The 72,089-nt window shown below is 44.1% G+C and overlaps 6 protein-coding genes across 6 annotated transcripts in view; 4 read left to right on the top strand and 2 right to left on the bottom strand.

Moving 5' to 3' along the window:
- T265_00417 (hypothetical protein) overlaps positions 1 to 20,556 on the top strand; it is a gene marked incomplete at both ends in the record, with an annotated part of 35,987 nt that extends 15,431 nt beyond the window's left edge. The window contains one exon of the mRNA XM_009164190.1: positions 17,417 to 20,556. Within this exon, the coding sequence (XP_009162454.1) occupies positions 17,417 to 18,918 (1,502 nt within the window). The remainder of the gene's footprint in view (positions 1 to 17,416) is intronic.
- Positions 20,557 to 23,016: 2,460 nt separating this feature from the next.
- Positions 23,017 to 25,629, top strand: T265_00416 (hypothetical protein; the record flags this gene model as incomplete). Its single annotated transcript, XM_009164189.1, has 3 exons — positions 23,017 to 23,039; positions 23,563 to 23,658; positions 25,464 to 25,629. The coding sequence occupies 3 exons, from the start codon at positions 23,017 to 23,019 to the stop codon at positions 25,627 to 25,629; spliced, it is 285 nt and encodes a 94-aa protein (XP_009162453.1).
- A 7,099-nt stretch (positions 25,630 to 32,728) lies between these two features.
- T265_00415 (hypothetical protein) lies at positions 32,729 to 37,691 on the bottom strand (the record flags this gene model as incomplete). The annotated part of the gene is made up of 4 exons (XM_009164188.1): positions 32,729 to 32,872; positions 33,241 to 33,353; positions 33,399 to 33,560; positions 37,664 to 37,691. The coding sequence occupies 4 exons, from the start codon at positions 37,689 to 37,691 to the stop codon at positions 32,729 to 32,731; spliced, it is 447 nt and encodes a 148-aa protein (XP_009162452.1).
- Positions 37,692 to 41,577: 3,886 nt separating this feature from the next.
- Positions 41,578 to 55,463, bottom strand: T265_00414 (hypothetical protein; the record flags this gene model as incomplete). The annotated part of the gene is made up of 2 exons (XM_009164187.1): positions 41,578 to 41,757; positions 55,374 to 55,463. The coding sequence occupies 2 exons, from the start codon at positions 55,461 to 55,463 to the stop codon at positions 41,578 to 41,580; spliced, it is 270 nt and encodes an 89-aa protein (XP_009162451.1).
- Positions 55,464 to 58,241: 2,778 nt separating this feature from the next.
- Positions 58,242 to 59,276, top strand: T265_00413 (hypothetical protein; the record flags this gene model as incomplete). Its single annotated transcript, XM_009164186.1, has 1 exon — positions 58,242 to 59,276. One exon carries the CDS (start codon positions 58,305 to 58,307, stop codon positions 59,274 to 59,276), a length of 972 nt encoding a protein of 323 aa, XP_009162450.1.
- A 1,648-nt stretch (positions 59,277 to 60,924) lies between these two features.
- Positions 60,925 to 70,977, top strand: T265_00412 (hypothetical protein; the record flags this gene model as incomplete). Its single annotated transcript, XM_009164185.1, has 3 exons — positions 60,925 to 61,043; positions 69,459 to 69,542; positions 70,827 to 70,977. The coding sequence occupies 3 exons, from the start codon at positions 60,925 to 60,927 to the stop codon at positions 70,975 to 70,977; spliced, it is 354 nt and encodes a 117-aa protein (XP_009162449.1).
- Between the last annotated feature and the right edge of the window lie 1,112 nt (positions 70,978 to 72,089).

Here is a 72,089-nt window from a genome sequence, read left to right as displayed (position 1 = left end):
TTGATGGGGGAATTCGTCGCATCTTTGGGAAGGTTGCGCAACATGAAAAGCATCAAAGTATGCGGTTTGTACACAAAGTTAGGTAAAAACTCTCCCGGGTCTTATTCCCCTGATCATCCAGGCATTCAGGTTGGGCGTGGTGCAATTGGACTACGTCGTAAAGGCTGTGAATAATTTGTTCATATTTCATTTATTCACATGCTCATGTTTCACTTGGAAACAGTTTTTAACTGGCTCAGGCTGGGTAGACACTGGAGCAGACACCTGTGTGAACTTAGACTTAGATACCAGGGCATCGTCAGAAGGTTCATAGCAAGTAAGCAGTGAAATCCCATGCCGAGACTGAGGGTGTGTCCAGGATTTCTCCGTAGACTTGTAGTCTGAATGCTGACCTCGGAGTGACCCACTGAATTTCGGATCGAAGTATCTTGAGATCGGCGGACCATTCATTCGTTGTGTGTTCGTTGTAATTGTTGATGAACCTCGTTGGTGGCTATTTGAGATGGACCGAAGCATCAGCAACACCAGGTTGCCCGAAGCCCGGTGCCTAGCACTAGAATGACGATAAGGTCGGAAGTCACTGGAAGAGCATTTTTGGGAACCAAATTTCATCAGCTTGGTTCCAGGTGAGTTTCTCGCAAAATCAGATTTATTTGTAAATGAGTGAATCTCGTCCAGTTTTGGGCATCGCCATCTTTTCAACACAATGTTTTCAATCTTAAAGCAATAAATGATCCAAACCAGCCCGAAACGACTGCCTGGTCAATTTTGACCACGCGCTCGTGGCCGCGTCACAGCCACTCATGAGTTAGATTGCACATTCCGTGAATAACGGGCGATGAGCCATACAGCATTCATGTCCTATGTGCCTAAATGGACATGTAGCGCTGGCATGGCAGACTCCACTGACTTCAAATACTACAAGTCTAATGGAACCGCGAGAGCGATTCGCGTATGCTACAGGTTTCTTATCTCTGTTAGTCAGTGCACCTCAAGAGGTGTGAAACCTGGTAAACCATGCATTTCGGCAGCAGTGATCTACAGAGTACGGATCTGGTGTCGCGTTTTCGTGGGATGGATGCATTGCATGGATGCAACTGTGCAATGACCCCAAGCGTTTAACGGCGAGTGATAACAGGTCAACATTTTACTGACGAGTTGATCGTGTTTCCGTAGGTGCGTGGCCATTGAGGAAAATAACTGGCATCCAGGAAAAGAATAGTATGCAATATGTTTTCTGTAATACCAACAGATAAAAACCGACATAGAAGATCAGTGCATCAAACTTCGGGTACCTATTCCTGGGTGGAACAACCTCAGCGTCCACTGAACGCCATGCGACCAAAAGATAAAAAACCATCATGTTGGGGGAGTTTTAGTGCATACCGTGGAGAGGTGCGCAAACATTTGCGATTCGTGAGAGGTTAATTCACTCGCACAGGAGTGCAAGTGCATATATTGAACAGACGCAGCATACACGGATTTGATTTTAGATGTTGATGGATACGACAACGAAGTATGTATAGGATTTTCCCTCTGCCTAGCTTCCTTTGGAAAACATGCTTATGCATCAGGAGAACACTGGCCAAAGATGTGACTTGTCGATTGATGGAGAGGTAGCTTGATTAAGGTATGACATCGTTTCGGATAAATTTACCGCAAATCTTCGTCTTGCTGACTTACTACGAAAGCGAAACATGACTGGCAGGAACCCTCTGTCTGTGTTGTACGGTCCACCGACGGGTTGCTTGCAGGGTTTTTTGTTGGAGTTGATGCACCGAACAGCGTTTGGTCCAATATCAGCTCAGGAAGCTCCTAACGATGCATCCCAGTTTCCAGGTTCATTTATCTGGAACCGTATTGTTATTGGACAATGACAAATGTGACCTTGTAGACAAAATGCTCAAGATGTACAATTCACGTGGATCCTCTAGACTTCCCTAAGTAGCTATTTTGGAAGGCGTCTTGAACATCTTGTGTCTGGATTTGTTAGCACGATTTGAGAAAGGTTCGAATCGGGAGAACCTACTCTTCAATGCATTTAGTCGAAGAACTGTGTACCAAGAGACCATCCAATGCACAAAGCATTCTGCTGCATACCCCAAAACATCTGAACACAAAGCGACGAATGTTGTGGAAGGCCAAATTGCAGGAACGAGACAGCTGCCATTCCCCGCTTGTGTGAAAAGCTTGTGTGGATCTTGTTCTGCAAAAATTTCAAGCATTGCCACATTCTCGTCTGTCAAAACTGTGAGTTTGTAACGTGAACTTTGTGTGGAACGTCTGATAAAGGAATGTTTTTAGTTAGATTTTGTGCCGTCATATTTCACGGTTACTTACTAATCGACTTTGTGGCATAGCGTCACTGACTCACAGGAAAAGTTAAGGTCAGCCTTAATACGGCACTGCAAGATCAAACAAATCTGACGGTATTTGTATATTTTTAGGACTGTGGGCATGTACGTTCATTCTTCTGGCCGGGTACTGCAAAATATCAAGGTCCGTCTTCATGTCAACCTGACTTGTATACTTTTGCAACCCAAATCCTCCTGCATAAGGGTTTTATCGCACTGCATCATTTTTATGGTTTTGGGACATAACGCTAAATTTGATGGAGAATGATATATAATATATGGGGGACCCTTCTTGTTTGCGTCTTGGGCAGCAACCTGGGATCGTTACGACAGCGTTGCAGTGCATTGAAGTTCACCGTGGTAGGCATATTTGCTAGCTGAAGCGTTTGTTGACTCTGTGGTATGCTACACCTCAGAAGCGTTATATTTCTGGCAAAACATGCGATAAACTCCACGTACGCGTATCACGTATGTGTATCTGAAGACTGTGTAGCCCCACCTCGTTTTTCGGATATAGGGATTGGGCTCTGGTGAATTGCCGACACTTTGTGGCCTATGATGAATGACCGAAACCGTTGACTTCAAACGATACCATTTCATTATTACGATATGGTTCTGATTCATTTAGAGATAAATTAGGCGCGAAGCTCAACCTTTGCCGTAGTTTACAACACAAGCCGGATGCCCATGGAAAGGAGGTTTCAAGGGGTCCACTTGACCATGGTTCTACGAAGCATGGCAACTGTAAACTGTTCCTAGGTTCATGTACTGACTACCGTCTGTTTTACACATCCCGGTTTCCGACACGTCACTTGTGGACCCTGATCGGTCATACTGCGATTGGTCGTTGACGAAATGGCTTAACATATCATTGCCCGTCTTATTCGGGCACTTGTTTGAATCCACTTTACAATGCGATTTGTGGTGAGTTTGATACGTGTGTGATTGCGCACGCCGAACTGACCTAACCAAACTAATGCAGTCTGTCAAGTCGATGTCTTTGATCGACTGATTGAACCGGGCAAGCATCGACGACTGACCTGCTCATTGGACACACCATCTTGGAGATGTACTCTTAGAATATTTCTCAAACATCAGTGTTTGGAAATCCCCATTTCGGCAGGCTTCTGTCAAGTTTCAGGAGCATAAAATAAAACAAACCGGATGGTAGACTGGTAGATCCGAAGCTCAGTCTTGGGATTAGTTCCTTTTCTGTGCCATACTAAACGTTTCCGTTCTATGTGGATCGTCCAAGCAGGTCGTGACTTCATCCTTAATCTGGCCTAACTATCTGAACTCTCAAACATTTGCTAACGCTACTGCATTTGTCGTAACTGGACCGTCGGAATCGAGTGTGATGGAGAAAGACCTTTGTTTCTAGGGCATTGATCTCAATGTCGACGGAAGAAACGCATTGGCAGATCCTGTGGAGGACCTGCTGGGGACTGGGGACTTGCAGTGTAGACATCTTCGTTGTCCGCGAGTTCAACGTCTGTGGTCGATTTATCTTTCCAACCCGCACCTCATGGTGTCCGTTGACAGCTTGGTACATTATCCAAGCAGACACAAAGCTGAACAGTGTAGGGACAGCCCCATCGAATCCCAGGTGACAAGTTATCGTCATACATACGGAAAAGTGTTGTGGCCGCGTAGTAAGATCTTAACCATATCCAATAAGCTTATGCCACAATGGCTGTCACAAACAGACTTCATATCTCTTTCCTGAATAGAAGCGATCAATCGTATTGAAACACTTCGCTGTCCCAGAATGAACAGAAGAGCTCATGGAGTGACAAGAGAACGGCGGTAGCACATGCCTTGCCATACCGGACAGACAGAACCATCTGATCTTAATAAATTGGCTGGGCCATAGCCTCTAACACAATCATTTCATTATTCTCCCTATCCTCGGTGAACGCAGCTGTAGCAGCTGGAAGCGCTGTACTTCGATTCACGGTTTTTAACGGAAAGGCTGACTAACTCACTGGGTGATATTGATTGGTGAGATTTTGAACCTTGTGAATGAACGTTCCCGAATCGGGCCTTTGGAGTGACAATGGCGCATTTCGAGCTCGACCGTGAAGTGCAAAGGCTATATCGTATTGTTTCAAGCTGTCTTGTGGACCGCTGTAACAGTGCCAAGAGGGACTGTCTGTGACAGGAACTTGAACTCGACATTAACCGTGTTCATGTATCCGGATTTTGGGAAAACATGTTACATCAGCAGCATAATCGTGAAGCGCATGGGCAGTGACGTCTTGGCTTCCATCATCCAGGAGGGTCCTCGTATTCCATCATCAGAGGTAACCGAGTTTTCTAAGATTGAGTTTCCCAGTTTGCTTTCTGGTCAACACAACCACTGGGAAGGTCGGAAGTTCATCGTTTACAGGGGATGCTATAACATCAGAAGAATAGTTGATGAGGCGCATATCGTAAAACTAGTTGGGGGTTGGTTACAGGTTCTCTCCCAAGGACCACCCCGCCGTTGTTCGAGAATGCCCTTCTGATCAAGTGCAAACTTTAGGGTAACAATGTAAGGAGAGTTGCTGCGCAGGGCCGTTGAAGCAGAGTCGATTAAATCCGTCGACAGTGTCAGTCCGAAACCAGGGTTGAGCTGACTTTCCTAGACGGCTAACCACTGACCGTCAGCGTCGTAGTGGTGGGAACCCTTGCCACGAGGCGGTGGACGGAATGGTAATAGGTCATTTGGGGGCACTTCAGTGGGGTACAAAGGACCACTTCATGCGTATCCCAAGACCCACCCCTAACCGTACTGACCCTTTAGAAGGCAACCGACCATTGTTGTATCCATGCTTTCCACACTGTCTTCACATGATCTAACGGTATTTTTCGGGTGTTCGTGAAAACATTGTATATTTCTAAAGCTCGAAACCATTCGGAGCGTTGCGCAGCCAAATCCTCATTGTGTAGGGGTTTATAAAGAACGATCTTCAGGTATCCCAATGCCAACTGTGTCACGCATCTTCCTCCATTTTTCTATTCACCTTTGTGATCGGCAACCACCTTCAAGCTACTTTCACTAAAATCGAGCTACTTTGTGGAAACCGGGTTAATGATCTGGTCCGTGCAAGTAGTGCGTGGGAATGACCAGCACACAACCTGAAGTAGCTAGGTTCACGGTAGGGGTCCATCGCTACTCAGTTTGTTTTCTTTGCCAAGATTGGAAAGTACTGCTACCAGACTGGTGAGCTGCTCCACACCCATCATGAACTTATAAGATGACCTTGGTTTCGTCGATTCTAAAGTGGTAGTTTGGACTGTAAAAGCTAGAATGGAGACTATTCGTTAGAACCATGTGTGGAAGAGACGCGACGTTCTTCCATTCCGAGAAATGCTCCGTATATATCCATTGATGAAGATTGCCTCGAGCCGAAAATTAATGGCGTTCGACCATTACTCAATCCCTGATGCCGCTCCACTTACGTAGTGTACGCATCGTAAAATATCACTGACGGTTGGCAGTGTTAACCTGAACATATCGGAATAATCAACTCTTTAGTTGTGTTTTGTTTGTTTTGATCACATATGGTTGGATGAGACGACGCAAAAAAAAACAAACGAATGACTTGCAAACGGAAGGTGAATGAACGTGCTGATGCACTGTAGACGGTCCCAATTACGATGTTTGTGGTTAGAGGTTTTGTCAGACGTGGCTTAAAATCGCACTCATTGGCGATTTTCTCACACAGCAATGTAAACTTGACCCGTATGGTTTTATTTCCGTTTTTGGTATGCTGCACACTCATGTGCCGTTATTGTGTTCGACACAATGGCTCATCAAAGTCAGGTGTTCAATACGCTGTTGAGGGAGAGCACGTGTTGTTTTCTTTGCCGAGTCTACGCCACGCTTGTGTACTATAAGCATTGTGTTTGCTGTTTGTTTACCGCGTCACGTCTGGTCGTGTTTACTTTTTATGGCAAATTCATACCGTCAGGTCCTTCACCACAGATGACACCAACACTTATCACTAGGTAACTAGCAAACAGTCGTTTGTTTGTGTAGTGTGCACTTCGGTCACCTAAAGCACCTACAGCATCACGAACTGCAGTGGCCTCGTCATTTGCCACGCATGCCGAATAATTTTCTACCGAGACTCGTGTTCTCTTCTTGGTGAACGGTTGTGCCCCAATTCCATTCGCTGTCCACCCGTTTTCTCTTTTTTTCGCCTGACGGCTCCTTTACAGGAAAGCCGAACCAAACTACAGCAGTTGGGCATCAGTGTCCATATTAATCCTGTCGCGTGCGCTGTTGAATTCTGAACACGTAAACGTTGAAAAAATGTCTCATAGATGAATTAATCACTTTTTGCTTGAATGTGACGTAGCTTTGAATGTAACGCATCTGTCACGATTTTCGGTTACTGTTTCACCTGAAAAGCTGAATTTTCGCGTTTATATTGAATGGAACTTCAGTACAGTCGGTCATTGAAATCCAAAAGAACTAAAATTTAGAAGAGATTCAAACAGCCCAAAGGTCTAAGGGCGAGATGGACCAAGTGGTTAGAGCACTAATTTACTGACCAGAAGGTCCGTGGTTCGAACCCGACTTCCGCCTCTCAACTTCCCCTGTCTAGGCTTGGGCGACCTGGCAATATCGCAGCTCTCGTGCCTCCTTCGTGTGGCATGGCAGCTAGGCACCGAAAGGGTGCTACTGCTGAGCGATTTTTCTAAGATACCAACTTGATTCATTCTGAGTTTTCCATAATTTTTCTTACCGATTGGTCATATCTTTTGTACGCAATTCCCGTGAGAGCTTTCAGTTTTTTATGTTGCTCCCTGGCTCTTTCGTAGATTGCTGTTTTTGTCCATACAAGAATCGTCCGTTCATGGCGATATTCTGTCTTCAGATTGCAGCTAGGGTTCCCCATAATGTTAAAGTTGGTAATGTTTATCGCTTACATCAAAACTGACTTTCAGTAATGTCGCGCTTGAGTAATAATCGCGCAGCTGGTCAAAGCAAACTAGAAAATGACCGTTGAATGTTCTAATATAAGGCTTTCTCGCTCCGACGGGTAGTGACAGGTAAGCGGGTGTCCTCCATGAGGAAGATCGCGGTATGACCCCTCTCTTCATTTGTCATCTTATCTGGGGGTAACAGAAGGCAACATTGAAGGTGATTCGAAAAAGACTGTCTTGTTTTTCTGTTTTTCCTAAGCATGTGAAGCTTATAATGCAGACCCGAAGCAAAATATTCACATTATGAAATCCCCATAGCCTACTTAGTTTTCATTTTCGTCTGATCTTGACCCTGGAAGTTTCGTTACCGTAAAAATTCCCCTGATTTTCACGTTTTTCCGCACCTGTGTCCTGCTTGTCCGTCTGAAGTTCAGTCAGCTCAGGCGTTTTATCTGGTCAAGGGGTTTGGATGCAATCCCTTCTCTACTGGGGATGATTCCACAATACACACTGCGATTCACTAATCCACGGAATCTTTCTTTTCCTCTCCAGCTGATCACTTAAGGAAAACCATCGTTATACACCTTGCCACCTGCCTGTAGGCCTATACATGCTGCACGCTAAGACCGTCCACTGACCACCAGCCCTATCCACAAAGTTGCTGCACTCGTCACGCTTTCTTAGACAATGGATTCGGTTGAGTCTATCACACCAGAATAGTTTGTGGCTCAACATGTAAACCTATTCTAACTGAAAATATTTCCGGAACCCTCGTTGCTGCCCAATTAAGCTTAGTCATTTGGAATACAGTCGGTGATATTCATCGCACACGTTTTGCGGAGTGCATCTTCTACATCTCTACACAACGTATGATGTGGGAATTCTGAACTCACTCTACAGATATCATTTCACCATTCTCCTAGCCAACACATAGAGATGGGGCCACAAACACAGATGATACCAGCTTTAGTGTTCATTCAAGATACTAATAGTCACTTTTATCTCCTACTGCTAAGTGGTGCCATGGTGATTTCCAACGAATAACGCGTTGTCTTCAACAACATGTAACAAGAGTCGATAAGTCGTGAAAAATGTACCGCTTTCCCCAAGTTCGGAAGGTTCGGATGGAGCCAGATCCGCTTACTTTGAAGTTACAGGAAAAAACTGGTTCTGTCTAGGAGAGGGGTTGAGGAAAACTGGATGGGTTGTTCAGCTCACATTGTTTATTGCACTGCAGAACTTGTAGGAGGGGGGGAACCTTCCGCGAAAATTGGCAAATAAGTCCGGATTCTGAAACCATTTCACGGCGTGATACACCTTACCGATTCTGTTGCGACAGGCGCTAACACATGTGCACAGTAACCCTGTGGATAGATTCGGTGGTCAGCGGACGTTCTTACGCTGTTGCATGTATTCGTCCACGGACAGGTCGCAAGGTATACGAGAATGATCTTCACATAATCGGCTGGACGGGACAAACATTGATTATCCGGATTACCGAGTGGCAATGTATGACATACTGAGCGTAAATCCGCACCCACGGAATCAAGAACAAATCAGAGCGTTGGTATTCCTTCATCCATAACATAACGTTCGACACGTGAAATGACGAATAAATGAATGCAAGTAAAAAGTGCCCAGGTCTTTCACAGACTGTATCGAAAGAAATCGTTCAGCTGTAGCACCCTTTCGGTGCCTAGCTGCCATGCCACACGAAGGAGGCACGAGGGCTGCTATACTGCCAGGTCGCCCAAGCCTAGACAGGGGAAGTCGAGAGGCAGAGGTCGGGTTCGAACCACGGACCTTCTGGTCAGTAAATTAGCGCTCTAACCACTTGGTCCATCTCGCCCGCAGACTGTATACGGTGTTACGACAATATACGTGTGGCACAGCGCATCACTTCAAACTTAGTTCGAGCGAATCCTGTGCATGTGTGTAGATTGAGGCTGTCCTGAGTGATTATACTCTTTGCGTCGTCGAACCATGAACACCTGTGTCTCATTCCAACAGGCTGCAATAACTCAGTGGACAACTTTCCCGTCTACCTTCTTCATATTCTGCTATTTAACGGCACGGTGACACGTAGCATGTAAACAACACATGTCACCAAATGCGCCTCGATTTCGTCAGAAAACCTACCTCATCTCTTGGTAAAGAGTGAGTTTGTCTCACGGGCCTAACTTTCTGCCATGTAATTGCACTGGGAAGTGTTCCTTCCGACCAATTATGTCCCAATTCCTCACTATACGAACATGAAATTTCGCGACGGGATGGACTCCAATATCAAGAGACCCTTATTAGAGATCCAACCAGAGAGTATACATCACTTATTCGGAATGTGGATTGTCTCGGGTGATATGGACGATGTCCGATCTTAAGTTCACTAAGCATTCTTGTAGAGTTCGGTAGTGGAAAACAGGGGATGGGAATGGAGAACCGCGTTAGGTTCTTATATATTGGGCAATGGTACCTACCTATGTGGCTGTATAAGCTGTACTAGATCTATATTCGTCCGGGGATCATATTCTGCATGCCTTTCGTTATCGCAAGTGAAGTTGTTGGGGCTGTGCGTACTCTAACCGAGGGACACTGGGTCGTTGTGAATCCACATTACATTGGTTATTCACACAAGGCGTGTCAATAGTAGCACCTTCCAGCCTTTGAGCTAAGTTTAACTTTTGTTGTCGGAACTGACGAAAAGGCTGCAATGTTTTATCCAGACGCGGTATAGTCTATCTACAATGTTTTCTGGACAACTTTTGTTATCACAGCTTGGGGTCTCCCACTTTCCAAAACTAAGGAATCAAGTGTTTCACGCATTCAGAGGCTGTCGCTCAGAAGTTATTTGTTCGATGCATAATGCTGCGGTCCTCGCTTCTCTCTTTGCAAATTCTCCTTCCATAAAGTCAGGTCCACCCAAAGTAGACCTAAGCTTCTGGTCAGTTTTCGAAGAGTGGTCAGTGCTTCCAATATCGTTTCTGCTATTCAGTCCCACAATGCAGCCCAGATAGTCCGTTTTCACGCAACCTCATGGAATCCGATATTGTTGCGACCTTTGGTGCCGGTCCCCGTTTCAACTAGCCTAATCGATTAATCAATCCACATTACTTCCTAACGATTGAGATCGATCAACTGGGTGGTAGCCACAAGCACAGCGTTACTCATGAGAGAAGACCGTCGATTAATGCGACCAGTGAATATGGAAAACACATATGGATCCCTTTTTTCCTCATTGATTCCAAAAACCCCGAATTGGTCGCACTACTGATCAGCTGCATGTGGCGTAACAGTTAACTCCTGGAGAGGTACGACTTCCAATCTCCTTGCAGATTCGTGAATTATGAACTGCTGATGATTCCCATTAGGGATGAAACGCCTGCGCAGTTCTTGGTTTTTCGGCATAGATTCGTTTCGATTATGTGGAAAATGGAACTAGACATTCCACTTTGATATGAAGTTCTTGAAAACCAGGATGTTTCTTACTACGCCGAGTCTTTCTGGGAATTGAATTAGACCCTCCTGTGGGAATTACCCTCAAAGAATGAACAACCTTTCGGAGTGAACTCCTGGGATAAGGTTGATAGGTTACGAAAACCCTACAGAAGCCGATTTCAGGGATGTCATTGTAAAGTGGCAGCTAGCTCTTAGCAGTGGGTAAGTGTAAGTGAACTGTGAGCCGCAAGCCAACAGCTGTGGAAACATTGTGTATCGTTGGTAGGGACGTCGCTAATACAGACCTCCTGTTTAAACGGACTCATTGTGGTGTGCCTTCACAAGCGGAATTAACGGTCAGCTATGAAGTCCCTCTATCTAACTGCTGATGCCAATACATGTGCTAGGTCAGGAGGTCAAACTAAATGATCAGGGCACGATTGCTAAGTCAGAGTAAACGGACTATCATAAGGTCACGCCAAATTTGTTGCTAGTTCATGGGGGTGGTCACTAGAGCTGAGGTAACCGACCCTTCCAGGTCACCGGAACCGCTGGCCGACGGATCTTCAGCATAAGCGACCTCAGAATTAGGTAGGCTAATGTGCAACCCAGTTGCTTAGTGGCAGATGCGTTTAATCCATCAGTGCGAGCAAAGATCAAACGTGGGTCAAGTTTGTCCTAATCATTTTTAGCGGATTGTCGTCTACTGTGAGGCAGTTGGATCGGGATGCTGTGAACCCGTTTCAGTATAAGAGCTTCACAATTGGACGAGACAAGACGGCCCTGATGTAGGTTTTGTGTTGAGTTCATTCAGATTAGATTGTGGGCTTTCAAGAAGTTTATTATGCTGAAGGTATTCTTCAATACAGGTCAATGGACTGCTGGTTTTATAGTCGACAGCCGGAAGCTGTTTACCGAAATGTCACATCGTCGGTTTCCTCTACTTCTACCTGATGATTCCCGGTTAAGACGAAAAACTTTTGGATCCGAACGCACCATCCTTATTCACTGAATTGCTTCCACCGATGAGTCAATTTCCCTCGTAGTGAACGGTCATCGGGTTCCAAACGCATCTGTCCCCCATTGGGATCGTTTTACTACCTAATACGATGTAGGGTACTTCAAAAAAATTGTGGTTTCCTTGATTCCAGCAAATCCATCCGGTAAAGCACTTAACAGAGTCTCACCTAACGCTGTTCTGAACCCTGCTATGACTGTTCGAATTCACCTGATTGCGAATGGTTCGGTCTGAGTGGTTCTTTAGTAGATAATGTTATATGTTCGTTATTTATTGAAAGTTTACCGACAGTTTATCCCCATCGCTGACCGAAAAAGACGAACTTTGCTGACTGGATTACCTTGGCTTGCATTGATCTCCAGCTATTCACTATCAGCGGGCTTTGAACAGAATTCGGACAGTCATTGGCTGACCGTCACGCCTCCTATCTCCACAAATTTTTTACATGGATCATCATGAGTGATAGTCCTTCTGAGTGTTAGACACATTGTTGCGAGCTTTCTACGTCAACAGATTGCGTTATTCTTTCAGACTCGGTGGACAATACTGTTCCACGACACTTTCTTTGAGTTCCTTGCGCCCCAACAAATCCTCTGTTATGTTCACACAATGACAACTTTGGCAGCTTTGAAATCATCAACAATACCGTCGATATTTATCGGTGCTAACATCCGATCATTTGGTAAGGGCAGAAAGGGGCAAAACCTCATCAAGACATGAGAAGTGACCTTGATAAATGAGTTGCACAACTAACCGAAAATGACTCGATGGTCGCTTTATCTTTGCAACACACATGCCTCTGGCCGAAGAACTTAGGACGTCTATGATGCCTGGAGGGCATGCTCAAAGTACCTTCTGGATCATTCTGTTGGATGACGCATCGACCAGTCATTCCAACTGGCGAAGACGTGTTTGTGTTTGATTGTCGTCACAACATCACTCGACCGATTTAATAGTGGTCCGTGATTCATTGTGTATTCTTGAGCCTGTGCTTTCACGCTCCCGATGAATGGTTATGTAGTTTTCTCATAATGCACGTTTGAGTGCAGTCCAGTGTTTATATCCTGTCGTTAAATCACGGCGTTATCATCACCAAAACGTCCATATTTTATTGACGGAACACTACTCATAAGGCTGTTGAAAATTCTTCGATTTGGTTGAGTGTGCTGTTAAAGCCAAATTGGTGTGCAACTGGTTGTATTTCGTGTAAAGCACGTATAATTTACTTATACGAGATTTCGGGATCTAAAGTAGAGGCTGCGTGCCGCGTTCGACGTGATGTTATCCGACAGGCTACCGATAGAAAAGCATACAGTTGATAGCGGTGTTATCTCCGTCGTCCTCAAATAGTGGCCATACAGATCATCATGTGATCTGAAGGTTGGGGTTCTTAATGTTTGCTGTCTATGTTGGTTAAGTCAGTGAAATGAGTACATTTTCACAACAGTGCAAGACAACAGCATCATGCCGTTTTAGGAATGTGCCTATTCTTGTGTGATTTGTGGTTACCCGTACCCAAATCCACTCCTTTTTCATAAAGGACGGAAAATGTAATGTGGTTACCTAAATGCGAGTGACTAATAGACCAAGCAGTACGTCTTCATCAGATATTCAACTAAAAGTAGATGTAGGAGCAATACAGATATGTGGAAGGAGTAAACTTCGCAGAATGTACAACTCAATCCTACAAATTGATCGAGCGCAACCGGTATCTCACCTAGCCATATATACATACGAGCTTTACGACCACCTGTTTGACTGTTCCAGCTAAATTCAGTGAACTAAATGATACTCAGTCTTGTGCATCCAGTGATGCACTTTCCCTGACGTAAACAATGTTGAAGTTCTTCCTCCTCATTGAAGCGTTCCGATCGAACACACACCAAAGACACGTTCGTAGCTTAGTGGAGTATGAGTGCATAGCAAGAGTCGTTGCAAGATATGACGACAGACTGTTATCATTGGTTCTCCAGCCGTTAGTTTCTAAGTAGATTTTCTTACAACTCATTGGAATTGTGCGTTAGTACAAGTCCCTCTTTTTCTGCCCAATTGTTTTCGTTTCACGATCACATTGTGTCCGATGGTGAAGTACACAATCAGTGGTGCAAATAATGCTGGTTATATTGTTGCTAATGTAACTGGGGTTAATGATACCGATTAACGGTAGGAAAGGCATCGATCTCAAGGTTCTTCACTACATCGCTCTTATCACTAAATTCACGCCAGCGGCTGACGAGCCTGTTTGTCCGTTCGGGGAAAGGTGCTGGCAATTGACGCTTGGCTTAAAAGACTTGGCTGTGAATTCGTGCATCATTAATCCCTTCCCTCTCCCTACTCCCAGTTATCCACTGATAGCGTACAACATTATGGTGGCAGAATGCTGCCAACAGGTGGTATTCACTTCAGTGTGTCAGCTATGAAGCATGTACCACCGAGCACGAGAAAACTCAGTAGTTAAAGCGCGAACTTACCGGAAACTTTGCATTTCGAATTCAACCTAGATATCTCGACTGTTGCTGTCTAGGCTGGATCATCAAATCATCAAAGACAGCAACATCAGTGTTGGCACTGATGCTTCACTGCCGTACATCTAGGCTGGAGCAGCCTGAGGGTGTCTCAGCCTTCGTGCATAGCAGCCAGGTAATGGGAGGATGTCACCGCTGAAAGAATGGTTGGAAATTGGTTCCAGCTGCTACCGTTTAGGTCATCAGGAGACGGAACAACGTGTGAGATATGGTCAAGCATTGAGGTCAGTGACATGACCGACCGTATTGAGACGGTCTAGTTACTTGAGGGAACGGGAAAATGAACAGCTGCGCAGCGAACGCGATCATGTGGTTGCAAGGAATCCACTGACTTAGTGATTGAGCCAGGTCTGTCAGTGTCACGAACAATTGATGCGTTGAGTCCCAAGGTCCAGCTAGGGGGATGGCATTTGTCAACCCGACTGAGTTTACCGATTATTGCCTTTCTCCATATAGTTGAGGTTTTCCTGTTTGAACAAAATGTTTGTCATCCCAACCAGGGACCGGAAGTGGCGAACTTTATTAGGTTCTTCTCGATCGACTGTGCGATTAGCATTTTTGCACATTCTCGCTTTGTTTTTAGGGCACTGTCGTTTTCCTGACACGCAGGGCCATAAATTGGGTGAAAATATGGGCTGTTTAATGCAACTTAGTTGTGCATGCTTCCACCGTTCTGTTCGGTAACCCCATCTGCCATGGCAGTCATAAGTGAAATGACTTTCTGAACATGGTATTGTGACATTAGGCCGTTTCTTCCCAGAGGGGTTTTTGAGATTATAAGGAGTCGAATAATCTTCGGCCTCCGTCCTTTTTCCTCTGCGGTCTTGCGCGTTTTCACAAGGGTTCAGAACTGGAGCAGGTCGACCAAGGAAAGGTTATTCTGTGGTTTGCTTTATTCCATTGACCGCCATACATATTGAACGGTTAGGTCTGTGAACGTCTTCCGTTTTTCAGTGTGCGTGTATGTAAGATCAAACGTTCCACAAGATCACTGGCGTTCGTACAATAGTTCAAAATTGTTAGCCCAACTGCGATGCACTTAAGGGACTAAATCATACACATGCCTTGACCACACAAAGGGGGGTTGACCTTATGTACATTTACTTTGTTGGTGATAACTTCTGAGAGGTGATAAATCTGAACTCTCTAAATGTCTCGAATCTCCACTGTTAGTGTTCGATAATCGGCAGAGCCATTGGCACAGATGACAACCAAAGTTTCAGAGGGCTACGTTACTCTTGACCCCTCCATCACAATGTGTGTATGCTATTATGTCCACAGGACAGTACCCGGGGGTCACCCACAACACACTTGGTGGTGCCAACGACTGGTCATACGCGTTACGCCGGCTGCATTTGGCTGAAATTCGTGAATGCTGATTTTCCTTCAGCATTGCTCAACCGATTATGCATACGTGCGAATCCCGGACCACCAATTTGTTAAATATTTTTCAACTTCTTTCTGTTTCTTCTATCATCAAACTTGATTTTTGCCTGGTGTAGTGCGCGAAAACCACATCCTAAACTTTGTTATCTTTCTTGCTATGAACAAAGCGGGAGGTCGCTGAGTTATGAGAAGCTCCAGGTAGATCGTGGAGACTTTCGGGAATCATCCCTTTTTCGCTGAACGTATCACAGATTTTTTGGGTCCCTTTGTTGGTGGTTAATAACTGGAAATGACCTCTGTCATGGTGTGAGCTTGACATTTGTGTGCCTGGAATGTGTGTTCTCGTGCGCAATCTGAGTGTGCCTAGGTCAAATGCTGAAGACAGATGATACAGATACATCACAATGACCAAAACAAATGAGTCCATTTGGTGCTATACTAAAGAAGACACGTTGGTCATTCACAAAATGGCTTCTTTTGGTGTTTTGTAGACAGCATACGCCCCCATGTGTCACCTGCTTCATAGCTCACTTCCAGGTGCATTGCATTCAGTGTGCGTAGCTTGGAAGCCCGTCCTATTTGAACGCTTCTGAACAAAGCAGCCGTGTTGCTTATTCCACCCTTGTACCGTCAGCAGTTGTTGACCTCATAGCTGTTCGAGGTCAACGTAAGCTTGTGTATCACTGTGGCGCATCACCCGTAGCCTTTTGATGACTATTCTACTACAGTGAGTCTCCCGTCGGATGCATGTATTCTTTACTGCTTATCACGGTTGACTGATGTGTCTGGGCGTATTGTGACACGCTTGTGCTGTTAACACAGCATCTCTCAATGCACATGAAGCAGGTGCCGGCCATCTTAATGGTACATGTGTGGTCAGTGAGTACGATCATTCGCGTAAATCAGTTCTGACCAAACTGTATTGAATAAAGTATGCTGTTCCGACCGACGTCAGGAGGTCGTTCCTATGTCACACCAAACAGCTTACTTCCTTTATGAATACGATGCGGTGCTCCATGTCCCAGGACTCTAATCTACCCTTAATTACAATTTCGTATACCATAATGTATCGGTTACCCGGTCAACGGAACCTACTCAAAACTCAACTGTTAGGAGGATAGTGGCGTACCTTCTCGAGATGTATGCAATACCTTAATGGCAAACCGACTACTTTGTAGTTCACAGATTTTCGCGCTTTATAAGTCCCATTTAATTGCGTTAGAGACCCAGCTACGGAGCCACAGAATAGTGCTAGGACCAGATCTATGCTAGCTTCATTGGTGCCTAATGAATAATTTTTTGCCAGTTTGTCCGCAAACAACAGCATAGTTAGTAAGTAAAGGCAGGAATTGTTCTGTTGTTCGTCGAATCCCAAATGAAAAAAACACCGGCGTCCTCGCACTCGTTCAGTGTACAACAAACAAGGCACAGCAGCTATCGATTTTCTTCCTTCAGCACTATCCCTTGGGCTTTCAGGAGCGTTTCAGTCGTTGTGTATTCATATCAAATTTGAAGTAAAGTGGACCTATGGCTATCGTCTTGTTGGTGCCCATCTGTACCGCTGACTGGTTTGTTATGAAGGCGGTAGTCCTTGCTAGTAATGATAGTTTCGCAGTTCAATTTGCTGTGTAGAACTACCATGGTAGATCTTTCAGTTTTGTCCGTTACTGTTGGTCGTATACGGTCTTCGTCGATGCATCTGCAGCATTCCTTATCCTGTAAGACCAGTAACTCATGTTACAACATTTTCTAACCACTCCTTTCTTCACCTTTTTACACTACAGGCGAACTTCCACAGACGTTCGAGGCAGTCAAGCAGTTGTTATTCAAAATAGCTGATGATCCACAGTCGTCCAGCTGTCCCAATATATCGTACGCAGAAGTACCCAGACCCGTCGCCAGTGCGTACCCAACGGGGTCACCATACGCTCTGGTCTTGGGCTCCAGTTTTGGCATTAACAACTGTTCCCTACCCAGCGCCGGATCAGATCAACTAATGGCCGGTGGCCAGACAAATCCTGGGTCAACCACTACCGGTTTCCCGCCTGGAAAACTGGGCTCTTTTTCATCAGTCAGTCCTACGGGATCAACCCCAACACCGGCACCAGTATTCGGTAGCAGTCCACCCTCGGCTTTTGCTGCAGCCATGGCAGCCATGAGTGCTGCTTCACCGTTCTCTCCCGGAAACACGGGTGGTCGTGCCACCTCTATTCTCAGCTCTCACACAACGAGTCGTGCCTTGACTGGTCGAGGAGGTGCGACCGGGCACCATTCGAATTCTCATTCACAACCCGTTCACCCCGCATCACAGAGTTTGTTAGGGTCAGTCACTACTCATCTAGGGCCCGGGGGTTCTCCGGCTTACGGTTCCCCAGCATCTGTAAATTCTGGTTCATCGTCTGGCTCCACAATCGGCCTGGAAGTCGTTCGCAATATTCTTCGCTCCGCTGGATACTCGGATGTTGCAACCGAGGAAATTGCAAATGCTATGCATGTCTTGAATCTTTATGGGTTCATTTCCATGTCCAGTCTTACAGGATGTGCTGCGGGTGCTTCTCCACTGTCAAACGCCGTGAATAATGGGCATTTCACAATGGGAACTAGTCCACTGAGCAACTTGGGTGGTTCCCTCTCTGGTTATGTTTCGGGTGGTCCACAATCACCTGGTTTCTCGACTGAAGTTGGCAGTCATTTACGTGGCGTGCGCAATATGGGCTCTGGCAGTGCACCCAGTCAGACGTATCATCAATCGACAAATGCCTATCAACATCACTACTCCTCCCGGTGTTCATCTACAACTACTGTCCAACTCGCGCACCCGCAGGCCAATGCATGTAGTCCCGTTTGTTCGTCGTCGCTCTCCACTTCTCTCGCCAAGGATACAAAATCATTAGACCCACTGATCGGTCTGCCACCGGTCACTTGTGAAAACTCATCCACTGTACAGACTTCCGATTGCGGCGTCGATTTGTACACCTCGCTTCCATCCGGTGAACCCGGTCGAATCTCAAGCCCCACTCGATCACCCATCCTCAATGCGCGTTCGCTATCCCCGAATCTGGTCCCCTCGATTCCAACTGAAACGCCATCAACGACCGAGTCACTCATTGGACATGAATATTTGCATCGAATAAACGACAATGCTCTGTCATTGAAGTTGAAACACGAAGGAAACAGCACTACAGCGAATGGTGGCAACTGCAGTTCCACAACAAACGGAGGCCATATGTGGAGTTTGAGTCGCCAACCTATGTCATCCTCCAAGTCTTCGCCGTCATCGACTTGAGGTTCAACCGCAAGTTGGGGCTAGTCTCAAAACAAACCCATGGATTGTCAGCTTCACTTCATCCTCCCTACTACACTACAAACCCACACTAGGTGTTATAATTCCTCTCAGTCCAACTCTTCATTACGCACTCTCAGTTCAACTACTTTGTCTGCATCAGCCTCTTTCTTTGGACGACATTATGACTGAATGAGTTTTCTGTTTGTCACTCAAGACTACCTATTTTCGCTAGCAAGCAATCACAACCAACTTGTGTGGCTCAGCGACATCTGATTCCCCACTCGCTCATTTGCTCGCCCCTTAGTCGGACTCATCTAACCCTCACACACACACACAGCATGCCGAAATCGTCCGTTTCTTTCTCAGCCTAGTTCGCCTTTCGCGCTCATCACAGTCAATCACATTTATGCTTCGTGGGTCACTCATCGACAAGCGTAATCTCTATTCCTCTGCTCTCTGCACACCTAGTTTGAACTTGCCTGTCCCTTCATGTGTGATCACATCCTTTGCTCTTTCATCTCACCCATTATTCTTTCACCGAAACACCAACTGCCCAACTCATGTGTGTCTTTCGCTTCCAATTTTGGTTATTTTCATCGATTTCACAGCTTCTGTTTTTGCTGCTTTGTTTTGCTGTTTTTATGAAAAGGCGCACTACTAGCCGCCTTGTGCAACCGTTGTGTCGCAGCTCTGTCCACAGTCCAGATGTTCTATTTTGCCCAGCCCCATAGTGCGCCTTAAGCTCGTGCAAATACTTCCCCCGGGTTAGTTTTGTACCGGGATACATCCCATCCTTGCATCGTCATCATCAGACTATGTCTAGTTATTCCAAAACATGTGCAACGTGGTAGAAAACAATATTGTCCATTATTTTGCATGTTTCGAGACTCGAAAGTGCAACAGCCTTTGACGACCGGTCCCACTCCCTACCTACCTAGTTCAACCTACCTGTGATACCCCTATGGGCCGGTTCCGGATAGTTGCTTTTCTCGTCCCACTTTGCTTCCAACCATGATCATTTCCGCCTTGTTTTATCTGCTAAGCACCAATCATTTGTTTTTTTTCGATCGACTCATTCTCCCACACACACACACACAAATTCGACCTTCTACCTTTAATCGCTGACTTACCCCACATGACTTTGCCCTGTTTCCGTCGGTCTCATTTCGTGCGTGTGTGATACGTCTGCATCCTTCATTCTCACTGTTTGTGCGCATATTTTGGCCGTATCTTCACTACTTGAGGTTCCACTCGTCGTTTGCCTCCAACCCCTTCCCGACTTTCCATGTATCCTCGTTCCCGATTTTCCGTTCTGAAATGCCCCATAATCATGTTTACTCAGTGCGTCACCTAAGCTACCGTTCATCTGTGTTCATCTCTCACAATTCACGCGAGATGTTCTACCCAGTAGTCTTTCTCTCAAGTGTTGCTGTGCATTGCACCCATCCTTTATTACCCTTCGCATACTATCACTCACACTGTATCGTCCCGCTTCCATACTATCCCGATCTCCACAGCTATTTGGTCATCCTATTTTTAGATCCACCGCATCCTGCATTACCCATTGTTTCTCACTTTCTTTTGCGTCACTAGTTGCTTTCGTATCGCGTGCGCATCATGAATATGGCATCCTTTGGTCTGTGACTTATTTCTCATGTCCACCAAGCTCCTCGATTTGATTTAGATACGGTGGTTTATGGGTGTGAAAATTGAGTCGGTGCGATGAGCCTTATTTACCCATCAGGCTTGGTAACACTAATAGAAGAAATCGTCCAGCTGTAGCACCCTTTCGGTGCTTAACTGCCATACCACCCGAAGGTTGCACGAGGGCTGGGATACTGCCAGGTTGCCCAAGCCTAGACAAAGGAAGTCAAGAGGCAGAGGTCGGGTTCGAACCACGGGCCTTCCGGTCAGTAAATTCGCGCTCTCACTACTTAGACCATCTCGCCCAAGTTTTTTAACCGGTGACGTGCTGTTGCCCAAGAGGAAGTTTTATCCATTTGTTTGGATCAACTATGGATGGCTTCTGATGGAAATTTAGCTGCAGTCACTCTCAGCTTCGAAGACGGGTCCGAATATAACCGCTCAATCGCGGCTGTGCACATGACTGTGGGCCATGCGTTCGTACTCTAAATCAAAACGACGGTCGGTCATATAACTTGCTACATCAACTCCTCAAGGTTTCATCAAGACGTCACGTCTACATGTTTGTGTTATAGCTTCCTTTGTGTCGTGAGCCTCATCCCCAAAGGACGTGGGATGGGAGACGATGCCATGCATATACAGCTTCGCTCGTTTGGTCGTATCGAAAATACGATAAAAAGCAGGCGAACACGGAACCTTGTCTTCTAGACTGACATTCTTAGGGAGACCCTTTGGATGGAGTCCGGCTGATGAATCCGCAAACATGTGGCCAAAATATTCGTTTATTTACTAGCCGGTGGCAGCTCTGATCAGTCACCGCAGACACGTCTCCACTTGTATACAACTCTGTTTCAGTGTACCTTAGATGTTTGTAGATTGAATTCGTCACATTTTTGTGAAAAACTACCAACGATCAAACTTCGCAACTCCCTGAACCAAAGTATGCCTGTGCGTTAAGTGGTTTAAAAACGAAATAAGTACATGGTATCACTTATTACGAATGACTACATGAAATCGGGTTATTTACCTATATGAACTCACCTCCAGACAAATACCCCACTCAATTCCCTGGTCGCATCGATTTCTTCAAGCGCACGCTACCAATTAAGCTAGTCCTTTAGCTCCCCAACGCACAGTTTTGTCCGATTACTTTCAGTTTGTCCGTGCATTTACATTATTTTGCAAAGTTGTCTTCACAATTAACTGGAGCATGTGTGAGTTTTCGGAATGGACTCATAGAATCCATTGGATGGTGCCAATGAAAAACAGTGTAAATGTGTTTTCAATAACTTCCCTTCGGCTACACCGATCACTCCTCCCAAAACGCGGGCTCCATAGTGTCCTGGTTTCAGTTCAAAGGATACATTTGTAGCTCAATATTTTGGTCTCGTTTTCAGCTTAGTGTAAGCTGCCCAATGAACAGTGTGATTATAGTTGCTCCCCGACCAGTGAATGCCCCAACTTTGGTGCAGCTTATCCGGCTAGATATGCAGTCAAAAACCTTTGACGTGGGACCCCACATTTGGGAGTACTTCATAAGTCCCGCACTAGTCAATCTTTCAATTTCCGCTGAATCCAAACAATAGGCGTCAAACACTGTGAGGCCAGACATCTTTAAGAAGGCACACTGTTTTCCCATTTAGTCCACGTCTTAAATTCACAAATGAAGAAGCTCAGGTTGCCTCACCTGGTAGTCTGGCAAACGTCTGTGAGGGTTCATACCTGGGTAAAAGCCAGTTTTGTAGAGTAGTGGCACCAGAATTTGATTTCGTGGCCGACCATCAGCAACAATGACGCATGTTCATGGGACATCTAATGTACGAATTCATTAGCGAACTTTTCGTTTCTGAGTTAATTGAGGACCTATGCGAGCGGAGCTACGGCCGGATCAGTCAGTTGTCTGGAAAACAAATCAGTCCTTCCTTTTACGTATGGTTAGAAAAATCCTAACCTAATGAAGCCGGCGAGTTGGTATGCCTAATGGTTTCACTCAGCGCTGAATTTACAAGCGTAGTCCATCCGGATAAAAAAACACGAGGAGCATTCATGAGATGAATAAGAGGTTCAAAGTTTACCCAAACCAAAGCAAATAGCCAGGGGTTTCGATGTCACGAGTAAGGGAGTCTCTGTTATGCTCTCACGATACCCTGATTTGATCTGATCGGATTGACTCAGTGTGTGTGGTGATTGTGGAAACAGCTGGTGATTACCATGTCGACAATTTGAGCACTCAACTGGATGAAGCTGAACCGGTGCCTTCAACAATCACCTTCGCGAAAAGCATGTCGTACTAGCTGTTCATCCTCCCCCACTCCATTATTGTGTTTTTGCAATTCTGGCCAAAATCGGCATTATGCGATGAGGTAGTCTGCGCTAACACTTCAAAGGGTTTCCAAAAGCAGAATTCGACTTCGAAGTCTAAAACACTTATTCATAGAAGGGTCATCCATGGGAATGACAACTGCTCTGTCACACAGGTAGTTCTTCAATTGTAGGACTTGGATCCCTTGATCACCAATGAACCGAAAGGATCGCCAAAGTACCTGGGTTCGGTTGCTTCATTAGCAAATCATTCTTGGGCTCTAAAAACCTTGTTTTAAAGGCTTCAGTCTCAATTAGCTCATCAAACGGGTTTAAGTGTGACAGAATTGTGGATCTTGCGCGACAAGGTGGTTTCTGTCAGCGGCATTCGTGCGTATCCAAATTGCTGGTAGCCAGGGCTGATATAATAAAAAAGGCGGATGCCGAGACAGCAGTTATGTAGACTCTCCATTATGCTTTCCAGACCAGACACGACTGATTGGGTCGTTATTAGAAAGTCACAGGCTTTCTGTGAAAGAACTCGAAATTCATTCGCCAACAAACTGTCAAGACAACCTCAATGATTGAAATGTACCACAGGTGGTCGTCCCCGGGTATCCGGCCATTTTTAACCTTCCCACTGACGACCTGATCTCAAAGTTCAGTGTGAAGTCTTTATTTTTTCTTGATATTTCAAAGATTTGGACGACAAGAGCTCTCCTATGGAAGACAGCCACATCTTCTAGGCAGCTGTGAGTGTTGCATAACATTTTTCTTCGAAGCCTACCGCCTCCAGTATGTGCAGTGATGTCGTTTGACCGTCTTGAAACGTATTTTCGAGTCCCGGAAACTTAGACTTCACACATTTCCAAAGAAAGTGGCCTCAGTCCTCTTACACAGATGGTTCTGAGTTGTTCAGCCCAGTGAACGGAGGCCTCCACATATAGGAAACTCATTTTGGGTTTCTTGGTCGAGCAGTTGAAAAACTTGGGCGAGCTATTTCCCCTCAACTTTTACATGCAGACGCCCGTTCGCACAGCAAGTATGTCATCCAAGTTTGTCAACCTTGTTTAAAAACGCGGTCAAGCATCATTCAACCTGAACTCAAGATACATGTTGATTAATCACATGCATTTTTGAACGTCTATAGTTAAGCAAAAGCGAGGTTCAACTGTCAGTGAGAGTGTTGTAATCCCTCTTCAGAATGTGAAAATCCAACGCAGTTGTCCTCAAACAAAAATATACATAAATTGGAATCGTGCGAGGGAGCCAAAGCTAGCAAAAGGCGTTAGGTGTTTGATGACCCTTAATGAACCCCGCAGATAGTATCGGTGACTCCGAAACGCACATTGTTGTCTACCCTGAAGGAGCAAAGTCATTCCCGTCAAAGTATCCTAAGGCCTTCGCATTTTCAAGATCACTATCTGAAGTTGGGACTAAACAATCAAAAAATTATTGATTTCAACTGTATCAGTCTTGGATTGCCCTTCCCTCAGACAGCGATCCTCATCAGAAACCCTCGAGAGGTCATAAACACTGTATTTTCCAAAAATTAGGCCCAGTCCGTCAGCATGAGAATTTTTTTAACGGTGCAGTTTTTCAAGTGGACCACTATTGTGACCTACAAAAACCTCGAGGCCAGGAGTATCCAAAGTAAAACCCAGTGTAATGGAGATCTGTTTCGGGAAGTTTAGTCTTTTATGATTACATTGCCTTAGCCATCCCTGGGCTATAGACACCGATTTCTGACACATGCATTGACAACTTGCGACGCCCATTGTCATGGTTACACGAACATTCGGACGTGTACATATTTCGAACCCTGAAGCGCTCGCAACTTGTTGCTACGACGACAACGAATGACCTGTAACCTACCCGTGTGACTCATCATCTACGGTAATTGCGAAAGGGCCTGCTATTTGTATAAGCGCAGGTCCAACGCTATCCCTCGAAAGATTATATCGGTTCATTTGGTTTACGTCACTTCTCTGGAACAGGAAGATTAACATTGGTATAAATTCAACGACTGATAGTGGTTCACCTAGTTAGTCCTATTTCTCGGTATCTGAATCGTGAGGTGACCTCCACTGGTAGTGTACCACGGCACAACCAAGACGTCAGAAGCCATGAGAGACACTTGAATGTGTTCAGCTGCATTTGTTCTGCTGATGAATCAGTAACTGTCGGCCAACAAATTAGCTACACCTGTGACAGGTTGTTTCCCCATTAGTGTGAACAGGCCATAAAATATCCCCTTCTCTGTTGTTGCTTGATATAAGAATTCCTGGCTCTGGAATTATGCTTATCTGGAAGGCCCACGGCTAAACGGGGAAGTTCACTCAGAGGTAAATGTAGAACAAATGCATCGAAACTTTGCTGGATGCTATTATCATCATGAACTGCCCAAAGAACACTGTAGGAGTGTTGTTACTTGCTACTGCACCTTCTGCCTGGCGCTGGTGTTCACTATCAGTTATCCGGCTAAGGTCTTTGTGTGGGTGAACTGAGCTCACTGAAACTGAACAACCTGTTCGGTTGGTGCCGGCATCCGAACGATGTGAAATCGGAGCTCGTCATGATTCTCCCCGTTTACTTTGAAGCAAGGCGTGCTATCTGCAACGCAGTCCATTTTCGAGTAAACGTCACTTCGATCAATACACTCATTTGCAAATCAATTTGGTTTTCACCAGAGATTTAACTGAATCTCTCGTTTATGATATTCTACAACTGAATGTGCTGCACACAGGCCGCTTCATGTTTCAGTAGGAACGATATTCGAAATATTGCAGTATATTTTCATAAATGAAACTACTCACAAGGTTGCTGAAAACTCTTCGACAGTTGAGTCTCTCGGGAAAACCAGATTGATTTGCAAATGAGTGTATTTCTCAAAAACAGTCCAATTTGGGTTCAAGTAGAACATAAGGTTGACGGAAACTCGGATGACTGCCCCCACCTAATGAGCTCCAAGAAGGGCGAAACCGGTCGTGGGCTGTCGAGGAGTTTTCAGCAACCTTGTGAGTAGTTTCCTTTATGATTAACGCGGCCCGCAAAACTAGCTCAGATTCAATTCCCTCGTTTAGTTAATATTCATTGCTAGTTGGTACTAGACTTGTTGAAAAATAGCACTGTTATGCTCTGTCGATGTTGGCCATGCTTAGGTAGATTGGTACACTTGAACAATCCAGCGTTACGAAGTGTCCTCTGTGGTTGGCATTCAATGGTGAAAAACTGGGACCGAATGGACTGATTTATTTATCACTTCATATGAATAGAAACCTCCGTGTACGTGCTTTATTGCTTCGCACACATATTTGGAGATATTTTACGTCTTATGGTCTCACAGTTCTAACAGTAGACACTTGTCGGAAGCTCATCATGGTCACATGCGATTCAACAATGTCAACAATCTATCCCGAGATACTTACTTGATTATGTAAGACCCCCTTAAAAAGTATCCCATTCCTGGCTGTGGTCCCCAAACGAATGTGGGTACTCGAAACACAAATATGTTTTGTAGCTCTACTCAAAGTTATTATGTCCATTTGACATCCTAATTCAATCGGTAGAATGTCAGCAAACAGTGAACTCAAGCTGCCTTTGGCTTCTCGAAATACGCCAACGAACAGCATAGGAACCACTTTCTGTTTTTGTGTGACATTTAAGAAACTATCGACTGCCGGGAGTAAGTATATAGGAGCGAATCAATCTGCCTCATACCGAGAGTTGCTGCTGTGTTGTAGCCAGCCTATGTTAGTTCATCCTGTCGGTACTGCGAACTCCTAATTAGCGCAGGTCACATAACATCTGAGAGCAGTCACTAACCTGGACGATCCACAGTCCAGATCGATGAAGCGACATTTTTCATGTTTTTCTGTATCCATAAGCACTAGTGTGTCATACCAAAAATTGGTCTTTTTTAGCCTTACGGGGAGTCTGGAACAATGGACCATTGGAGCACTCGTTTGTACCTCTTGCTCATCAGTATCTATCCTCCAAGTTAGGTGCTACTGACCTTTGTCTAACTTTAAACTAGCCACTTCAAAGACGCAGTCAGTGTGATTACGCCTCCAACCGCTAGATTCATCAGATGTGGTATACATTGCTTTATGTCACGCAGCCTGCCCGCTCTTCTCATTTCACACCCCGATAACGTACTTTTAGCGATTTCTCATGATTCTGTGTTGGGTCAAGATAAAATCAATAGGATATTTTAAACCAGATACTGGCGATTTCGCATGCTCCTGAAGGACGGAACTTCTCACTCAGTCACTTGGTGGTCAATCACGGTTGGTCGACCGTGTTGTAAAACGACGTAACCATCGCGTCTTCCAAATGAATTTTGCTTTTTTCAACACGTGTCGAGCTCAGGAATCTGACCATTAGTGGATAGTCATGTATTTCCTAGTTTTTCAATATCTTCCTGTAGTTTGATAGCTTCCAACCATTAGACAGAAGTCGTCCAGCCTGGGAAACCAATTCGCTCTGCGCTTTACTCCCGAGAAATAGCGGATTTCCTGAAAGTTATCGAGCTGTCTGCGTAAATAAGCAAAATCCGTTTGCATTCATCCACTCCATGCGCACATTTCATTTGGACTAATGACTGCGTCCCAGTATAAATGGTAATAACGTGCTCTATGGACCTCGTGTGCTGTGTTCGTTCCTAGGATAGACAGGTTACTAGTTTTGTCATTAATTCTTCTACCTGGTGCATCGCTTCATGCTTGACACAATATATGGCGTACTAGTCACTAATAATCCGATGGCCACTAGTGCATCAGTGTCATTCATGCAGAATTAGGATTATTACCGACCTTTTTACAAGCATTTAGGTCATTACCGAGAAAAGATTCAGCATAAAGACGTTCGGTCCAGCTATTCAGGCTGTTACAGTAATTATGGTTCTTCGAAGTGATTTGCTTAGTTCTTGGTAAGGGAATGAAACACGATGGCGCCGCCCATGTTGACTTCGATGTAAAGTAACGATCGTGTTTTCGTCCTCCTTCGCCCAAGTCTTTAACGGTTTGTTCGGCCAATATACAATCCGTTGAGATTATGACACTTCAGCCTATAGATATATTCCATAGTGTTCTTTTTGGGTGTCAGGTCCTTATATCTGACCAGATGAAGTGTCCAGCGTTATCCACTTTAAAATACACTTCTACTGTGTGTGGGTTCAAGTCTTTTTCTACACTTCTCAAATTTACTGTTCCATTGGGTAGCATATTTGTGGTTTATTGTGACGGTCGTGAGGAAGGGTTTTCCAGGACACTGCACAAACCCCGTGTGATATCTACAGTTTTGCAACACTACCTTGGGTTGATTCAGTTCCTCGTCCATGGTCTTTGCGTTGGTACATAGCTGTGTTAGTATGCAGAAAAGAAACACCAAGTGATTAAGTTTCGTCTTAAACAGTCTATGAAAATGCAATCTAGGGGTGGAATGAACTCTCATAGTAACGCCATAACCACCCATTTTGAAGGTAGTAGTCTACTGACAAGACACAGGACATTCCGTTCTCTCTGGGGCACTTCAGAGAACCTTTTATTCCCATTTTTGGATGGGAATTTTGCGGTTATTCTTTCATGGTTGTTGAAACCACTATGTGGTTGACAGAACTTTGATATTTTGACATTCCTTCGACTTTTTGTGAGAGGGGAGCAAATTCGCATGAAACGCAACAATCACGGTTACTGCCTTCGGACATTCATATTTGGCCGCCAATTTGTCACCGAAAATCCTAGTTATTTATGAGCTCAGAACAAGAGCAATTGATGAAAACGTTGGGCAACAGCTACGGCCTCTTTGCCACCCATATAAGTGATGAAGGCAATGATGACCGTCTGCTCTGTTCACGGTTTTATACCAGGATTTAATTTATGCTAGGGGAAGAAAGCGGTCTACCGTTTGTGATACCAGTTCTGCAAACCAGGAACTCAAAATATCGCACCAAGGAAACGCATAGTGTTAAATACCCTAAAATAAGTGGGCAATATGATTACAAAAGCGGATAAGGGTAATGTACCACTGTCATGAACAAGGGTGACTTTATACAGAAGGCCAAACAACACCAAAGTGAGGTTCCTTACTGGTAGATCGATAATGGGAATATTACTTTCATACTTAACAGGAAGTTGGTAGGTGTATCCGGTCCGTGATACACCACTGAGGGAAAGGTATGTGGTATCGATTATACCTCCGAAGTGCAATTTAACCACGGTTTTATGGCCTACCAAAGATCCATAAAGCAAATGTCCCTGTAAGACTGACGAAATAGATCCCACACCCCATGTGTGATCAGATTTTTGGTCAGATTTACGTCTTATATTTATGTATATTTTTACAAATCTTTTATTTATATTATGTATATATATATATATTTAGAATTCACATGACTTTGCCAACAAAGCGGTGGATTTCACCGTGGAACCAGATTGTACTCTTGTAAGTTCGTTATCTACAAAGTGCCTAAAGGGGACTTAGAAATATTCAATCAAAGGTACTAGGAGACACCACCCTTTCAGAAAGGACACAGCTTACGTTAGATGGAATAGTGGAGCATCAAACTCAACAGGTGCATTGCGACACCCAAGTATTTATGGTTTCCCAGACTTCCCAGATGCTCTAGATCAGTGGAACCTTGTTTCACATAACTTGGAACTGAACAATGGAAGATAACTTAGGGATATGAGGAAACAAGCAGACCGTATCAGGCTACTGAACTTTTGTTATTTCAGTATGATCAAAAGTTCAACACTGGCTTGTGCTGAACCATGAATCACGTGCTGCTGATCCGTGTGAATAACTGTACCCGTTCCCATGCACTCATACCCTAATCACCAATGCAAGGTGAATGTGTTTTCCTAAAGTGTGATGATAAACCTATTGTGAAAGGCTACGCATTCTACAAACTTGCCAACTAAAATACTATTTGATAAAGCCCGAGAGAGTGCAACCAACAGACATGACTAATGCATCCAAAACAAACGTTTCGAGGTAGCACTGCAACAGGAGTACTCATAGGTCCACCAATGGACTGTTTGGCCGACTGCAGGAACAGCAAAATACACCATAAGCCGAACTCAATTTGGTATGCACGCACACATATGTTTTCACGTGGTACTTCAAATGGTCTTCTACACAAATCTTCATAATGTTTACAGGCGCATAATCTCCAAATCTGTGTGCACCAACAAGAACACTGGTCCACAATTTACAGCAGTGTTATGTGCACTCACCCCCGCTTCATCCATAGTCATGAACATCCTAATAAGCGGTTGGTCTATAGAATGTCTTATCATGGCAACGGATATGGTGTTTTGATAAATAAGACTACTGAGTTGGGTTTTGAAAGGCTTAAGACAGATTTCGAAATCAGCTTAATGCCGGAGCAACGTCCCTAATGGCAAAAATACATCTGCTGACGTGAGAAAAGACCGAGGAGCAATAAGTTCATCACAGAATTGGCCTACACACTGTCAAGTCAATCCATCCATCCATCCATCCATCCATCAATACAATCAATCATCAATCAATCAATCAGTCAATCCATGGTAACCTGAAAGTTAGTCTGAGTGAGCTCAGAGTGCAGCAAACCGCCCTGTTTGGTTTCAACTTACTGGTTACTTACAATATACAACACGAGCCGGCTGATACCAGTTTCAAGCAGTACACAGTAAAGACTTGTGGTCCCGCGTGTGAAGACTGTGGCAAGTGCTGCTGCAAATCGAAACCTAGCTTCATACCTCTCATCAAGCTCTCATCCATAAAAGTGTTGGCATGAACGTGGTCTCCACGCGGACTTGCACTGACTGATTTCGCTTGTCTAAATCAACACCACGGACGCGCACACCCAATCAAACATGATCCACATGAGCTTGGCTAAGTGAAGACTTCTGGTGCTCTCGGGTTCCAACATAAAGTACAGTCACTCTTGCGCCTGGGTGACAAGTTACATCAGAATTCATGCAATATGCAGTATAACGTGTACAATATACAAGTTGGTTCCGCTGTAGCACCATTTCAGTGGCTAGCTACCATTCCACCCGAAGGAAGTAGGAAGGCCAGAATACTGCCAGGTTGTCCAAGTCCAGACAGGAGCAGTCGAGATGCAGAGATTGGGTCATAACCACTGAGCAGTCTCGAGCTCAAGTTGCCTAATATACGAAACGCTGTTTTAAGAAGCACCAAGCACAATATCCGGGAAGGTGAAATTTCATGCGATTCGTCACAAATAAGTGGCGAGAATCGCCATCTTAATAACCGTAGACTGATGGTCGAAGAAACCACCTTCCCAGGGAATGCAACGAATGTTACTGATTACAACGCAGTACACCGTTTAGTAAACCTCACATAATCTCAAATTAAGCACATGCCTTGGCTGAATGATAGTAGATCTCAGGTTCGAAATGCGTCACACTGTGATTGAACTCATCTTACAAGACGTTTCCAATCAGATGTGCATGTATATCGTCTTGTCCTTATTCTGAAAGTTTATAGATCCCAGGCACCTATCTGGAAGGAGGAAGATATTTGACATTCAGTTATATGAATTGACCAGCTGACTTCCCTCCAAAATACAGAAAACGATATCTTCCATTTGCGAAAATGAAGGGGGCGAGATGGCTCGGTGGTCAGAACGCGAATTTACTGACCGGAAGGTCCGTGGTTTGAACCCAACCTCTGCCTCTCCATTTACTCTGTCTAGGCTTGGGCAACCTGGCAGTATCCCAGCCCTCGTTCTTCCTTTGGATGACATGGAAGCTAGGCGCCAACAAAACGAGCTCAATGACTGAGGTCTCAATTTTCTTTTTGTACGCTATGTCACCAGTACATTTATCTGGAGGTACAAGCCAGAGTCAACCTTCCTCACTACTCATGGTCAGATTTTCGCATCAGAATTTTCAATTTTTTTTAATCATGGCTCATTTGTATATGACTAATGCATCATCAAACCAAGGTTCATGTCTTATTTCTTCGGCGTTTCATATATTGTGCGTGCAACAGCCATCGCTGTACGCGCAATATACCAACATTTAAACCAAGGAGTTACTGTAGCCTTGACACACCCGTCAATTAGCCCGCAAGGCTCCTCTTATAGCCCTTCGGAAATCTTGCTTCCAGTCCCGCCCTCCCTTCCCGGCCTATATTGGGTTGGATCGGTTGGAAATCGATAGGCTCTTTTGGCTTATGTTCGCATTTTCCAAGTAGTATTGCGGTTACTCAGTCTTGAGTCTTTGTGGAGCAGTATCTGACTATCTCCAAGATCAATCAGCACCGATCCGCATGCGGCACACCAGTTTTGCCAGTTAAGTGGTCGATAATGTCGCTTTTAATTCAAGGGCTTGGATAAATTAGTTAACGCTCACTTGTAACCTGCTGGCCGATACAGAACATTCTGTACCTCGCCCACTAGCTTGACTGGATGCCGAAGAGGTGTAATCTCGTCATGATTAATAAAGAAACCAGTATGCTAACCGGGCAATTTTCGGTTGCCTAGCGTGACGATGCTAACAGCACTCCGGACCTTTCAAGCACGTTGGTCATGATAATTTTAGCTGACAGAGAGTTCAAAGCTTAATATGTGTTCTGCACAGAAGTGGATTCAGCCATCATTGCACCGAATTTTACTAAAGCGAGTTATCAGGAAGGTCAGATTCCTGAAAGTGACTACTGAATGCCCGAAGTCTACTGAGACTCTCAGCTCCGCTAGATGCTGACCAAACAGACAACGCCCCTTCAATAGGCATCGCGTCACAGACTTGTTTCAAACCAAGACAGAGCGAGTCAGCGTTGATCAAGGTCAGACAATGCTCCCGTAATATGCAGCGCGTCATAGCCTCGTAGTAAAGCCACACTGCGTGCGTCAGCATCGGACTAAGTGTCCCTCCAATAAATAGCTTGAGACCGTTGTATTCTCGCACTCACACGCTCTCACGCTCTCGCACTCACTTGTTCGGAATATAGCTGTTGTGTTCCGTTCTGTCAGTCTTTTTTCTGGCACTAGGCACTAGAGCAGGTCAACAGTCAGATACAACAGATTGGCAAATCAGCTGAGATAACATAAGTATTAAAACACCCGAGAAATCTGAAAGCGGTTTTATCGGTAGTGATCGATTGCAGCTGATTGTCCGGCACAATTACAGGGAGTGGTTATATCCGGTCCATTGCAAATAAAGGCTTAAAAACATCATTAACGAAAGATTCAGCTGAGTTGCAGGTGAGTCTCTCGCAAAATCAAATTTGTTTGCCAATGAATATATTTCGCAAGAAGGGATACTATTCGCTGTGGTCGTGGGATTCGTTTAGCTTGACGGGTCGAGGCTGTCATGAAAATTGCTTAGTGCTAAAACACCGAAACAAAACGTCCCTGTGCACCTTAAAGTATGCGAGAAAGTGAGTACTATCCAGGGTTCGTTTATGGAATCCAGATACCTCAAAAGCTTCGTCAGCAGGGGTGAGATGGCCCAAGTGGTTAGAGAGCGAATTTACTGACCGGAAGGTCTGTGGTTCGAATCCGACTTCCGCCTCTCAACTTCCTCTGTCTAGGCTTGGGCGACCTGGCAGTATCCCAGTCCTCGTGCCTCCTTCGTGTGGCATGGCAGCTAGGCACCGAAAGGGTGCTACAGCTGGATGATTTTTTTTAAATTTTATCGTCAGCATTTGGGAACGCGCATCACGGGAGAGCCAAGGATGTACTACGAAATTTAGCCACACGCAGAAAATTTGGGTGCGTTGTCACATTTCCAAATGGGATGAGAATTTATCCCACACACACTGTTCAGTCATTGGATAAAAAGAACTCCAAACCCCCGCTTCATTTGGCTTACAAGCACCAGGCGAGAACACCACTTGACATAGCCACGGAAACCGGAACAGTCAAGCATTTTTCGCAACACCAGAGAAGCAGTTGGAAATCCAAACCAGAGTGATTACACAGAAAACACAAACCAATCAGGAGACGAGACGATGCGTCTGAAGACCGAATGGTGTGCAAAGCCGACATTTTGAGACAGACCAAAAACCATAACGGACCTGTAGTCGCCGGCCAAGGGACAAAACACTTTCGCACAAAATGGGTGCATTTATGGTGTTGAGCGGAAAGGGCACGAGCTTCAAACTGAACCAGGGATCGGGAAAACTATCAGTCCATGGCGAGAGCCTGACATTACTCTCAAAAAGAATTCGGAGAAGCGGTGAATTTGGCAAGGTCGAAGTCACACGAAGTAGCCTGTACAAGAGAGCAGGCGAAAGCCATTGGTTTCAGACAAACCGGTCTACCTTGCTTCAGAGGTCTTGCCGCAAAGATACACGATCCAGCCATGGAGTTGTGCAAATGCCTAATGTCTGGAGCAGTCGAGAATACATGCATCAACCGAAGCCTGGTGTTGCAATGAGCAGCAGGACCCAAAGACAAGTCTAACGCCCGATAGATGCATTACACCCAAAGGACGGTAGATGCATACTGTACACGCTGAGCTAACTAGTGTTATATGGGTAGGGATTCCATTCATATGTAAATCGATCCCTCGATTGTCATAAACAGCTTTCCTGGCAGTCACTCTTCTCGACAGAGTATCACTTGAACTGGGAAAAGGTTTTGATAAAAGTGTGCCATTATTCTGACCTGGTCCCTGTTGCAGGAATGACTAACATATTGACGTTGAAGTCAGTACGCTTAATGAAATAGGTGCTCAAAAATATTTTCTCAAAGGTGGGCTTTTGAATCAAAATACACGACACTGAAATTTGATGTACGGAAATACCAGTAGAATGGGGAGGATGAATTACTCAGGTGGTGATTCTGTTAGCTGCAAGAGGTTCTGACGTTTTTCAGGGTGCATCTTGGGCGTGCTATTCATACTGGAAAGCTTGCGCAAGAAATATGGCGTAACTTCAAGAACACTTCGTTTTCTCGAGAGAGCCTTTCCCATGAATGGTAGCGACCTTCACATCGTGCTTTGTTACCGCATGTGGTTTGATAGTCTTGCCTTTTCGGATGACCATGAAGGACTGCTAAGTTTCGTCACTTTCGCATTTAGCAGTTGACATCATTTACTGATTTTTTTAAAAAGAGCAAAACCAGAATGCATTCATTTCTTGACAGGATTTCCAGCATGAACTCAGGTTTTGTCTTGAGAGCTAATTATCCCCAAACAGTCGCTTGGTCTGCTAGATTATCTGTTTGACTATCACCTGCTGGTGGTGATTCAAAAGCGTAAAACATAACGAAGCATATACAAACCAGGCTGGTTTCAGCTAATCTAGTATTTTGGATGTCCAGTCGATCATTGTACTGAACTACAATTTTAAATCCCGATGTTTGATAACTTTCGGTTAACGATCTACCGCTGCTACACCATGAGTTATCCTCCGTGTAGCAGGACGGAAGTCGCTGATACCCAAACAAGCACGGAAGATCCCTTTAAAAATTAACCCAGTTTACCCAGTGGTTGTTTGTTTGTTTGTTGCAAGTCGGTTGATTCATATCAGGAAGGGATCTCCTTTTTCCAGAAGAACCCAACTAGCGCCAGTACAGCAGGTAAGTTCCCTTCAAATTGCAACATTCTCCTACTGGAGCATGGATAAGGCAGTCTGAAACAAAAATTACTCCGAAGGTTGAGCACATTATAACTTATAATGGGAAGAAGTTTCAATCGGGCGTTTTAATTCTCGTTTTAACTGCGCGAACCCTTAGGAAAGTTACGCGTGTTAACTGAATGGCCTACTATTTACTCAAAACACAGTATTTGGATTGAAATTGTTCCTTATAACACTAACAACTCTGTCAAATGAATATCCATTGGTTTCGAAGGTGAGTAAGTTCCACTTAGGCTACAGCTAGTGTCAGACGGACAGTTTGCAGTACTCTAATCTGTCACGTACAATTGTCACTCCCCGCATAGAGACTTTTTAAGCTCTGAGGTGCGCTGTCGCTTGATGTAATATCCAGTTCTTTCAAAGTTACATCATCGATCTGAACTCCGGACTGCCTGCAATTACACAGGATTGAGGCCCATTTCCAGTCATCCACCAGTGAGCCATTTTGGACCCTGGTACCATTTTTTCAGCAAAAATACAACGCGTAACAGTACAACACCCCTAGATAATCAATCGTTTTAGTCAGCCAGACACCATTCTTCATGTACGATCATGTTGTTCACATCGCACATCTGAGGTGAAGTTTATTCTATCTAGGCAGGTAAGTAAGTACAAACTGATAACAGGTGAAAAAATTTGAACCACCTGATTGGGTGACCTTATTTTGAAAAGTAGTACAGATACTCACTCAGGTGTGCTATTTTTATCATCGGTTCAAAACACTTTTAGTACATACGTACTTATTAACGTAGAGATCAGGAAAGATCTTCTTTGAAATACACAGGCCTGTGTATATATTCCGTATCGTGGTAGCATTCAACTTTGTTTACAGAAACGAAATTTTTCCGGACATAGCTTAGCTTTCGCCTTTAGAGAGCGTCTAGTTCATGTTATCATCAATTTAAGCCAACCACACCTGTTCAGTGGGCCATTGATAGCCTGAAGGTACGAATATTGTAGCTTAAGCTGATTGATTCAGATCTGTACGAAATAGGACTGGTTTATACGCGCTTTTTTGCTGGAACTTTTCGACATTACGGAGATATCAGCCGTGCATCAAGACAAGCTGGAACCAGTCACCTGCGACTTCATGCTTGTTGTTGCTTCCGTCCAAAAGGTAAAGATTATGTCCACAATTATTCCTCAGTTTATCTTCCTACCTGGTTTCCTTTGAAACACGAAGGCCTTGGGTCAAGCTTGTGTGGCTCACCTTCAGCCTACGAATATTATGTTGCCTAAGGCAGTAATTTTTCACGGCTGTCCCGGGGTCATCTTACAGTCGGACTCTGCCGCTGAATTCCACATCTTCAGCGACCTCAATGCAAATAATTCTGATCGGATTTCCAACTGGATGAACATCAACGCAGTGACATTCTCCGTGATCCGGACGATGACGAGAAAGCTAAACCAACCTCCAATACATTTTTAGGTATCCGTTACAATTTCTACATCATCATGCCAGCTGCCCCGCTGGGCTCGTCTACTCGCTATACACTATTCTTCATCTCGTTGTGTCTTCCGGAACTACCGTTAAGCAGGATGAGTCAGATATTTGGTTCTTTCCCCGAGAGGGCTGCGTTTCTTGTGGAGCCTCAACTTCTTCCGAGAAAATCAATTTCCTCTTTGATGTAGTGCTCAATCCAGCTCATTTTCTCTAAAATCTCGGCAAATCTTCATCCCGAAATCAGTTTAATCATTCAACTGGAACAGTTTAGAACCGATTGAGAAGGCATCGTTTCAGAAGGGCTTGTTAAATAATCGGTAGTTTTACAACTGACAACTTTTCGTTTTCGACACAATTTACGTCAGACCAAGTGAGAAGGTTAAAAAGTTGGCCATGTTTTAAGGCAGATAGAGAACTAACCAGCAAAACTTTTGCGACTAGCACACTAGATCAGTGACGAATTTCACTTAAAAGGTCTTGTCGGTCAGTATGGTTACCTAAATCTTGTGTTTGATGGGTTGGGCGGAGTTCAAATCAGTTCGATCAGGTTTGCTTTCTTAATCTTCCGGTTCAGAATGCTTCAGTCGGTCATTCGTCATGGTAAATTTTGTGGATCTTCGTGGGTTTGTAAGTGCTGCTAACTTTTCACTGGGATGAGCAAGATTGTGAGTGAGTTTTGGTCAGTTTGGTCTATCTAGGTTGATCTGGTTGAGATCTGGGTTACTTATGCTGATGACTCCTGTTTGTGTTAACCACCACGTGTCAGCTCGACTGATTCCCACATACTGGTTAGTTCTACGCCTTCTATCCTATTTACACGGGGACGGTTGGCAATTGTCACTGCCTTACTGATCAGTCTCTATGGCGTGAACGTGGTCCCCGCCTCAAAACATCAACATTTTCTGAATCTATTTTGCGTCCCTCATCTAATGCATGACCCATCGTTACTGAGTCATATAGTGACGCACGACATTCATCTGCGCTTGTCAGCGGCCTATTTATTTTTCTCTTGTGTTGTCCGCTACTGGTATGAGGTTTTCCGGCCGTCTGCCCTAAATAGACATCAGTGCAGTTGTTGCATTTAACTTTCCAGACACAATCCCTGGTTCTGTTTGCCGAGAGGCAATCCTTCAGTCACACCATTTTCCCTCCTGAAAAGCTACTCTTGTGCTAGCCGTGTTTAGAACCCTTCGAGTAGCTTCGGATGTCCCTGGTTTATATGGAAAATCAGCAGTTCCCTGTCGGGTTTTGTGATGGGTTGCAATAACCTTCGTAATTGACGCTTACTCAAACTAGCTGAATATCTGCTGCTCAGAAGTTTGCTGCCCACTTCAATCTAGGCTGCTGTCCGGTCAACTTCTGTGCACGCGGCTATTACTCCGCTAAAGATTGATGGGGCAATACTAGCGAATACCGACTTCGGGTGGGCAGACAAGCAGTTCAAAATCGCCTCAATGTCAATTGGCTTTTCATACCCTGTGGTTTGTAGTTTACCCCTGGCCTAATGTGCCATGCAGCCTAAGGAGGGCAGTGTACCCTGCCTCTATACTGAATTTGATGTGTGGACTTAGTTACAAAACACACTAACCATGCCTAGTTTCCCCCCGACGAAAGTGTCATCTACATAGCGCGGGAATATCCTGAGTGGGTACCGTGATCCGGCTAAAGCTCTTTGTTCAAAATCTTCCATAGAAATATTTGCCAAAATAGGGGATATTGGAGATCCCATTGCTATACCTTGTTGAGTTTAAACCAGTGAATCAGAGGCGAACTGACTGAGGCCCAGACATGCCCTTATGACTTCCACTATTTCGTCTACTGTAAACTTGTTTCGTTCTGAAAAGGTGGTGTCTGATAGTACCAGTATATAATTTCCAACTTACAGACGTTTGTGAAATTCTTTATTTCATATCTTGACATATTTGCCAAATAGGGGATATTGGAGATCCCATTGCTATACCTTGTTGAGTTTAAACCAGTGAATCAGAGGCGAACTGACTGAGGCCCAGACATGCCCTTATGACTTCCACTATTTCGTCTACTGTAAACTTGTTTCGTTCTGAAAAGGTGGTGTCTGATAGTACCAGTATATAATTTCCAACTTACAGACGTTTGTGAAATTCTTTATTTCATATCTTGACACCACCTTCAAGTCAAAATCGTTTATTTCTTGCGCAAGCATACATGTCCCACTAGTTATGCACCAATTTTTCAACTTTTAGAACGTTTTTGTCCCATCCAAACTACGAATCTCTTGGCTTCGTACGGTAGATCCATTCGTGAAGACGAGCCATTAAAAATGCACCTTTTCCGGCCGTTTGGCTGTCACTTTTGACGATTGTTCGAGTTTTCTGGTAACCGCCGAAGAGGCGCCTGGTTCGTCCGCACGGTTCGAGTGTATGTACTACTATCGTACCCCCGGAGTGTGAGTATAGTCAAAGCCTGGAAGAACTCGCACAGCTAAAAGAACAACCGAAGGAAAAAATGTCCTCTCTTTGCAACACAACAGCTGCCTTGGAAAACTTCGACTGCGTTGGCCTGATATGCAGGCCACTATCGACATCTTTTCGCCTTGGTGAGTTTACGGTGTTACTGAAAACAAGTAGCTCGTGGCAGAATAATTGCTTTTAGACCAAGAACTTGCCTAACTCGTAGGACACACACGAAACAATGGAGAGTGGTTGAACTTACGAGAAATCGACTCACAAATGTGCAAGACTGGGGACAATAGCCACAGTCATGACTTGCGCGTCGGGAAACACACGGGCGAAAGTTAGACGGCATGAGGTCGTTCTTTGAGCCCGACGTTCACTGTCGGAATTGATTACAAGTGGCCTAAAGGCTGGATCTTCTGAGCGATATGGGTCTGTTCAACGACAGCTGGAGCCAGGCGCATTTATCAAACATCGGGCACCTGACGAGTTTGTAGCCACTTCGCTCGAGTTACAAACTGTTTGGTAGTTATTTCACCCGCTAAATTACAACGCTCAGTCAGCCCAGTTGAAATAGAGCAGTTCTGAGTATACAAGTATACTAAATTAAAAACTTCCCTCAACCTAAACTTCAGCGGCACCCTCATATCTTTTCCGATGTTACTACTAGAATCAATTGGGTGCAAGCAACGACGCTACCAATCATGATGCATTATAATCTGAAGTCTCGTCATATTGGCCCAACTGCCAGAAAAATTCTGACTAAAAATTGGCGAATCATGGGTCCACTTTACTGCAAGGCAATTTGTCTGGCATTCCCCGATTGTTTCTTGGAACCAGGAATTTGGCACTAAACGTAAATTCTGCTGTAATCGACTGATTTTTCTTTTCAAGTAATTTCGTACTACTGTGAGCTACGCTGTAATCCAAAACTAGCTCCATTGTCCGTCATTGTTCGTCTACTCAAGTTTGGAAGTTCATATCGGTCGACCTGCTTCCTATCTGCTACTCCCTGCGATTCCATGCATTATAGACAACCGACATCCGGTCCAGCTGATGGTTACTGTATTCGGCCTAAGAAATAGGTAACGGAGAGTCTTTTACAGTGATGAATCACCGACGGAAGGAAATGTTTTCATCTCCTGAGTCAATGCAGGCACCTGCTTTATTCGATTGGCCGTGGATTCGAGTTGTCTGGAACCTAGCTCTTAAGTTGCAGTGTTAAACGTTGTGTTTACTATAAACATAGCAAGTAGTAGGTCTTATGTGAAAATTCTCTTTAAGCCAATTACAGTCTCCCCAGAAGTTTCGTCAAAATGGTTCGCATTAGGGCTTAAATAAATGAACACTGCTTCCTGGCTTTTTGCAAAGAGATCGGGCTCACCTATAGCACGAGATTCTCGTTGGAAAGCCTCCGGAAAGTTTGAAAAGCGGCCGATCGTCTCAAAACCACCGGCCTAAAGGACCTCAGAACTCCATGTGATTTCTTCACCAGTGTCACGTGTCCTCTCCACAACAGCATGCACAGCAAGTATGGTTCATCTCGCCTCTCTGTATTAATTTAAAATTTTCCAGGTGAATAATATTGGTCACACGCTTGGTCTGAACTCTGTTTGAAAATGAATGCTCAAATGTTCGTCCAACGGCTCGGTTTCATCAAGAATCACTGCAAACAACATGAGGAAACACCACAGGCCATGCAACAGCCAACCAATGCCATCCGGACCCGAATTCAATGAACATATACGGACTTCTTTTAATGAAAGCTTTTATTTATACCCATAGGTTTGCATTCCTTTTGCTTCACGGACATTTCGAGTTCTTTTATCATCCGGGAGGACACCGTACACCGTCGGAATGGATTCATCTAATCTAGAGAACTACTGCCACTCCTAAGCCACTTCCGGAAACATCCCTTTTACTCTCAATATTTTTCAACACCACTATAATTTTTCATAGCCCGCCCCCTTCCAGTGACTCTTTCACCACGCTGCAGTCCTAATCAATTATATGCCCGTTCTTCTCCGATTTTTGCCTCATGGTTTTGTTTTGCGCTCATTTTATCGAATGCTACATCCTACCAACCTTTAAAGAAGGGAACTAGGTAGCTGCATTCTTATTACGTACCTGCGGACCGGTTACGGTATTGTCTTTTGCTTCACTCTTCATGGATTTTTATGTCATATATTTACTTTTTATACGTTCGCCTGCATGCATGCCTTTCTGCTACATTGTCTCTCATCGCGCTTCTGCATACGCTGGTGCCGCTTTCCCACAACCTGCCGGACTTTGTTCGAGTTCGGTCAGCCGGTCGCCATAGACAATCTTCTGCTCTTCAGTCTTCATTTTGCCTTCCAAAGCGGGAAAAATGTGATTACGAACGAGGCCGCATTGTACTGAACATTTCTGGTGTGGCCTCTACAGAATCGACTGATACCAGTGAAACTGCAATGCGCGAGATAACACGCCAGAATATGTATGCATGGTTTGGAGGAACGTGTGCCGTCAGCTAAGCTGGTATGAGTTGGAGTCGTGGCGGCTGCTGGACGTTCGAATCACTGGAATGACCGGATAAAGCACACCAAACAGTTGTTTAATTAGAATGCAAGAAGCCTGAAAATCTCTGAAGGAAACCGTTTAGCGATCTGTGATATTTTTCGTAATACGATCACTCGCTATGGGAACAAAAAATCTGTGATTCGATGTCAAACACAAAAACGGACTGAGATCTATTGATCCATTCACAGAAAACACTGCATTTGGTCGTCAGTCTGTGTAAGAAGTATGGTGTGAAATATTGAATGACCCAATGAAAACGAGTGGGCTACGCGTGTACACAAGTCTCTAGGTCATAGTTGTCTCTTGGACTGGGTACTTAAACCCATTTTCTGTGCAAGCTTTTATAACTGAGTGGGATGTTTCATAGTGAGATGGAGAGGTTCCGATCCAAATGCGTGAAGTCACTCTAAAGTTGTCAACTATCATGAAAATGTCGGAAATTGTTTGTGGCAGATGGTGCATTTTGTCTACCCCCCCCCCGCAAAAAGAGTGCTACGGTGGTTTTGATGCATGCCTCAAGAGTCAGATTATTGCCCGTTCAGTCACAGTGAATTCGTGAGACTTTTCTCCGGAACGGTGATTGTGATAGTTCTGGATAGCCTTTTATGAACCTCTGGAGGTTTTGATGATGCCTCAAGAGTCAGATTATTGCCCGTTCAGTCACAGTGAATTCGTGAGACTTTTCTCCGGAACGGTGATTGTGATAGTTCTGGATAGCCTTTTATGAACCTCTGGATAAAAGTTTATCCTTGTGTTCCTTGTGTTTCCTATTCTTCATACAGCACTGTTCATTTTACGGAAGGACATGCAAACTTTTGATAAATACTGTCATAAACACTCATTACACACACATACAGAAATATGAATTTTAGTTCACGGTGTCTAATTTCAAACATGCTGGTTCTCCAAGACATCAGTTTCAGTCTACCCGGTCTCATTCTTTTGTCCTTCACAAGTGTTCTGCTGAATCCAATGTGCATTTCATCAAACTGATGGTTTGTGCGGTTCGTTGGAAGTTTACCTCTCCGCACTTTCAGTAGCGTTTGATGGCGATGATACATTCTGAAACATTTATTAATCCTGCTCACCTTAACCTAATTTTGGCACTGATTTGAAACACCACAGACAGTAGTTCCGCTATTTGTGACCCAGCATATTGCCTGCCATTTCAGCATTAAATATGTTCTCATGTCTAACTGTACACAACCATAGGATAAAAAAATTGTGAAATAGACTGGTTTGCAGACTCTATTGTTGATGGTGACGAGAAACCCAGCTGTATCTCTCGTTTACGGTTTTTCTCAACTGCATGAAAACCGCCTCAAGTGTCGGTTAACACGATATTTCAGATATCGATGGACCACGCTAATCATGAGGTTACTGAAATTTTTCGGTAACCCACGATGATTCTTGGCCTTTTGGGGACTCATCTGATAGACGTAGTCTTTGGGTCTCCATCAACCTTAAGCTCTTCTTGAACACTAAACGGCGTAGAAGTAGTGGAGTACGCTCAGTTGCACGGTATAACAGGTTTAAAGGAACATCGTGAACAAGTGGCTGGGGCAAGTATCTCATTAGCAGTCGAGTAGCTTGTACAATAATGTATTTCATCACCTGCGTATAGTTTGGCACACCAGAAAAACATAAAGGTAAAGAAAACTGGTGTACTAGCCTAACCTGGATAAGTTCTCCCTGGAGATATCACCTTTCTCTGGTCGCTGGAATCCTATCATTGGACTGACAAACGAAATACCGGATACTAAAGTTCTGTCCCATTATCTCTTGACAGTGCTCAGTTTCTGGAAACCCTGGAAGCACCGACATCACGTCGAAATAGTTAGGTTAAACGACTGAGAGTGTTCAAACGACTCCTTAACGATGGCTTGGGTGGGTGGCTGCTAGTCCAATGGAACCTGTTCAAGTTAGTAGTGGTACACGAGAGTCTGGAGGAACAAAAATTACAGTCCACAAATCTAATCTGCTATTAATTTAGAAAACGAATCTCACCGGAATATGTTCAACCAATATAGGGTTACTAAACGGGTTACATTACCATCAATAAATGATGAAGAAATGAGTTTTGTGTTGGCCGTAAATGAATAGCCTCGGAATTCACATGATACTCGGTTTCCAATGGCATTTAAATTTAGTTCAATCTGGTCCAGTCTCGTTTAGTTTGGTTCAGAGCACTTAGTTCAATCTAGTATATTCTATGTTAGATTAGTTCGGGTTAGGTTGGGTTAGATTGGGTTAGGTTTACTGTTATCGGAGTGGTCATTTATCCCCGCGAAAGACCTGATAGTTACCGAGTCGTGGATCTGGTTGTGAACTGGCTATCTTAAGAATGATGTGTTCACACCCAGAACAACCCAGTTCCATGAGGCTTGTTGTCTTTTTTCGGGATCCATGTGCTTTGGGTATTGATGGTTCAACTGACTGACTGTTCACGCAGCAGTTTGGATTGTTCCCCAAGAAACGATGTGACTGCTGCTCGGTTTGCACACCTATGGACTTCCAACAAGGATGATGATTTCTTCAGTCATCTAGTGTATATAGATGGTGTTCGGTAGTCGCACAATGGAACTGAAATTTCGAAATTTATGACGTGTCCCTGATGGACCAAAACAATCAGGCAAGTGAGTTCAGAGTGCCAGTCTAAACTTTTGGGCTCCACTTAGGCATCCCAATGGAACTGAATTTCGAAATTTATGACGTGTCCCTGATGGACCAAAACAATCAGGCAAGTGAGTTCAGAGTGCCAGTCTAAACTTTTGGGCTCCACTTAGGCATCCAGGGGTCTCAGCGATTCTGCGAAATTATTCCACCAAACTTTCCCACCAGAAGTATGGTTGCTTCAGTGGACAATGAAATTTGGTGAGCTGCAAAAATATGAATGTAGATTACAATCATTTTTGGTTTGAGCACATACGTAACAAAATGCAACATTTTGGCGCAAAAACCTTTACTCCACTCGTAAAGGTTTTGTAGCTAAGAGCATTGTGCGGCTAATGGACAACTGTATGGACTGTGACTTTGTTTTTCGACTGTTTCTCTGCCAACATCATAAAATACGATATGGTAAACAAAAAAAAAACATGCCGTCCAGGATCTCCTATTATTTTCATATTCGAGAATTTTATACCCGCAATATGACATCAGTATTCCAGTAGCATGCTCCATGTGTCCTGACGATACGACACATATACATAATCTTAATAGCAAATAGGACATTTTTATCCCTTAAGATACCTGCGGATAATGTGGACGTCACGGCAATCTTTTATGTCACCATTACAGGAAAGAGATGTGCGAAAATTAGTCACGCACTGAAGAACTTAGGATGACTTCTCTTCCTTGACGATTGATGACTGGAATGTGCACGTGACCACAACCACCTTAGAACGTTTTTTTACACATCAGTTGCAAAGCAGTCGTGTTTACCACTCAAATTGAAAGTGCAGGGTTCGCAGATCTGTTGAACACAACTCACCCTGCGGTCTAAAGTAAGCCATATGTGAACTATTCCATGGAAGTATCCCAAAATGAACCTTCCATCAGGGAACGATTGGCGGCTGCAGAGACTTCAGAAAAGTGGTTGCCGTTGCTGGATATTATTTCCGTATTCTTATAAATATTTTGTATATTACGTCTGACGTTACTGACCTATCTAGCGAGTCAATTAGTGTTCGCACAGGAAAAATACTGGCTGGGTCAAAAGCTAGAATGAGTCATACATTATTGGTAATGGTCACTGCCCAATCCGAACGAGCCGCTTCACGTAATCTGTCGAGTAACTAATAGGCTCCCAATATTGATCCAACGACATTGCTTGGCTATCGCCGAGATAGTTGCAATATGGTTGGGAAACATAGTTCCATGCTATCGAAAGCGATCGGTACCAGCTCTGGGTCTGCCTTGTTCACGTGACACGAATCAATCAACCCAGTTACTCAGTGGCCCATTGGATCAGTTTACACCCTCCAATTAAATGAGACTTGAGTCTTACTGACAACCAGTTGTCTATTATTCCGCTTTTTTAATTTAACAACCAGGCCCAACTGTTTATTTCATTATTTAAGGTCATTTTAACCGGTAGATATGTACCGACCTGACAACGGGCTTCCGGGATCAACGATAATTGTGCACCGACAAAGTTACGTTACAGTCTTTATTGAGGATTTTGCTTATCCACTCCAGTGTTTTCTGTCAAGCATAACTGGGTCGAGGCGCTTTTTAACAAGCTACTCGATTGCTATGTCTTCAAAAAGCTATAGCCAAAGCCACTTTATCAACATTGTGTTCTGACTGCCTTTGCTCAAATGCACTCACTATCTGCTGAGATTTTTTAACTGTAAATCAAGTGCCTCCATCTTATAAAAAACATCGGTCGCCCCAACCAAATTTTTCATTAAAAAACCGCCGGTGCGCTCAAACAAACGCGCACCTGAGCGCACCTCTGAGGGACCGGGGCCTCAACAGACTATGCCATGGAAATACATTTAAAGTGTGCCAGTGGACGCACATTCCCACGAGTTCACAAACAAGGCCAGCTAGCCTTAGCCCAATCTTGATGGCAAGGTTTGCTGAGGTTAGATTGGTCGATAGCCAGTGCTGTCTGGGTCTCATGGCCGAAGCGTTCAGGGAAACCCGGGGGATGATCGATGCTTTCACTCACTATGCTGGTTGGACAGGTGACAACCGACGCACCTGCGACTGGTGCAAAGCAAATCCACTATGTGACTTTCGTTGTATACAGCGAGTAGGATACTGGGAATAGAAGGATCTCATGCTCCAAGTTGGCTGTCCGGAATAAAATGACTCGTCTGGCAATCGGCTGAGTGCAGATAGGGAGGAAGTATAGGTGAACAATTGTTAAGGGATGATTTGGAGAACTGACAGGCTTTATGAAATTTATATTTGGGCCCCGTTGACCAGCAAGGTCGTTTTCCATCGGAATGGCAATTTTTGTCAAACTTGTTACCCGGCCAGACACAAACCATAGGCATTATGGCGTTCAACGAGGGACTAAGCTTGAGATTCCGGTTTGTATTCTTGACACAGGTCGTTTTTTTCTTTTTCAATGATGTGAATGATAATCTCTAACTATTCATGGTAACCTTATCATTCAGTCAAACCCTGCAACACCAAGTTGTTGTACAGCTGAATGAGCAGTGGTGTTGGGTTTTGACAGGATGAAAGTCCGTCACGCTACGACCGGGCTGGACGTTAGTATGTTAGTGAAGCATTCGGAGTTAAGTGTATCAGCCGAAGGCGGCTTTCTGGCTGGCCACTAAAATCAACGGCCCAAGGTTACCTTGACCTTTTTCTTTTAGTATCTATGAAGCGGCGCGTTTACAAGAATCTTTCATGTGTTGCAGTTGAATGTCATGAACAGGGTAATCCAGTTGACTTTGGAGAATGTTATTGCCAGTTGCTTTAGTCGGATACTGTTGTAGAAACCCAATGCTAGTAGGTGTTCCGAAAGTGTGCTCAATTGGCTTGTGAATTAATCAGGTTGGTAAGATTCCGTACACGTAATACTCATAAGGCTGTTGAAAGATCTTCGGCTTCCCCCTTCTTTGGGGCTCATTAGGTAGATGGATTCCTCGATTTTCCGTCAACCTTATGTTCTACTTGAACCCAAATTGCATGAAATTCGACTGACACGCTCATCTGCATAGCAATTTAGTTTTGACGAGAGACTCACCTGGAACTCAGCTGAATTGGTACGCAAATGAGCGTATTGGTCCAGGTCTGTAAGATGTCATGTTAACTAGTCCAAAAACCCCACAGTAAAATGGGTTGGGTGGCATTCCAAATCTGCAGACTGTCACGTAAAGCCCAACCTAAGTTAAGGGACCAGGTTGGTGAACAGTTGTTTTTACCAAAATCAAGTGTCTCGTCAACGTCTCCTCGTGGTTGATAAATGTGGCAGCTGGACAACTTATTGGCTGATGCATAATCGCATGTTTTGTACTAGTTGCGCAACACATTAAACGAGATCCTTGCAGTCGACGGAGGAGTTCTTTCCCCATTGATTACAAAAGTAGCCCAGGCTGAAGAAGAACGCTCCTAGGAACTTGTTCCAGAACTAGCTGCTGGATTCTCCGAATGAAGAAACACAAAAGTTGTCAACCTTAACAAGGTTACACCATAAGGAAACGGAAACTGCTGTATCCTGAAATATTTTTAACTTGAGTTTACTATGGCATCGCTCTTATACTGGAACGTCTTACTTTTGTTTTATGCAATCGAGGAATCACCTGCATATTTGACTGGCGAGTTTAGCTTGGTTACTTCTTTTCCACTGTTGGAAGAATCCAACGGTACTTTGATTGCCGTCAGAAGATTATAAGCTCTACCTATCAGATGTGGATGAAGTTGAGGTGATTAACAGTACGATTGCCACTGTCCCACAGGACCCTCGCCACCACGCCAGGTGAGTGATTATTACGTGATCATAATCACAAGTGGAGAAGACCGTTTAACATTTAAACTTTAATGAAAAACAATAGCGAACGTTCCCAGCTAGCACTTAAATACACCCGGAGATGCCACTGAAATAATGAAATAGTGGAAAAGTAGTGTTCTCAGTATGTAGTTCCCAGACAATTTACAGCATAATAAAAAATATGAACAGAAACTTACCAAGGTCATTCAAAATCTAGATGACGATTAGTTGCGTGTAATCAGGACAAGCTGGGGTACGGGCGTCAGTGTTAATCAGGACTGTTCCGGTTTGTCTTTGTCTCGGGCCTTTTGGGCTGATCGTTTTTTTTTGCATGCCGTGGCCGGGTCTGTGCAGCTGGCCACGGCGAGCACACGAGCTTTTGTAGACTTTCAACGGTAGGCCATAATTCAGTACGCCACCACTCGTATGGTCTAACTGGGATTTTATTCAATGTATTAACTAAACTGCTTCTACCAGACAATACATGATCATAAGCATTCGAACGGGTAAACACAAAGGCTGGTCGCAGACCGCGGCAAATCGATCTTTAGTAGTGTGCTCGAGGATAGTATTTCTGAAGCTGGTGCCGTGAAAGTCGTCTCTAATCCCGTTTGGAAACTTTGAGATACCCTTTCGGCTACATGGTCACCCCTGAAAATCAGACAGACGTAAACCATTTCTCCCTCAACTGATGGTGTTCTCGGTCTTGCTTTTTCTAAAACCATAGTCTTTGCCCGTATCATAAACATATCGCTTTGTGGAGCTGTTACCCGATCTTCCGTCTCTTAATCATAAACTATTGGCAGTGAAAATACCCCTAAATCTCATAGGGAAATTCTGATGTAAACGAGCTTGTTACTCTGGAACAGTGGGCAGGCTAGGCATGAAACGAATGGTTTCAAAGCTCCCTCATTTGCTTAGTAAAACATACCAAAACTGTCCTCTCGAGTATCACTCCACTTCCCTTGCAGCAGGTATTGGTTAGGTATATAAAAAACTCATACTGCACAGGATTGGGGGCAGAGATCCAGTGGTTTGAAGAATTAACTCGTATTCGCGTCACCGAAGCAAAGATGCCCTTTTGCTCATTAAAAACCGACCCCTTGGTATTACTTTGTGAAAATTTGTGCAATAAAATCACTATTTAACACAAATGAATGAACTGAAGCGCGTGATCTCAGGCCCAACATCAGTGGGCAATGGCTACAGGTAAGGGAACCACCGTATCGGCCGATCGATACGGAGTCCAAAATTATGTGTGATTTAGATAGTGTTGCTTGAGATTCGGTCTCACTTTTGTTTGAAACGGGGAGTAAATGTGTAGCTGATAGTCACTCAGGGTTACAACACCTCACCCCTTGAATTCACACAGTCCTCTGCTGAGTGCTTTGTTGCTCAAGCGACTTTCGGCTACTAGGAGCAATGTTGTTAACAAAGAAAAGTCGTTGTACCGGTATATTGACTGACCCCATAAATGCATCACCGAGCCATCTAATTGCACCATCTCATAATCCAACTTGTGAGGCCACTCAAGCTGGAGAGGCTGTGGGATTATCTCTCCCCCCTCCCCGAGGTTTGTACAAATAAAAGGATATTTCACTGAGATAGTATATGATACTGGTGAAAGGAAGGAGGCCATCGCTTCAGAGCAATTCGTTGGAAAACACCAAATGAACAGTTACAGACTATTGGACAGGGAAGCACAACTCTCATACGCATCTTGTCTGTAAAAACTGCATATCCGTCTTCTTCTCGAAAGCGTCTTCCTGAAATTTTCCGGATGTTTGTTGACTATTACTTAAATATAAACGGATGCTGCAAAGCAATTCCACAAACTCCGTCATAAATCCCACTTTTCAACAGATACAAAGCGGAGCAAGGATAGAACATATTACTCGCATGCCTCATCAGTAGTATGCGCCGTTACATTGTTATCTGCATAAACTTAGCACTATGCTATCTCCCCAGTTTAACTGGTTCATGACTACTCAACTGAATCTTTCGTTTATGATATTGTACAACTGAAAGTGCTGCACACAGGCCGCCTCAGGTTTCAGTTGGCACGATATTCGAGATATCGCAGTATATTTTCGTTGTTGCTGAAAATAAACGAGAGAAACAGTTGAGTCTCTCGTGAAAACCAAGTTAATTTGCAAACGAGTGTATTTCTCAAAAACAGTGCAATTTGGGTTCAAGTAGAACATGAGGTTGACGGAAACTCGGGGGAATGCGCCTACCTGATGAGCGCTGTGAAACGGTCGTGGGCTGTCGAAGAGTTTTCGGCAACCTTTTGAGTAGTTTGCTTTATGGTTCATGACCATTTCATACTTCCCGTCTATACGCTGTTATTCACGTGTTGTGCCTAGGATGATGTGGTCCAGGATTGACCCAATGCGCTGATTGGCTCCACTCATGATTCACTGGACATCCAGATGCGCACGTCTATCATGTTCGTGTTTCTTTCAATAGTTCTACTGTAACCCACTAGTAAATTCTGTTGTCGCAGGGTTGCCTTGTGTGCGGGACATAAGAATTTGAATATTCTGAATCTTTTCTGGAATTCTACTCGCACAAAAGCATACGACTAAAGCAACCAGGAGTCATTGTTCTAAAGTCGTATAAGCGATCTTCCTAGACTCAGTCAAGTTGTTCGGTTAAACCCATCGGGTTCCCCAGATCTTCTCCTTGAAGTATATTGAAGGAATTAGTCCATGCGACTTGACTGCGCCAAGGACGCTCTCCTTACAATTCCACTAGTTTTCTAATGTTTTGTTCAAATTTGTGTACGTTACGGACGCCAAGTGGTGAAACCCTCATTTTCTCAAGGCCAGGCAATGTTGATTTCATTCATCTCTACAACTTGTGGAAGTAGTTGATGTTTCAGCCCAACTGTATGATATGATCTTTAGAAATGCCACTTATACTCCAGCAACAGTCCGGTTGGTTTATCTGAAAGAAAAGAGAAGATTCAACACGCCTGATGAATAAACTTATCCTTGTGTTTCACGTGATAATTCATACAACGTTATGGTCTATATTGGGACCTCAACTGTGCAAAACTTGCTGTCCTGATGTAAACTGACGTCGCAGGTTGAAAGGACGGAAAACACGTCTTTGTTGTTTGAATACCAGTGCAGAATATCTGTCAATCTTCCACAGTCTCCCGATACAGCCATTAAAATGTAGGCAGATTGGCGAACCTGCAAAGTCAACCTTCCTCTGTGATCTAGCAGCGTATATTTCTCAAGTTTTACACTGCTGGAAAACTTCACGAACACTCGTCTCAAACTAACAATCTGCTTCATATGGAACATTACACGAACCTTACACAATGCGTCTTCTGTGTTATTTACTCTGTCAATGCATCGGGATTTCTTCAGATGTCTCGAAAAGTTTTTTCATCACTGGCCGTGCCTAACCTGCAAACTGAAGCGCAGACTCCTTGATACTGCAGTCATACTGCGCATATAGTATCACTATCTGCACTTTGTCACGCAGTACCAGCTAAAATCCGTACATCTTGTATTGCAGACTTCGTATCAGACGCTTCTTCTGTCTTCACTACCCCGGTTCTAGCTGTGACTGCAAATGCGACTGGTTTGTGTCGCTTCTATATGGTCTTCTTCGGATACGTTTTTCTCCAAAAAGCGGATGAGTGGACGGAAGACTGGTCAACAGTGTAGCATCTTGAAGTAGGCCCTTCAGGATTATATAGCAACGCTGCATTTGAAGATTTGGCATTCTGCACCACTGAAATGAGGCAATCTGGAGGGCCGACAGATGCATTCTAACCTAAGTAACGAATGAACTGACATCGGGACAGCGAGCAGCAAAAATACAAAGAGAAACAAAGATCACAAAAGAATGCCCCTCAAGTGGAAAGACCTCTCAGTAATAAGCCACATGTTCATTGTGACACGAATAAAGTCAGTTACTTTCATAAAGGAAGCTACTCACAAGGTTGCTGAAAACTCTTCGATCTAGCTGAATATCATAAACAAGAGATTCAGTTGAGTCTCTCGTGAAAACCAAATTGTTTTGCAAATGAGTGTATTTCTCAAACGTCAGTTACTGTTTCAGAAATAAGGGAGTTTACAATTTGAGATTACAGTAACGGCTTTGATGATTTTAGAAAACCTTTGGAACTGACAAACACTTCACTTTGGGATGGGTGAAAAAAACGACCAAGTTAATTGCCAACGCCATTACCTATCAACTGTGTGATAATAAAATAGAAAAAAATATACACGCCCTGGAACTCCATAAAATTTCGGCGTATTTTAGATTAACCCCAATCCATTCGTTACATCTCAGAGCACAAAGTGATGTTTTATGAGATCCTCGCATGCCAAGTCAAAGTTGACCATAAATTTAGCGCACAGTTGCCTTGGAGGATTTGTGGAAAATTCTAATATTTCCATTCGAACGGGAGCGAAAACAAGCGGGCGCCTGAAAACATCACAAACGAGTGATTCAGCTGGGTTCCCGGTGTCTCTCGCAAAACCAAATTTGTTTGCAAATGAGTGTATTTCGCGGGTTACTGAGTGATGTTCTGTGCGCCGCAGATACAACTCTGGGATGATCATAATGGAGGCTGACGAAATTTGTGTGCATTTGAATTTCGATCAATGTTGAACTTCGAAAATGGGTTCAGAAACCAAACATCAATTGGACTCATTTCTGCCCAATAGAGTTTGTTACAGCAGGTGCCCGTATGATAAGACCAGCAGGGATAGAAACTAGACGTTATCAGTAAACACCTAGGGGGCCACATCACCCAAGAAAAAGCACCCGGTTGTTTTAGTAAAAATTTTGACCCAAACTACGAGTTTAGCCTTATATTTGACGCAAAGCGGTATGTGGCTGGTATTTTTCTCAAAACCCATTCCCTTAAACCTCGTTGTTCAAGTATCAACTATCCCCTTGGTGGTAAATGCGTCTCTGCAGTCAAACACAGGCGCAAGAAATTTCTGAGTATTCTAAATGGTCTCTGTGCAATGGCTTCAGCTGATGCAGAATAGCGATTTTTCACATCCATCGATCCCGCACTGCCATGCAGTGTAGGCTGACAGCAGTTACGCGTTGGGAAGTTTGCTCTACACTCATTCCGAATCTCTCAAATGCATACTGCTGAGTATCATTCGTGAAGAAAACTGCCTGTGAGAACAGGTGGCCTGTGTTGTCTACACTGGTTGTGCAGCGAGTCCCCGAAAGTGTCTTCCAGTCGGTGGCTGCTCTTTATCGGTAGATGAAGTGAACAAACGTGCAGCCACATTACAACATCAAACATACCCATAGAGTACCAATTTCTGTGTTCGGTCGTCCAATACCAAAAAAATAGTGATTTCGGGTGGCTGACTTTGCTGCAATCGTTTTTAGGTTCTTAGTATCATGATTTTTAGTACGGCAATCACTTTATCAGCGTATCAACCAAGTCCCCCGATCTCATCGACTGTTTGTGCAATACTGTTGGCAGGCTTTTCGAGCCTCCCTCAAGCTCACAATCGTGTGCGAGGCAAACACATAATCCAGATAGCATTTGCCTTTGTTCAGCCGAGTTCCGGAATTTTTCACTAGAGAGGGATGGTTGTGTTTAGCCAGCGCAACTGATGAGCTCGAGAGAACTTGGGATCAACTTTGAGTTTCAAAACATGAGGAAGTTTATCGCCCACTGGTGTTCAGGTCAGTCCGGTGCACGCACCAGTGATTTTCTGGAAGGTGGGAGGTCACTTTCCGGACGAATTTAAGTTGTGTTACCGGGTCTTTTTCGTAGCCATGAGCAGATCTCGGTACCCGTGAACTGTCGCGAAATGTGCTGGATTGCATTTCTCGCTATACCACCTTTGCTTCGCTATCCATCCTCCAGTCCCCAATGACTGCCCACACCGCACCCGTAAGTGTTTTACTTCGGCCTGTGAGGCATGGCTGAAATGGAGCTTGTCGGACTCGGTAGGGGAAACACAGCCAAAAATAGCCGATCCAATGGCCAGAACAAGCACCAACGGAACAACCGTACGTGTGATGAGTGACTAGAGGTGCTGCGCATTTTCCGAATCAGTGTACCGTGAACTCATCTGTTGTAGCCGGTTGCAGCCAGCATGGTGTACTTAACATTGAGACGCATGAGTCGGCCTTTATCAAACATCAAACAGTGAACGAAATGGAAGTTGCCGGGATCCTCAAAGCTGTGCAGTCAGCGGAAAGAACCAAACTCTGTGGATTAAATTTCTTCTTCTCGGTCATGCGGAAAAAATAGGACTTTGACGTTGGACGACTTGAAGAAAGTTCTAACCAAGTAGTTCGCATAAAGGTGGTGTATCCACGCTGAGCTGGAGGAAACACCGAATAAATCGACTAATTTTTAGATCGATGTCCCATGGTCCATCCATGCTTGATTTAAATCTGTCACACATACGGCGTTTGGAAGATAGTTCTGCGCAGAAAAAGTATGGCGCCTTCCAGAGTAAATAAATACATAAAGCTTTGGGTTGCTTAAAATAGTAATTCTACTGTTTAGGGTGTCCTGCGCAGCAGTGGAAGACTCCTGTCGATTAGGTGAATCTCGTCCCAAACATACAATATTCAGGAAGCTGGCTTAGGTCCTGCATGCCGGATAGCCTTGATGGCCTTGTATAGGGATGTATATTTGGTCTCCTAACAAACTAAGAATCCATCGTATTTTCAGAGGCTTTTGACCTCACCACGGTTCTTTCGGTGTTCACAAGATCAACCTAATGTCATCCGATTACAGCGGCCTCGCTTGAAAAGCACTTCAGAGGAAGATACTCTCTCACCCGAACCCAATCTAGGCCCGTATTGACGGACCTTATATGCAGCATACAATTTTCCCTACTCGGCTCTTGGTAACAGGAGTAAAGTGTCCCTTTATTAAAAACAACAGTCTTGAAGCGATCACTGTATAGCGGACGTTCAAATTGGACTAACCAGCAATCCGTAGTTAAATCATAGAACGTCTGAGCATAGTCCGGTAGTCACGGTCAGAGTCAAAAATGGTGCCGCTTACAAGCTCTTCAGACCCGTGTGGACCCGAAGCAATAAGAGGGATGAGTGCAGATGCAGAGGTCTGATGCGATTCATCAATAGGCAAAAACATGATGGTGTACAACAAGCGTCGACATCAGCTATCTGTTAATCATCGGATTTCCAGTGCACCCATCGCATAAGATGGAATTCCGAACCACTTATCGGAACATCACAGTCGTTTTACCACCACTCTGCCCTGGTGAAAAACACCGCTACCCTCTGTCCGCCGTTTGATGCATCTCATCAAATGAGCAAAATCCAAAGCAATGCACGCTGGGAAGATCGTCAACATAGGCTGTGTCATCTGAACAATCGCGGAAGCTAAAGAAAGGCGAGAGGATTGTGAGTGGTTAACAGTCATAGCACTTGGCTTGAGTCCTCTTGTCACACATTAAGTTGGAAAAAGCGAGCATCAGATCTATTGCACAAGTACTTTTATTTTGGCTATTTTCAAAAGGAATGTAAAAGTAACCATTGTGGGGAGGGTCTTAGGTTTAAGAAGTCACCGTTCATAGGGAAGCTCATCAGAACCCGAGAAGGTAGGATTCTAACTAGCTCCTACCAGTAGATTTCACAGCACTTATTGGCACGTGTTTGTGATGGGCAACTGGAGTCATCTTCAGCAGAAAAAACGCTGTCATGTGTGAATTGTTTGGAGGTGGTGTTTATGAAATATTTCCACCAATTTCCACCCTTTTGAAGGGAACCAGTTTACTGGAGCGTATTCTATCTTTGATCTAGCCTAGTTAGCATATGGATATTTCATTCAAACGGACGTCAGTGACCATCACCTATGAATTACAGTGTTGAGTTTTTAAGTGAAATGATATTGAATGGCCGGAACGTATTCACACAGCGAAGTCAAAAACCGATTCTGAGAGATTAAATGTGGAACACCTGCTCAGCTTCTGGCCAATCGGAGTTGTTGGGGAAGAAATTTTATGTTGTTCGTCATGTGTCGCTCTATGCACTAAGCACTCACGGGGATTCAGCAGGTCCGTCGTACACCTCGGACTACCAGGCCGCATCAAAAGAATTGCAACGATGACGCAATTGCTGGCGCTGTTGCAAGACAGGGACATAGTCTGGTTACACACTACTATCGTCAACTTGAAGACTGTAGAGTATTAAGCGGGACAGGGGGTGTGGCGGGCCTTCGGTGAACATGCATTCGACAAAGTAATTCGCCATTCCTGTAAGGCATTTCCTTGTGCCCATTGTGCACAGTACCATTGTTTACCCCTGTTCTGTCAAGTCGATGTGAAGACGCTTTTTTCATTCTGGTTGTCAATAAGCCCGGGTCTTCCCGTGTTTGGTGTCACAAATAATACCCGTATGGAAAGTAATGGGGACAGTGCTTAAGGGAGTTCAGCAGAACAAAAGCGCGCTTTTGCATGTGCTGACATGTTAATAAAAGTTGAATACATTTCAGTGAACTTCGAAGGATGAACGTTGTTATATTGTTACACCACAGCGGTGCTGAACTGCTAAGTTAAACAATATACATATACATACATGCATGCATACACATATACATACATAAATACATACATACATACATACATACAAACATACATACATACATACATACATACAAACATACATACAACATATACATATACATATACATATACATATACATATACATATACATATACATATACATATACATATACATATACATATACATATACATATACATATACATATACATATACATATACATATACATATACATATACATATACATATACATATACATATACATATACATATACATATACATATACATATACATATACATATACATATACATATACATATACATATACATATACATATACATATACATATACATATACATATACATATACATATACATATACATATACATATACATATACATATACATATACATATACATATACATATACATATACATATACATATACATATACATATACATATACATATACATATACATATACATATACATATACATATACATATACATATACATATACATATACATATACATATACATATACATATACATATACATATACATATACATATACATATACATATACATATACATATACATATACATATACATATACATATACATATACATATACATATACATATACATAGTCTATTGAATATCTTTCCAGCATCTTGCCAAGTGAGGTGTGAGTAATACACACGGTTCAGTGGCATCACCTGGCAATTTCAGAATTATCATCATCCCGACTAGAATTGTTCCAGGTATTGTCCATTCAGTCCCCGTTTGTCAGTGAGAATACTGTAATCTCCAACTATTTAACCTACTTAATAACTAGCTGGGAAGCAGGTATCCTAGTTATTCGTAAACACCCACAGTCTTTAGTAACTTCTAGCAACTCTTATGCGGGATTAACTGAGATGACCCTCTTCCAGTATCACACATTTTCTGTTCAGTTCTCTACGGAGAAGATAAGGAAATTCATTCGCAAAATGACTGCAGAGCAGCTGCTGCTAAGCACATCTTTCCAAAATTGGGTCGATTCTGAGCCGACCTGGTGATAACTAGCCGTCGATTCAGGCTGTTTGTTGATGTCTTTAGCCTCCAGTTCCACTTGAAAGTGGTTCGTATTTTAATTGACCTCAGTCCTGCTGTTCTTGTCAGCAGGCTGGATCAGCAGTGATCGATCCTCAATAAGCAAAGCTATGGCCACTAACTATCGACTGAGAACGGTCAGATATCGACCGGCTTTTCTGAACTGTCCAGGCAGAACAGTGGTAGGCGAAAATCAATAACCGTTACAAGGGCCTTGAAGGGAAGTGAACAGAACTCAGCAACATCAGTTTGGTTGCACGAGTGGTGTTTCGCTTCACAGGACACATTATCCTACGCAATCCAGACTCCATCATGACCAGATGGTGTTTATTTTCTCTCCTAATTATGCGAGAACTTCTGACATTAGTAGCAGTCCCAGCAGTTGCACACCTCACCATTCCGTCACAGACATCCGACGTTTTTGGTCTTCCAAACACCCTTTCATCCGGCTTGTTATCGTCGCAGACAAAAGGAATAATTCCCTCCCAGTGGGACACACAGAACCTGTTTTCTACTCTTCCTACGGTGGTATCTGACAATCCAGTAACTTCAGTCACAACACTACCTGGAAATTTAGCAACAAATGTAGGCTTGGGTGATGGATTAGTGCAGACCCCCATTCTCGATACCACAGCTCGGAGTTCAGGCTTGCTTCAACCAAACTTGTTGACTAACTTACCTTCAATTTCAACACTACCATCCACAACTACTTTGGACACCACGCTACCTGCTGTGTCAAATATTCTGACACATCCCAGAATGACTGACCTGGTCACACCGAATAACCTTGCTATCGGAACTTTAGATACCCCTGTGTCAACCCTTCCGGTGATAAACCCCCTCGGAACTGCTGTCCGTTCTGGAGCTATTGAAACGCCAGGCTCAATACAAACAGATTCAGTGATAAGCCCTAAAATAACGGTCAACACAGTAAGAACGATCAATTTACCAAATGTTGTTGACAGCTCGACTGTTCCTTTATGGCGACCACGTCCGCGAGTTCTGATTTACGTTGTACCCAAAGTTAAGTACATTCCACATAAAAAGATGAAAAAATTCGTTCTTAGGAAGAAACGTCTTCTCCACAAGTATGCCGAGGATCCTACGGACGACCTATATGATGGGATGCGGAGAACGTATTATGATCCCTACATCGGTTGGCCAGATGACTTTGGTGGTCCTTACGGCATTCCACCACGGCCTCCTAGATGGAAGGGTTTTGGAATGAGACGCCACAGACTCCACGGAAGGCATGGACCTGTATTCCCCAGAGAGGTATTTTGAATTTTCGTGTATCATTATTGTTTTTCTTTATATACACTGTTATTCTTTGGAGTTCTGATGCTACGTTCATCGTTAGCCAAATCATAAAACTCGAACGACTTTTTGTGTCTAACTTTACCCCAGTAAACAGCAACTGGATGAAAAAAGGAATTCTGCCTTCTAGTTTGCGAAATCAAGCGAATTCCGAGGGAGGGACTCTTTAGAATGCTTATCTGTTTTTTATGCTATATACGGTATGAAATCAATTAAATGACTTGAGGCAACTAAGTCACCCTGTTAGCATACGCTGGATAGACCGGTGGCTTTGTTTCACTCCTGACCGCGTCACTTTAACCTGGCATATATACCAATGGTCGACTGAAAAGAAATGATATCAAGCAATGTCCAATTTTCGAGAATCGTTTGTCGTTCTATGAGCTGAAAAACAGTGTGAAAGTCCTACGTTTTACTGGGTAAGTGAAAATACCTACCGAATGATTTGATTGAAGTTATTCGAGAGATTAAGGCTGGTTTGTCCTAGCCACTCACCGCCGGATAGCACTCGCATTAGCCGATCTAACTGGCAGCGAAATTACCTGGAAAATGGAGTTCACACAATTTTTTTAATACGTTTAGCAGTTGGACTAATAAATTTCTCCTGGTAATAGGGCCTCACCGGTTTCAGATACAGAACGAGGCATCTCAATATTCGGTGTGAACTCATTTTCATCACTCTGAAGTACGAGCTGGGGCTTTTTTTAAGCTTCAGCTTTGTGTGGTGGAGAATTCTGTCTTGTCACAGCTTAAGAGATGGACGGGTTAGTGATACTACCAAGCAGAAAGTTATTGAAGTGAATGATACACAAACGGACTACTGCTAACATGGTACGAATTTTGCTGGCATTAAGCCAACCGTAGTTGGCTTAGTGGGATCACATCTACTAGTGCCAGAAAGAGATGGTGGTGAGGCAGCGCGGGAGACTGATGTATCCCCTTCTCTGTATAGGCTTCGATCGCCAACAGGAAAGAAGCGGACACCTAGAGTGTGCACCATGCTGCTTATTTGCTCATTTCAAGCGATGACTCCAGTAGTGGTCTTTCAAAATAAACGAGGTTGCAAAACGCCAGATAACGCAAACACAGATACCTAATAAATGGGTTACATTGATTACGGTTTTTCACGAGTCATCTGTCCTGAACAGCCGATAAGATGCACTGGCGGATTCCTGCTGGCTTACAGCTGCGTACAGACCCACGATTATTGACTAAGCACTGGTTGCGAACTGTATTCATCCTTTCCCCCGATGATGTCCAATGACTAGCCAATTTACCAACCTATTCACTGACGTCACTAGAGTGCAGTCATTTACTTGAAATCAAACAGCGTGTTTCAGCTGATGCGGCCAAACACGGTGAGTTGATTTTGTGGCAAATAATCAAGCGCGCCCGATCGACGAAGCAGAAAATCGATGCCCTCTGGATTGAATATCTTTTGGTCAAGGTTGCCGAGGCCAAGTTATGTGTATCCACAGGCACAGTTTGACGGGTATGTTCGAATGGGTTAAATATGCACAAGCAGATCGACTAATTTGATTGATTTTTTGAATAACAGGTTTGATGCAAGTATGCGGTGCAGCGCGAAATATATTTACGTTAGCACTGATGTAAAATGATTGTAGCCCGAGTGAGGTGTCAGGACGACGATGAATTGAAGGCTTCAGTAGGTACTAAAGCTGGGTCTTTGAAACGGAAATCTAATGATATTGTCAATCTCGCGAACTGGGTCCAGTGAGTGAATTCGGACAACACGCTTCCACATGCATTGTAAGGCGGGCTAGGGTTAGGTTATTGGCTCCAACGGATACAGCACTACCCTTGACAAATAGATAGACACTGGACAAGAAAAAAGACAGACAGTGGATGAAGGTGGCACAGTGAACATTCCTCCACTAGATCCATGAATTATGAGATTTACTAACAGCTGTTTCTGAACGTACAAACTAGACTTTTATCAATCATCAGAAACAACCTCTGCAAAATTCAATATTCGTGACCTTGTGTGGCGTGATAGGATGGTGAAAGCTGACTTGACGGAAACAGTGTGACATGTGATCGATCAACCGATCACATTGGGGACATTGGGCCAGCAGCGAGTGCTAGCTTAGGATGATGGAGGATGATGGAGCATGTTCTCTCAGTCCTATAACTTTAAAGTTCTCAACAGTTATTTGTGAATTGGTATTTAGATTGGGGTTTACGGAGTAATAATCACAGACTTGCCAATGCCACCCTTTGTCGAACAACATCCTCACACACATAACAAAGGTGCTGAATACACATCAGTATTCGCTGCCTTGGCCAGTGGGGTTGCAGGCTGGTCCAATGCGTTGATTGCCTCCACTCGTGGTTCACTGTCTGGCCAGATGCTGACGTCCATCGGTTTCGTGTGACTCCCAGTTTCACTATGACCAGCTGGTAAAGTTTTGTTCTCGCCGTTTTACTTCTTATGTACGGGACCTCAGGGTAGAATTACCTTCCTCGGGACAGAAATATGGAAATTCAACAAGTAAACGTAAAAGTGCATTTGATGCAACACAGTTTGAAAAAAGCTAGCTCAGTTGAAAGAACTCCAACTTAGTAGCATAGACGATTTGACTTACTCTAAGAGCAAGGTTATTCGCGCCACTCACAAACTCTCATCAACCCCAGTGAATGGACGTTATCCTTAACATGAAGGTTCACATGGATAAAATGCCTATAATTTGGAGTGATAGCCGGGAGTTTGTTACACTTTCAAAAGAGTAGTCTCTCTCGCATGTGAAGGAACGCATATGCAGTTAATTGCGCTTGCTTATTCAGCGCAGTTGGAGTGCTGAACAGAAGCATAAGCTTTTGAAGCCAATTGGTAGCTCTACATCTAAACCTTACAGATCCTTTTGAACGGATGCACTCAACTGCGCACTAACGATGTCTCCTCGACTGGGGATGGGACATTTGCCAACCAATCGCTAAGCTCAGCAAACAGATCAACTACCATCTGATCAACCAACACCATTCAGTCTTGTTTTCTCCATGGCGATTTCACTACAGTAAAAACTGACCCTGTGACCGGTTGATCTGATAAATTTAAGTGCTCGGATACGCGATAATGACAGCATCAAAGAATGCCTAAAATTGGGACGCACGGACATCAGGAATGTGTGTGCATGATTAATGTACAGTTCCTTTCCACCGGCGTTCCTGTGTATAAAAATACAACCGTTTATGTTGCCTGATGAGTAATGTAGAACAGCCCACTCACTGTATAGACAGGTCGACAGAATAGCAATGAGCACTTCCATAAACCAGGCCCAGTTCCTTCAAATGCTTTCCTGTCTGTGAACAGTCATCCATCACAAATGATCCGAGATGCTACTCCTCAAGCAAGTTCGTACAAATATACTTCTCTTCGACACTTTGAATGTGTGGACCGGATTGCAACGATCATGAGCTGGAACCAGTAACGAAGGTACTTGAAGAGAATGGATACTGCTTGGGGTTCACAAATAGACGAGTTGAGAGCACGGCAGTCGAACGTAGGATAGTGGTCGAGGAGCCTCTCTTCTTGATTTTTTTACAGAAGAAAACCCAGTGGCCAAACAATGTGGCAGAATCACGAGTAGTCAGTCGCAACCGACTATTAGCATTACCTCCTATCAGGAGGTAAAAACCCATTGATGTAGGTTAACTTCAGCTCACGATTGAGTTATAAGAAAGCCATATTTTAGGAAATGACTGGTGTCTCACCTCTGCAGAGGGAACTTGCTCCAATATGGGCCTAATACTGCACTTCAGACCCTAACCTAGCGCTCCTCCAACGTGATCGGTCGACCGACATCTGTTGTTCACATGTCACTCTGTTGTCTTCAAGTGAGCCTTCATCATCCTACCGCGCCACACAGAGTCACGAATGTTGAATTTTGCGGAGGCGGTTGCCGATGAGAAACTAAAGTCTAGTTTGTCACTCAGAAACAGCTGTTGTTGGAGGTCATAGTTCATGGATCTAGAGGAGGACCGTTCACTGTGCCCCCCTGTCCAATATCTGTCACATCTCCCGAAGTAGAGCTGTTATAAACACGCCTCCATTGTTGTTGGTTTTGCAATGGGGAACCAATGCAAACTGTTTTTATTTGCCAGTGTAGTTCTTCTATCGGTTTTAAGTTTGAACCGGTTAATTACTAGGCTGATCCGAGCAATCATTAAAGTAGTAAGGCCCTAATGGGTCAGAAATCATTAAAAAGGACATTTCACATCTGAACCCACCATCAAATAGAACCACCACAGTTTAACTTGGTTTATCTCACATTAAACAGGCACTTCCATAGAGGAGACTACTCACGAGGTCGCTGAAAACCCCTCGGCAGCCCACGACCGGTTTCGCCCTTCTTGGGGCTTGTCAGGTAAGCGCAGTCCCGAGTTTCCGTGAACCTTATGATCTACTTGAAGAGTTTTCAGCAACCTTGTGAGTAGTTTCCTTTGTGAAAATATACTGCGATATCTCGAATATCGTGCCAACTGAAACATGAGGCGGCCTGTGCGCAGCACATTCAGTTGTGGAATACACTAAACGAGCAATTTATTGAGTCTCTCCTGAAAACCAAATTGATTCGCAAATGAGGTACTTCCATGTTAGAGCAGTGTTCAAATGGTCAGAGCCTTGTTGCTATATTTCGCTTTCATTTCTTGGTTTGTTCAGAGTCTTCGTTGCTGAATTTCTCCACCTCACCTACTTGTTATTGGATTGCAACACGTTGTCCAGCATCAAGAGACCTCCGAACGTCCACAACCTTACTAGAGGAAAAATTTTACTCACAGTAGAAGTTCCTTCTATGCGCTTGTCCAAATGTGCAAAAGAAACAAATCTGAACAATTAACATCTTACCAGTTATCCAGGGTAGAGCAAGGGAGAGCAAAGTAGAAGCATGAAAACTCTTGGGGATAGTTCACCGATTGGTGTATCTCAACTTAAGGGATGTAAGCGCCTGACCAAGTTTACCATTGATACGTTCTGTTCGATAAGTAAAAAACATAGCAAAGCCCTACTTGGTCTACAGTACAACCTTTGACTGAGTGGCCGGTCCGAGTGGTGTACTGGCTTTACCTCTGAGGCGACGAAGCACCTGTCTCTCGGTTATTGTGGCAACGTACTGAGCCGCGGTGTCATCCGGTTCAGCGTATGAGCTCCGTGCAACTTCCGCCTCAGCCGGTAGAAAGTGTTCTTTACTCGGTGTTATCAAAGCATGCATTCATAGCGGAGTGCACTTAGCTCCTAGATCACCCATCGGTTGCAGTGTGGTCCAAGTGCGACATGAAAACCTTATTTCGATAAGGAAAGAAGCGCATTCTTCACCTTGCACCATTGGTACGCGCCATAAAAGAGAGAAGATTTTCTCAAGATGCATCAGGTGACTAGGTTTATCAGCTTGGATATCTGTTTCACCAACTCCTAGAAAGCGCTTGTGGATAACTGAATTTGTCAGTAACGCTGTTCGCCAGTTTCAGGCAACAAATTTTCGATCTCCTTGATACATGATTAGAGGAATTAGACATAGAGAATGTGTAACTACGCTACCTTAAGTTGTTTAAGATCCCCTCTTCATGATGAAACATTCAACAATAAAAATTATGCACAGGGGTCGTTCTCCCTATAAAAATTGCTCACGGTAACAAGAGACCTGAACAGAAAACAGTACCACTAGTTGCAGCCCCAAATGTGGTGACCTTTTGGAACAAGAAACATGTTTAAACCTAACCACCAATCTTTGTATTAATCTGGAGTGAGAATTCGGTCCAGATATGATCCACTTGCTCACTGACGACTGCTTTGCCAATCCACCTCTTACACCAGAGCTGGTTGTTTTGTGAGTCTTGTAATTTTCATCTCCGACCTCAACAGAACCTGCCATGTCTTAAGACGCAACACATAATCGATCACAGCACCATCACAACATTGCGATGGCTAGCGCCTACAACTGTTATCGAACTTGAAGATGTGCGAACACATGATCATGGTTAGCAAGAAATAATCAAATCCGACAGCTCAAACCTTTACTCACTACCTGGTGATTCGGTGAAGTAGGTCATTTGGAACGCATGATGCCGGATCGTACTGCAAGACGCCCACTGTATGTACAGCTGAAGAATGGCCTACAAGGCCGAGAAACACGAAGGTGACGATATGGAAGCAGACTTCATATGACTTCATGACTGTAGGTCATGAGGCAGTCTGGGGCTGGAAAGGGACAACTAGCTGAAAGCTAAATATGCCCAGGAGACGCAGAACGCCTTAATGTCTGAACCGAAACTATCTGTTTGTAAGCGACAAAAGGAATGTCAGTAAACTAAGGAGCTGATCAGCCCGTGGAAGCATCTACATGAGCGAAACCGGACTTGGGTGATTCCATATATCGAACGTTGTATCAGTCGCGAAGGATCAACGAGCAAGTTGAGGTTGTTTCGCTCTACTTCCTCACAATTGGAACTATGCTTTTACAGTGCCTTTATGGCCTGTTTAGCCAGGACAATCGACTAAATTGTTCTAGAGAGTTCCATTGAATAGAACTACATCATAGTGTGTCTCAGACAGTATGTGCTGAAACGTACAGGAATTCACGATTTACACCAGTAACCCATTATCAAACGCTGTGTCGGTGCTCACTGTACTGATATTGAGCGTAGGTCTTTCGATAGCTGTCAACAGCCGTCTTCGGTTTTTCCGCCGATCACGCTCCGTCGGATTCACATGCTCACCCCCAGTGGTACATACATCCCAGCACAAACCACTTACGTTATCATGACTATATTCCTGTCGCCCAACCACTTTTGACAGACAAATCCCTATCGAATACCAATCAGTTATATAAAAGTTTAACCAACTGACAAACTCTTTCAAATTTCAGAGAGACACAAGGTGAGTGTAACTCCTGAAGTAAGCTTTTGCACTCTGAAGGTGCAAAACTCATACCAGAACAATGAACCACTTTTAACGTTCTGTGCAAGATTGCTTGAGCGGATTGACGATCACCGTCCGCATAGTCCAACATTCCTTCTCTTTCACTAAATTTGATTTTGACACCAAACTTATCGGTCATTAGCAGTGCGCATTCCATGATTATGTTGATGACAGAACTGAATGAAAAGACACAGGGATCAGTCTTGACGAAAGTGTAGGGGTAAAATTCTGGACAGTGTGAGTAAACAAGACGAAGCATATTCACAAGTCCTGTGGGTATTTCACGTAGGGAGCTTGCTCAGTCAGTAGGGTTGCAAGCCACTCGTAAGCCGTATACGTGCCGCTGAGCTTGGCGTAAAGTAAACCGGTGGTCAATGCGTTTTCTTCAAGGAGGAAATCTTACTTCTGTAATGCACTGCTCATAAGGTTGCTGGAAACTTCTCGACAGCCCACGATTGGTTTTGCTTTTCTTGGGATTCACCAGGTAGGCGCAGTCAACCTAATGTTCTATCTGAAAACATCAAAACTGAGAGATTCAGCCGGGTTCCAGGTGAGTCGATCGAAAAATCAAATCAGTTTGCAAATGAGTGTATTTCGCTGAAATCTTACTTCTTTTGTTCGAATTTGTCTTTCGTGCACTGCGGATAGACTTTACAGAATTATTGAAACCAATAGCAGTGTTATGTCCCCCACTGGTTCCAGCAGCTTTTCCGGACATATTTTTTAATAAAGTTACGAAGACTGCTTAACAAAACAAAGCGAGAACCTTACGTTTGTCGAGTGCAGTCCAGTTTCCACATGAGGTCAAACATCTGGGTGGGGGTGAGAACACAAGTATCTATCACTGTATTTAATAACGCCAGGAGAAGACTATCTAACCCGGTGGCCTGACGAAAATTCAAGACAGAAAAGCACAAGCTCAAGGAAATTCGGAATTGCAGAAGACACCTCGAATTAGATATGTCGGATGAAAGATAGAGATATGGTAACAGATGGCCAGTTAGATTGCTGTTGGAGGTACTACGGTCAACAATCCAGACACTGGTTTTTACTATGCATCAGATTTTCGACGATACCTTTAACACGTCAACAGGATATCTTATGAATTTTGTCTTGCTTTTCATTAAGGCGTCCTTTGGTATGCGTCCTTTGGTGTACTAACCTCCACTTGATGAACTCCCTGGTCTGACTACGACTCCCTATCTGCACATAGAGTCTGCTAGATCAAAGTGGAAGCGGTGAGCGGTTTGAACAAACCATATACAAGACTAAACATACTTTTAAGAATACGTCGTATTGAAAAACGGGCGTCTACAACTCTTCGGGTGCATATGGCCAAGAGGCGCACACTACAGTGAATCCGAACGGTCTTGAGTGCACCAACCATGTCAGCAAGCTCTGTTGTGGACAGTTACCGTGCAAGCAAACGGAAATAAACCCTCCATTGGATCACTGGTTAAGCGATAGTCATAAAGGTTTTGAGCACTGGAATCGGCTGACCAGGGAAGCCTCTCTCACGCGCGATAGACATAGAAGTAGCATGAGCAAGTTTATCTGATAGATTGTTTGCTTTGTGCACATGGGGTGTCTGGTGCATGATAGACGCCCGCCGAATAGGCACCGACCCTCTTTTTGGACATCCGTAGAGTGCTCTAGTGCCTCGTGCGGTGTGAAACCCTCACTTACTTCTTTTGTTCGAATTTGTCTTTCGTGCACTGCGGATAGACTTTACAGAATTATTGAAACCAATAGCAGTGTTATGTCCCCCACTGGTTCCAGCAGCTTTTCCGGACATATTTTTTAATAAAGTTACGAAGACTGCTTAACAAAACAAAGCGAGAACCTTACGTTTGTCGAGTGCAGTCCAGTTTCCACATGAGGTCAAACATCTGGGTGGGGGTGAGAACACAAGTATCTATCACTGTATTTAATAACGCCAGGAGAAGACTATCTAACCCGGTGGCCTGACGAAAATTCAAGACAGAAAAGCACAAGCTCAAGGAAATTCGGAATTGCAGAAGACACCTCGAATTAGATATGTCGGATGAAAGATAGAGATATGGTAACAGATGGCCAGTTAGATTGCTGTTGGAGGTACTACGGTCAACAATCCAGACACTGGTTTTTACTATGCATCAGATTTTCGACGATACCTTTAACACGTCAACAGGATATCTTATGAATTTTGTCTTGCTTTTCATTAAGGCGTCCTTTGGTATGCGTCCTTTGGTGTACTAACCTCCACTTGATGAACTCCCTGGTCTGACTACGACTCCCTATCTGCTAGATCAAAGTGGAAGCGGTGAGCGGTTTGAACAAACCATATACAAGACTAAACATACTTTTAAGAATACGTCGTATTGAAAAACGGGCGTCTACAACTCTTCGGGTGCATATGGCCAAGAGGCGCACACTACAGTGAATCCGAACGGTCTTGAGTGCACCAACCATGTCAGCAAGCTCTGTTGTGGACAGTTACCGTGCAAGCAAACGGAAATAAACCCTCCATTGGATCACTGGTTAAGCGATAGTCATAAAGGTTTTGAGCACTGGAATCGGCTGACCAGGGAAGCCTCTCTCACGCGCGATAGACATAGAAGTAGCATGAGCAAGTTTATCTGATAGATTGTTTGCTTTGTGCACATGGGGTGTCTGGTGCATGATAGACGCCCGCCGAATAGGCACCGACCCTCTTTTTGGACATCCGTAGAGTGCTCTAGTGCCTCGTGCGGTGTGAAACCCTCATCGTTTGGTTTCATTTAGGTTCACGAGACACTCTCCATAAGAAAGACATCCCTGATTGCAACAGAGGATACGTTGCTTGTTGGTCTCCTTGCCCCATTAGCTTCACAAAAGAACTGCTCCGGAGTTTGAATCCAGCTGTAGTGAAGCCCCTCAGCTGAAACAACCTCAAGAATTTCAGGTACTCCGCTGAGGCGCGTAAGGGGCGTTATAACTAAAGCCTGTGTATATTTTGGTCTTCTTGTACACGATTCGTTAGTCCGGGCCAAGTGTCTGCTATAGCAAGTGTTAAGCCAATTAAAGATAACTTCCTTTGAATGCATCTTATCTAGTTGATTGGTAATTCCGTCTTCGATGATCCCTTAGCCAGCGGTTAAATTTTTGTTATTCCTAGTGTTGCAAGGGCGGGAACCTCTCTTGGAATAGGATCATTTTGTTCAGCATCAGCGTTTCTGTTATTTATCTTCTAGTATCCTAACCTATGATATCGATTTAAAGATGCTCTATAAAATTTTATACCTGCTTTGCAATTCAAACCACCAACTTGTATCCAAGTAAGTAATATGCCATGAAAAGACGTACACGGCACAGGAACATACTGGTTAGATAATTTTATAATCCTACTAGGGAAAGCACTAGATTCTCTCATTGGGTTAAATCCACACACCGGACGATTTTCCTTAAGAGCGGACTGGATGCAGAAACGCTGGGACTGGAGGCGGTGTGGGGTCAAGAACTTGTTTCATTTTTGCAGCGGGTGAGCATAACGTGCAGGTTTGTAGCAGATGCATGAATTTCCGCAACAAATCTGTATCAACAGCTCTGTAACAGTTGTGTAGACACGGATGATGCCACGCCGCCGTTCGGTCACTGGTCTGAACATTGAGTCCCCAGTGTTGGAGGACAGTTGTCCCCGACCTAGATGGCGATATTCCATTTGGTCTAGGTGACCGGTTGACCGTTCTGTCCGCGAGACAGATTATCATATCACGGCTATTGCTGGAACAACGAGCGTTGTTCGCTATTTGGCAAAGATTTGCAGTCACGCCCACCAGGTGAATGCGCACGCAGGACTAAAACTTTTTATTCACCAGTGAGTCCCGTAAATTCATTTATCCTGCCATCGAGTTGTCAGTCAGACCTCGACAAGTCTAAGGAAGCCCAGGCGAGTGTATCCTGTGAGGCAGCAACGATTAAATCATTCTTTCCAACTTCGCAGTAGACTGAGAACGATAATTTGAAATCAGATCTTGCAACCGACTTACGAGATGATGGCCATTTCGTCTGAATTCGAAAAGGTGAACGCCTCCTAGACCAATTTTGAGACCCCTCGCCCCACTGTGCTGCTACTGTGGTATGCATGCCATGGAAGTACCAGAGCGCAGTGACCCTCCGAAAGGTACGAATTCATGAGAGTTCACGCGGATGGGAAACAAAAAAGCATGGTAAGCAGGGTTTCGCAGTACTATTACTTACATAATAATCAAACAAAATAACAGGTGCTTTATACTACACTACCTTGATGTGTTAGTCTGGCATGCGTGATGCCATAACCCGGCAGGCTCTGCCGGTGAGAAATTCATCTCGCGAGGTCAGGATTGGTGAACAGGGTCCGGAGAGTGCTGCGAGTAGTTTGTAACCATCTCACTATTCCACTAATGTCAGTTAACAGCCACAGGAATTCATTTCTCACTCAATTCTCTTGCTGCCCAATTCTCTCAGAAGTGATGGCGAATGCAGCTGGTGACGGTAACGACGGTACTTATTATACTTAAACCAAGATCACCACGTCCTAGGATAGTATCAGGTTAGCTTTGTTGTCAGTTTATATCTTCCAGGTCCATAGAACGCATCGATGCACGAACACAATGTAAACAGGAAGATGCAAAAGAACTTTCCGGTCATGAATGTTGTTCCTTCATTAAATTCGAGTCCGATTGCGAGGATTATGGCGGAGAACGTGTCAAGTTAACCGGCGTTCAATTATAAACAGAAGTACGAAGAAGTGCTTTCGCAGTCAGTTGTTTACGCCTCCATGGTGCTTACGTTTGTACCTGCACGGTCACATTGAAACTCAAAAAGCATGGTCGTCAGTCTGTTGATTGATATCTGCATATTGAACCAGTGCACTTGTGTTCAGGTAAGCAGCTTTTGGTTGCTGGTCGTTCGTGCTTTTGGTTCATCGCAGCGGTCACCTTTTTATAGTCAGTTCCAACATGCAGCATTCATATGACCAGCGAAAACCTCTCAGCCAGGTGTGCACAAGCAATCGTTGATTAGGCAAAAAACAAGAAAAATAGGTTTTTCGTTTGTTGAGGTGCTTTAATTCGTCTTTGGAAATCCACTACCCTGTATGAGAAAAACTGCGGAATAGACTTGATATGTGACAATGTTCTTTTCCTGCACGACAAGCTGCACCGATTGGATTATCCTGTTTGTAGTCTGCAAGGTAGCTGATAGGCCTTGAGCAGGCTTGCGTTCATGGCTGTGCGTGTTTGTGATAACAGCAACTTGAATGTTCTGTCGTTTACATTTGTGTGGCTGCGCACTTTTATTGAGAAATACGCTGATGTAGTACAAGCAGATATCACCTGCCAGTGCAACAGAGGTGGTTAGAACCTGTAACATATGGTGGTTACTGAGTACAGTGGTGTTTGACGCCGGTCATTACCAATTCTTTTCCGCTCTTTCTTGTCTTCAGGTGTGAATCCTGGATGCAGATTCAATGCCTCCGCTTCTGTGTTACAAGTGGTGTTGATAAACCTACATTTTTGAACCACACCGGCTCGAGAAATCATGCCTGTTTGAGCGTAATGGTGACCAAGATATCAAGGGGTTGCCTTGAAGATAAAATTTTGTAGGTATCCAAAAGGTGACATGATTCTCCAGTGTGATTGGCGTGCACCTGGAAGAACAGCCCACATCATGCTTGCAAATGCGTGATACTACTAGTACAAAGTTGACCGTCCCACAATGTTCTTCATCTGCCCCTGCTGTCAGTAGGTACGTAGGTACTGAGCAACAAACCGCAACCAAGTTCATGGACCGGTCGGTCGATATACAGCTTCTAGGCTGAAAGGGGTAGCCTCTATCAATTTATT

The sequence above is a fragment of the Opisthorchis viverrini genome (genome assembly GCF_000715545.1).
Source record: "Opisthorchis viverrini unplaced genomic scaffold opera_v5_4, whole genome shotgun sequence".
NCBI classification, from domain to species: domain Eukaryota; kingdom Metazoa; phylum Platyhelminthes; class Trematoda; order Opisthorchiida; family Opisthorchiidae; genus Opisthorchis; species Opisthorchis viverrini.
The sequence above is the reverse complement of the archived record's forward strand: the minus strand, read 5'-3'. Positions and strand labels throughout refer to the sequence as shown.